Source organism: Malaclemys terrapin, chromosome 9 (genome assembly GCF_027887155.1).
Source record: "Malaclemys terrapin pileata isolate rMalTer1 chromosome 9, rMalTer1.hap1, whole genome shotgun sequence".
Lineage (NCBI taxonomy): Eukaryota > Metazoa > Chordata > Testudines > Emydidae > Malaclemys > Malaclemys terrapin.
This window is the reverse complement of record NC_071513.1, coordinates 95,814,658-95,886,746: the sequence shown is the minus strand read 5'-3', so window position 1 is coordinate 95,886,746 and position 72,089 is coordinate 95,814,658. Positions and strand designations below refer to the sequence as shown.

Sequence of the window (72,089 nt, the reverse complement as noted above, 5' to 3'; positions counted from 1 at the left end):
ACAGCACTGTAAATCTGGATTAGCTTCACTGAAGTCAACGGAGCTATTCTAAATTTACCCCATAATTGAAAGCAGGAATTTAGTTCCACATTTCTTAGGAGGATATATGTGGTGAGGAGAGGTCTGTAAGAATACTGAATGTGGACGGTAAGCACACTGAATGAACTCTGCTATTGCAGCAAACCAAGAGAAAGCTACTGAAATAAAAGTATGACACACATGAGAGACTGAAGAAAGAGCTGGAGAACAGCTGAACAGAACCATCTGACGTGGGTCAGGGTTATAATATAATAATATAACATCAATACCACTCCAGTGGCTACAATTACATCTGCTTTTTTTTTGGTATTAATTCAAATGCAGACAAAACATATCCCTAACTAGAAAGACAAGAACAAACTAATATAACCAGTTAAAGGGCCAGTAACCTCTATCTCCTATAACTATTGTTACTGCTCCTGGAATAAAGAAACACTGGACAGTTCACCTTGCCACAAACTACCTTGACCAGTCCCATGATTTCATTTAAAAAAAATTATTTGTATTATATTCTTTCATAGATTCATAGATTCATAGATTCTAGGACTGGAAGGGACCTCGAGAGGTCATCGAGTCCAGTCCCCTGCCCGCATGGCAGGACCAAATACTGCCTAGACCATCCCTAATAGACATTTATCTAACCTACTCTTAAATATCTCCAGAGACGGAGATTCCACAACCTCCCTAGGCAATTTGTTCCAGTGTTTAACCACCCTGACAGTTAGGAACTTTTTCCTAATGTCCAATCTAGACCTCCCTTGCTGCAGTTTAAACCCATTGTTTCTGGTTCTATCCTTAGAGGCTAAGGTGAACAAGTTCTCTCCCTCCTCCTTATGACACCCTTTTATATACCTGAAAACTGCTATCATGTCCCCTCTCAGTCTTCTCTTTTCCAAACTAAACAAACCCAATTCTTTCAGCCTTCCTTCATAGGTCATGTTCTCAAGACCTTTAATCATTCTTGTTGCTCTTCTTTGGACTGCCTTTGGACTTTCTCTTCCTTTGCTTGCCTCAGGAATAAATGTTGTGTGACATGTTATTTTTGTTAAACAAGATGTAACTGCAAAAGAAAGGCCTCAGGTATACTGTTGTTTTTTTTAAAAAAAACTTACAAATATAATAGCATAGGGAAAAGGAGATATCAATTTGGCTAATTTTAAAATTTGCAACATTCTTGTTGCCGTGTTTAAAAATATCTTTGATGACTATGTGAATTGACCAGAAATATGTCTGTGTGTCAGTGGATAATGAAAAGAAAGCAGCTGGAGTTTTGCTACTCGTCCCTGATTTACATTAGAATAACATCTGTAATACAGCTGTTTAGAGTTCCGATTTAGCACTGTATAAGCTGTTTTCTTAATGCAGATCTATTCTCTGTCTAGATGATAGAGGTGAAATAAGGCAGAGGTAAAAGGTTTAGTAACAGCAGGTGAAATAAAGTGAGGAATAATTTGTATACAAGCTGTTTTAAATATTCGGGAGGGCCAAGGGGAAACAAAAATAAAACATTCTTGTCAGGAAAAAAAAATCATACAAAAACTTGTCATAAATGAAAACAATTTGCTCATGCCGGTATCCTTAAGTGGCACAAACTCTTCTTCGCTGCTGCTACATTCTCTAATGATATTACTGCATATGGCACATCTCATCTAATCTGTTAGTAAAATCCTAAAGTCACTTATGTCAGTCTCTAATGCAAGCCAAATGAGTCTTCCCAGTAATAAGAAGCTTCGCAGAATTAGTTTTCGTTTTGCAGAAAATTGCCATTGGGGATGGCACTTTTATCTAAAAATTTCACTCGTGCATAAGCAAAAACCTCATATTATTTGGTTACATTCCATCAGTATGAGAAATAACATTGTGAAAATTCTATGCATGCTAATGATATATAGAAATCCACCTGCTTTCAGATAAAATGAGTTTAATTTTCTGTTGCCCACTGCCTGGTTGGCCTTTCATAAATTACTTATGCACAGCTATTATTAAAATAGAGGGAAAGCAAATTAGAAAGTCCTCATATCTCTCCACTGGATTTAACCAAGGCAGGGCTATGACAGCTAGAGTCAGCGTTTTTGAAAAAATTCTGCTCTCTTGAAAAATTTTGCATCTCTATACAATTCTATGCCACTGTTGTAAACGTTCTGACCTGCCTTCTTACCAAATTAACCTAAATCCTTTCTATTTTTCAACATTAATGGAATCCTCTAGAGTCCTGCTGATATATATTAAAATATATTTATTGGTTAATTTGAATTCCAGCATTTTGTACCTCATTTCCCAGCACTTCTGTTATATCTGAACAGCTTGGAGCTTTAGCATTAGAAACTTACAAATTAAGATAAATACATCTGACAATTATCAGATCAAAACAACTTAACTTTCATTGGAATGTATGATTGCAAATTTCCCTTCCTGATGAAAGAAAAAAATGAGGACTGTCTGCTTGAAACAGTTAATTGGATTTGAAAGTACTGTACATTTCAAGCAATTGGTGCAGCTTTTGGTTGGTCAATGACTACTTGACCTCCTGGTTTTACAACAGACAATTCGTTTTCGTTTCTTGAGGGTCTTTCAAGTCCATAGTTCATGGTGACTTTAAGTTTAATTTCTGTTAATGACATTATTTTGCTCTTTTAGGATAAAACTTTCTTGTGATGTGTTGAGCAGCAGTGACAATCCCATTACTGTGAGAGGAGAAATACCTTCTCAAATTGCACTCTTTAAATATTATATGTAGCATTATTTTATTTTAAAACAACTTCTTTGGCATTTTAGGTTTATACGCACAAGAGTAATAATACCGACAACTATTGTGATAAATGCTTGTTAAATAAATAAACAAACAAACAAATAAATAAATCCCATTAATCTTGTAGTCTCTGCCCAGGCAAATATTCCTTCTAAGCCCAGGGGCCTAATTCTGATTCCACTTACATCAGGTACTAGTATAACTCCTTTCACTTCAGCAGAATTACTTCTGATTTACACTGGTGTAAGCGATATCAGAATATGGGCCAGAGGCAGCATGGCTGGGACCCTCCTTTGTAAAAGAAGTATGATTGTGTAACCCTCACCCATATTTGTGAGTACTTCCTCACACAGCTAGTCATGTGAGTAAGTGCTAACCTGAGTGAGTAAGGGCCACACAATTGGGCTCTTAGGATCTTGACTAGAAACTTTCTCATGTATAGAAACCCTTATCATTGTCACCGAAGAACAACAGAAATGTTTAATTTCCAAGAATGCTTCTGAATGCTCAGTGGAAATTGCCAAGTAGTCAGTTATTCATAGCATAATAAAGTAGAGCTTGATTCTATTGAATATTTCACTTTACTACGTAAGTAGCTCCTTTGAATTTAATAGGAGTACTTGTGTCATAAGGTACCTCTCTACGGGTCAAATCCTCAGCTCAGATCTGTGCAACACTACTGCAGTCAGTGGAACTACACTGATTCATACCTAATGTGGATCTGGCCTAATGTGAACATGGATGGCACAAACAGGCTCTAAAGTATTAAAATTAATGAACCATAACATTTGCTGTTTAACGAGAATGGTGAAGCATAAAGTACTGTACATGTTTCCTTTAGACCGCTGTACAGAGCATTTGGGTCCAAATTCTCAGCTGGTATAAACTGCTGTAGCTCCATTGACTTAAAGGGAATGGCACCAATTTACGCCAACAGAGAAAACCTGGCCCTCTGTACTTTGTAAAAGGGAGGAATGTGGTATAATAAATCAGAGCAAGGAGTTAAAAGTTACAACTCCTAGTTTCATTCCTGGTTTTGTCATTTTCTTGTCATGGGACATTGGGCAAGCATCTCTGTATGCGTCTCCTTGTGCCTCAGCTTCTCCGTCTCTAGAAAATGTGAATAAATAATATCCTACCTCACAGGGGTGTTGTAAATCTTAATGAATTATTGTTTGTAAAGTGCTTTCAGATTCATGGATAGAAAATGCAATGGAAATGTAAGATACAGTATTTTACAGCACTCTTATTTTTTCCATTGCCATTTCCTACTGGAAAAAGCATTTGTAGAATAGTTTCTCTAATAGTTTTACTGTAAAACAATGTGCATATACAGTTCTAATAAGGTGGCGTGTTATTAAAGTTTCATGAGTTTTGGGAAACCCTTATAACACAGGGATGACTTTAGCTCTGTGAGTAATACGGACCTCTCAAACTCATGCCAATAAAAGCTTTACAACACACTGCATTATAATGTATTTACTATCTCACACTCTCAAGTTTCAGTTACCCAATCAGAGTGCAGAAACAGTACCATGTGCCTTAGCTGACCAGTGACAGAAAAGCTATATTGCCATCCTCAAGCATTCAAAAATCTTGTCAGGCAAAATTATGAGATTGGTTTAAAATCATGAGTTTAAAAAAAGTAAACACTACATTTTGGGTTCTTTTTATTTGCCTTCCAACATTTGAGCCTTTAGTCAGCACTCAAGTTACGTTCTCCAGCTTTTCTCCATATCCACCCGGTCTAAAATGTATTTATTTTTTAAATGAAAGATGAGATTCTCCCATATTCATATGAATCCAAGAGCTGGGAGGGGCTTTTAATAAAAACACCACATCTCACAAGACTTGAAATAAAATCAGAAGAGTTGCTAACAACGGTCGAGGTTGAAATTCATCCCATGCAGAGGATCAGCACAATGTCTTTTTCTCAGTAAAGTATATCAAGTTTATAGAAATAAAAAATAATTTGGTAAAAATCATAGAGCACAGAAACAGGAGCCTGTTGTCCACAGTTCTCTGCTCACTCCCTGCAGCCCACAGACCCTTCTGTCATGTTAGGTCTCTGCAGGCACATCCCACAGGCTTACACAACAACAGTTACTACACACACACATAAGCTGTATTTTGAGGCCATTCGTGGGACATAAATGGCATGTCGGCTTTGTGCTGGTCCTCTATACAGCAATGAATTTCCTCAGTAAAATGTAAATGTCAAATTTCATCTGTTTGTATTATAATAGCACATAGGAGTCCCAATCATGGACCAGAACCCCACTGTACTAGGCACTGGCTGAAATACATTCCACAATCCACAGGCTGAAATACATGCTCGTAAAACACTGGTTAAACAATTCTGAACAATGAATCAATTAATAAAAATCTAATTCTGATTGCTGATTATTTGTGAACAGAAAAAAGGGTTAAATAAATAATTCTCTTTATATAGCTCACCCAGCTGTAGCAATCAGCCATGAGATCCTAAAGTCTGGAAAGCATGACACAAATGTAAAAAGTACCTTAAATTCAAAGTGAAAACCCATGACTTCTTCCTACACTCTCTGAAGTACAGCATGTCCTATGCACCCAGTAGAGGACATTTTATAATATTAGACTGTTGAAATGCTATAATTAAAGGACTGTCAAAGTTTCCATTAAATCCCTGATTTTCAGGGTTTAATTAATAACAACAGTTAAAATTACTGTGAATAGAATTAGAGCCACTGTCATATTCTTATTGCACATTTATTCCTGATTTCAAGTCTGTACAAAATATGGGATTGATCCTGCTCTCTTTACTTACACAAAATTTCCTACTGAAGGGGAAACTCTTTGAAGATAAAACTCCACATTGAAGTCAGTGGGATATCTGCCTGAATAAAGACTATGGTCTCCACCCCTAAAACAGTCTCAGGTTTGCAAAAAAGTAATCATTAATTGGATGGACGTTTATTCATAGATTTCAAGGCCAGAAGGGACCACTGTGACCATCTAGCTGGCCTCCTGTATAAAACAAGCCATAGAATTTCCTCAAAATAATTCCTAGAGCAGATCTTTTAGAAAAACATGCAATCTTGATTTAAAAATTGTCAATAATGGAGGACCTACCATGCCCCTTGGTAAATTGTTCCAGTGGTGAATTATTTTCACTGTTAAACAGTTTTCCTTTATTTCCAATCTGAACTTGTCTAGCTTCAACTTCCAGCCATTGAATCATGTTATACCTTTCTCTACTAGACTGAGGAGCCCAATATTAAATATTTCGTCCCCATGTAGATTCTAATATGTAATCAAGTCACCCTTCAACCTTCTCTTTGTTCAGCTAATTTGAGGAAGTGGATTATTGCAGAATAAATTAAATACAGTTGTAGAATGGAAATACAAGCCACAATAATTTGCTTTATGATAATTGTGAAATATATCAAATGTGTCACCTTTCAGTAGAATTCAAGACCCTTTTCCTACAAGCTTCCACACCCACAACTCCCCAGCTAGGGCCAATTCTGCTTCATTGAAGTCAATGGGAATCTATCCATTTATTTTAATAGGAGCAGTATCAGACTCACTGTTACTGGGAATTTTATGAGAGTCAGAACTACAGGATTGGGCCCCATATTTTAAAAAAAGACTCTGTAAATACTGAAGACTATATTTTCCTCTGGAAGCATAAGAGAGAATGAAATGCTGTTACTGTAACAATGGCTGCTGGAGTCACTGGAGACTGACTGAACTACCCTATCATGTGACAAGGGTATGACCTGTTTATAACATGGGACTATGTCATATGACTAATGCCAGGCGATAAAGACTGATCTCTTACCATATCTGACAAGTAAGCTAAATATATGGAGGGAAATGGAGCCTGAATCTCTCAGCCTAGAAGGGAACCTGGCAGAAAACTGGAGGAGATGGTGGCTGAACTGCTGTTTTCCTAGAAACAAGTAATATTGCAGAGAAATCCAAGAGAGTAAAATCCTTTAACATACTGCTACTGCAGCAGGCACAGAGATATGGGAGATATGCAATATATTCCAGTAGGAGCACGAAAAGAACTTCAAACTGCATTCAAAAGTCATTCAAAAATGTCCAAGAATACTTTGATATACACAAGAACGTCACTTAGGAAAAGCACATATTCTTGACAAGAAAGAAGCTAAGAGCTGAGAGCATTAACCATTATGTTAGAGACTTAAAATAATAAAACTAAATCATGAGAATCTGAATAGTTAACAGAAGAATTAACTGGACACCAAATTATTTGTTGCTAAAAATTGATAACTAGGTCAAAGCAAGGTTATTGCAAGAAACTGACTTCAAATTATAAAAAAACAGTGGATATTTCTAGAACTAGTGAAAGCTATGCTGCCCCAAATGAAAGTGTTAGCAAGAACTGAAGTCCATCTAATTAAAAATCCATACTAAGGCAAAGAAACACAATACAATGGCAAGCAAACAGCAGAGAACAGATTTATTTGCAATAAATATGGATGCAATTACAATGCAAGAGTATCCAGCATAAAGGATGTGATATAAAGCTGCATGCAATTAAACAACCATTTTGCAAAAGTATGCTGCTCTTATTACTGTGTATTACAGTACTATCGAGATTGGGTCCCCATTCTGCTAGACATTTTACAATTCATAGTAAGAGACAGTCCTTGACCTGAACAGTTTACAGTCTAACTACACAAAACAGAAAGGAAAGTATCTCAGTTTTACAGATGGGGAACTAAGGTGAACAGGAGTTAAGTGACTTGCCCAAGACCACACGTTAAGTCTATGGCAGAGTCTGGAACTGACCGCAGGTTGTTTGAGTCTCAGTCGGACTGCTTCAAATCCTTTCAGTACAAACTGCAAAGAAGTATAAAAGCAAAATGCATTCGTGCACATAGACCTGGAGGAATTCCATGTGTCCCATGAGGAGAAGACCAGTTTATAAAATCAGATGGTTAAGGTGTATATCTTGTCTACTGAAGAATATGAGGAGGTATTTAATAGACTGGATGCATTAAAGATATAAAACACCACACTGATATAGAATCTAGATTCCAACGTCCTGCCACAAATACACATATCATTTAAATTCCCATTAGCACTGAGAAATAAAGAAACAGTTTGACCAATTGCAGAACTATAGAAATTTGGGAAAAGACTTCTTAAAGCAACCAGCACGGGAAGGAGCTAAATTTAATTAACATCAATACTAAAAAACAAAACAAAACTAGGACTCCAAGCTTGCAAAAACTTAATGCAAAGCGTGATGCTCACTATCATTAATGCCAGTGACCGCTAACAGCCATAAGGCTCCTTATGGAGGCAATGTGCTAGGAGAAGGAGACATCAGTAGAGGCTAGAGCTCCATGTCTTTACTGAAGAACTAAATCCCATCTCCCCTCCCATAACCCAGCCTTGCTCCTAGGATCTTTCAGGGTTTAAGAAACAAACAAACAAACAAGATATAGGACCTTATTCTTCTCTAATTTATACCAGGATAAATCAGGAGCAACTCAACCAAAATCAATAGGGTTACACGGGGAAGCAGGTAAATAGTTATTTGTAGGCCTCTAGAGTTTACTTTGCGAACAATTCTGATTAATTTAATCTTACCATCACTCAGTTCACATCTGGCTTCAATAGCTCTGTCAGCTCCTGCAGCGGGAGCACTTACCTGGGGCTCATGATATGCTCTGTGCTGATTCCTGAGCAGCAGGGCCGGCGCAACCCATTAGGTGACCTAGGCGGTCGCCTAGGGCACTAACATTTGGGGGGGCGGCGCCCCAGTCATCGTCAGCATTTCGGGGGCGGGACCTTCCGCTGCCTAGGGCGGCAAAAAAGCTGGCGGCGCTTCTGCTGAGCAGCGTGGGCAAACTGACACAAATTCACAAACAACTTTGAAGGTTGCATTGCAGCATGGTGTCAAGTATCAGAGGGGTAGCCGTGTTAGTCTAAATCTGTAAAAAGTAACAGAGGGTCCTGTGGCGCCTTTAAGACTAACAGAAGTATTGGGAGCATAAGCTTTCGTGGGTAAGAACCTCACTTCTTCAGATGCAAGTAATGGAAATCTCCAGAGGCAGGTATAAATCAGTATGGAGATAATGAGGTTAGTTCAATCAGGGAGGGTGAGGTGCTCTGCTAGCAGTTGAGGTGTGAACACCAAGGGAGGAGAAACTGCTTCTGTAGTTGGATAGCCATTCACAGTCTTTGTTTAATCCTGATCTGATGGTGTCAAATTTGCAAATGAACTGGAGCTCAGCAGTTTCTCTTTGGAGTCTGGTCCTGAAGTTTTTTTGCTGTAAGATGGCTACCTTTACATCTGCTATTGTGTGGCCAGGGAGGTTGAAGTGTTCTCCTACAGGTTTTTGTATATTGCCATTCCTGATATCTGACTTGTGTCCATTTATCCTCTTGCGTAGTGACTGTCCGGTTTGGCCAATGTACATAGCAGAGGGGCATTGCTGGCATATGATGGCATATATAACATTGGTGGACGTGCAGGTGAATGAGCCGGTGATGTTGTAGCTGATCTGGTTAGGTCCTGTGATGGTGTTGCTGGTGTAGATATGTGGGCAGAGTTGGCATCGAGGTTTGTTGCATGGGTTGGTTCCTGAGTTAGAGTTGTTATGGTGCGGTGCGTGGTTGCTGGCTCATTCACTTGCACGTCCACCAATGTTATATTATCTCCCCTTGTAAGTATGCTCACGCTTCTTATCAAACTGTCTGTACTGGGCTATCTTGATTATCACTTCAAAAGTTTTTTTTCTCTTAATTAATTGGCCTCTCAGAGTTGGTAAGACAACTCCCACCTGTTTATGCTCTCTGTATGTGTGTATATATATCTCCTCAATATATGTTCCATTCTATATGCATCCGAAGAAGTGGGCTGTAGTCCACGAAAGCTTATGCTCTAATAAATTTGTTAGTCTCTAAGGTGCCACAAGTACTCCTGTTCTTCTTTTTGCGGATACAGACTAACACGGCTGCTACTCTGAAACCTAAAAATTAGTGGTATCTTAGCTTAGGTACAAATGATCATGACTTGATCACATTTATAATGTAAAAACAGAATAAAATCCAAACTCTCTCTCTCTCTCTCTCTCTATATATATATATACTTGGTGCTTTAAAAGGTCCAATTTCACAAAGATGAAAACAGTTATGAGCCAAATCAGCTGGGAGGAAACATTTAATCCAAAAAAATGAGTGATAATTGGGAATTGTTTAAAAACACTTTACTAGATGACCAAAAAGCCATAATTGAGGAAGAAGGCTATATATTGCTTAAAAAACTGACCTGCTTTAGAGGGAAAGTGAAGGCAGTGATAGATAGATAGATAGATAGATAGATAGATAGATAAAACAAATGGAAGAAAGGGGCTGTTGATAGTAATGAATATAATTCAGAAGCTATGAATTGTAAAAAACTGATAACGAAAGCAAAGAGACAAAAGGAGAAATCTATGACCAGCACAGTTAAGGACAATAAGAAGTTGTTCAATTACATTAAGAACAAATATAATCCTAACATGGTATAGAAATGGTAGAATTATCAATAATAATGCAGAATAGGCAGAAGTGTTCAACAAATATTTCTTTTCTGCATTTGGGGGGAAAAAACAGACAACACAGTCTCATCATATGATGATGGTAACACTCCTTCCCTTCCACTAGTATCTCAGGAGGATGCTAAACAGCAGCTACTTGCATGTAAAAGTTTTAAAAGAGCTAGCTGAGGAGTTTCCTGGTCCATAAATGTCGATTTTCAATATGTCTTGGAACAGTGGGGAAGTTCTAGAAGACTGGAAAAAGCCAATATGTAAAAAAGGTAAGCAAATGACCTGGATAATTATAGGCCTGTCAGTATGACATTGAACTCAGGCAAGATAATGGAGCAGCTGATGCAGGACTCGATTAATAAAGAATTAAAGGAGGGTAATATCATTAATGCCAATCAACATGGGTATATGAAAAATAGATCCTGTCAAACAAACTTGATTTTATGATGAGATTACAAATTTGGTTGATAAAGGTAATAGAGTTGATTTAATATACTTAGACTTCTATCAGGTATTTGACTTGATACCACATGACATATTGATTAAAAAACCAGAACTATATAAAATTAACATGGTAACTGTAAATAGAAAATCTTCATCGAACAGGTGTTTCCAGTGGGGTCCTGCAGAGATTGGTTCTTGGCCCTATACTGTTTAACTTCTTTTACTTTAAGAAAACATAAAATCATCACTGATAAAGTTCGCAGATAACATAAACATTGGGGGAGTGGTAAATAATGAAGAGGCCAGATTACGGATACAGAGAAATCTGGATTGCTTGGTGAACTGGGCACAAACAAACAATTTGCATTTTAATATACATCTAAGAACAAAGAATATAGGCCACACTTATATGATGTGGGACAATATCCTGGGAAGCAGTGACTCTGAAAAGGATGAGGATTGTGGTGGATAATCAGCTGAAAATGAGCTCCCAGTGTGATGCTGTGGCCAAAAGGCCTAATGCGATCCTTAGGGCTGGTCTTCACTACAGGGAGATTGACGCTGCTACAATCAATGCAGCAGGGGTCCGTTTAGATGGCAGAGTGCTCTCTGGTCGACCCTGGTATTCCAGCTCTCCGAGAAGAGTAAGGGTAGTCATCCAGAGAGCATCTCCCATTGACGCAGTGCAGTGAAGGCACCGGGGTAACTCGACCTAAGCTATGTCAACTCCAGCTACATTATTCACATAGCTGGAGTAGCGTAACTTAGGTCGACTTACCCCAGTAGTGAACACAAGCCCTTAGATGCATAAACTGGGGAATCTGGAGTAGGAGCAGAAAAGTTATTTTATCTCTATATTTGGCACTGGTGTGACCACTGCTGGAATAGTGCATCCAGTTCTGGTATCCACAACTGGTATTCACGGAGCTCCAAATTAAGCTGCTTCCTCCATAGTAGGAAACTTGATGGAGGTGGGTGGCAATGGTAACACTGCTACTTGCCATCTAGTTAAATCCCCCTGAGGTTCAAGAGGCATTCTATAATTGGAACAGTGAGAAATAATGTACATTTCTCTACCTCCCTTGTACCCGCTCTAGTGAATCTGTTCCCACGTTTGTAAAACACTTTGAAAGGATACCTTCTGAGTACTATTTACTAGAATACCTACATCTGCCAGCCAAATGGCTGCTTAGAAGGAAGTAGGTAGCTGTCTGCAGGCTTTCAAAGTACCATAGTCCTGCATGTTGACTAAAGTTATAACCAGTCACAAAGTCATACATTAAGGGCCATTTTTTCATGGCTTCATACAAGCACTTTACCAGAAATGCATAACTTCAGTGTATTTGTGGAGCCACCTACCAGCGTGGAATGTAAGTGGAAGAAATCATGGGCACGGTTCATGAACTGCAAAGTTGCCTAATCGGCCTGGTACTGCTCTCACCAACATCCATTTGACACTGGAATAACTGCACTGACTTCAGTGAAGTTACTCCTGATATGCCATGGGGTTCAGAGAAAAAACAGGCCTACACAAGCTGAAGAAAACTGACTTCCTCATCTTACCAAGCAAATTACACAAGTAGCCCATGGAAACAGTCCAGAGAACTTCCTCTGAATGAGCGTTTAACTCATTTAAGTCACTTAATGAGACAGGATAATAGCCATTATTTTTCACTTGGCCAGTTCATATTGTGACACTTAGAGGGAGTGAGTCTGTCAAGTTTTTGTCTGCTTTATTTGATTTTTCACCATACTGCCCCTGGCCTCTCTCCATTGTGCTGGGAGTGCATTAAGCATTGGAGGAGCAGTGAGGCTCAACCACTGTAGAGAGAGGCTGGAGATGGGGAATGGAATTACAGGCAGACAGCAGATTCTTTCTCCTAGCAGAACCAATTCTACTTGAAAGGTTTTGCTGTTTTCCTCTATGTCTTACATATATACCACACTACATGGAGGAGAATAGGATTTCTGATATTTCTGCTGAGATGTTGGGAAGAGATTGTTTTATGCATCTGTCCATGTTGAGACACATTTCCAAGATCTTAATTTTTAAGAGATTTTATATCTTTTAATCTGGACTCCTTCTAGACTCAAAACCTCCAACAAATGCCCAATATCTCCAATTAAATATATTTCAAAAGGCCTGCTTCACAATAACACTCCAGTTTATATGGTCCTTTGCACCAATACAAAAGGGGTGTAAATCATTACCACTGTAACTGGGTAGCATTTTATACCCACTTTGCATTGGCATCAATACCTCCACAAATGCAGAACAATATTAAGTTGGGCCCAAAGTCTCTGTAAGCACCCCAATCTTTGGCAGTTTGTGAGTTCTTTCGGGATTAAAGTTTTATTGATCTTTTAGGTTTTTACAGGTATGGAACTAAATAGAAGACTCCCAATAAAATTAAAGGAGAAAGAGGAGAGGGAAAAATTAGATTGTCTAACTTGAACTTAAAGCACTTTGGGTCAGAGTCATGTTTGTGAAGGACCATAAACATGATGCTGCTATATGAATAAATGTTAATAAACAAAGACATTATTAAAATAAAATAATAGCCCTGGGGTACTGGTGGAGGATAGGGAAGAAATAACAATCATGCAACATTGAACAATAGTATGCAATATGCTGTGTGGTACTTATATGTATAATAAAATATTAAGATGGCAAATATGGGAAGGCAGGCATTTAGAAATGGCAAAGACCTATTAGTTTATGTCAGCCAAGAAGAATGTAATGGAGGATCTTAGTAAGAGTGCAGAACTGCCAGCCAATACCTACAATCACAGTTCTCATGATCTTTTGACTTCATTGTGTATGACTGGATGTATTAATAAACTCTAGATACTGTCACTTAATTTCTAATGAGAGAATTATGGTTTATCACATCACTGTGAGAACATGCATTTATTACTCCAATTATAATAAAAAGGCACATTTTTTTCTGGGCTGAGCAGCCAGGAGAGATTCCAGAAATATTGCAAGTCTTTTTTGAAAATGTAGAACGACTTCCAGGATCTACTGCCTTTGAGTGCTGCTGCAGGCACTTTTGCAGGATTGTGTGCACGTGCCATTCCTATTAGATGGCTAAACAGAGAATTTGGATTTCTAGTGGTCTTGATCTAGCAAGAGCCAGAAAAGCGGTTTTTCTACACCAAACTCACCTGTTCTTCAGCTGGTATAAATTAGCATAGCACAACTGACTTCAATGGAGCTATGTTGATTTATACCAGCTGAGAATCTGGCCCATTTTTAAAAAAAAAAAGTTTGGCCAGCATGAGAAACAAATTGTGTAATTGAGGGGAAGTGAGCTGAACAACATAAAAACTGAGATTCAGATAACAAAGATCAACATGAATTCGTCTTCTGGAGCTGTGGATAACGATAAAACTGTCAAACTGAAAGAATATCTAGTGAACAGAACTATCTGAGAAAAATGATTTAAAAGCATTTGATTTATGGAGGCATTTCTTTACTGTTACCTTTGTTTACTGTTACCTTTACTCAGCATAGCAAGTGTATTGAAGCGAAGGCACAATTGTACCACATATCTGCATATTCTTTAGATGGCGTTTTGTAGCATTTATACTCCATCATACTAAACAAATCTTTGCGTGGTCTCTACCATTTCTAACTCATAAATAGGTGCTGGTCATATTCAGCAGACTAGGTCACATATGACATTGGACAAGACTTGGTCCTGTAGAGGATGTTCTTGCTTCTTTTTCTCCTGCTGCTGCCCAATGCTGTTGCCTTGACAACACAGGGCAATCGCAGGCTCCTCACGTGTCAATAGGAAGAAAGCCAAGTCCTTTCCACAAGAAACAGAACTGCTGAGAAACAAACAACTAATTACTGTCCAAGGACCTTGGATCATTTAATGGGGAACCTGCCAAAACAAGCATCGAGAATTCTATTAAAGTCATGTGATTTCAAAAAAGAGAAAAGGGCACCACCAATCAGTCAGATGTTGTGAAGGCCAAGACTATAACAGGATTCAAAAAAGAACTAGATAAATTCCTGGAGGATAGGTCCATCAGTGGCTATTAATGGATATTAGCCAAGATGGGCAGGGATGGTGTCCTTAGCCTCTGTTTGCCAGAAGCTGGAAATGGGCGACGGGATGGATCACTTGATTACCTCTTCTGTTCATTCCCTCTGGGGCACCTGGCGTTGGCCACTGCCGGAAGACAGGATATGGGCTATATGGACCATTGGTCTGATCCGTTATGGTTGTTCTTATGTCCTTATCTAGGAGACGCAAACATAGAAGATCTGAGAGGTTGCAGTCACTTGAGGACTCAGTTACACTTGGGATGGCTATGTCCTTACATTATGGGCACAATTCGCCTCTTACATCAATTTCACACCCACATAACTCCATTGGCCTTCAACTGAGGTACTCCTGTTTTACACCAGGGTATGGCCACACAAGTAACTCTTAACCTTGCCATTTTCTTACAAGGTTTGTTGTCTCTGCAGTAAGACACCTAAACCCAATAAGCTGGTAAAAGGCAGGAAAACCTTGAAACTATTGTGCAATTGCTCCAGGAATTTGGTGACAATCCCATTTCCCACAAGACAAGTCACCAGTGTACCATGTCCAGCTGATAACTGGGGAGGGCAACACCATCTCATTTCAAGCTAAGATTCAGGAGGACTGAAAGCAGAAAGAGTCTTTAAAACTGACTTTCCCAGCTACTCAGTGTATAAAGAGAGGAGATATGATACTGAATGGGAAAAGGTATCATTTTGTAATTAAATGCTTTGCCATTTATCCTGAGAGATAGGGTAAGAATGACCTTCTTTATATTGTATCTTGCATCTCATTTTTATTCTTCTCTAAATATCATGGATTACAACTCTTCTGCCAATGAAGACTGAATTAAAAAGGAGAGAGAGGGAAACACTTCCCTAGAGAGAATGGTGAACAGAGACATTGATCATACTATCAGGGACAGATTTAGGGGCAGGTGACCCAGGTGAGTGCCTGGTGTGCTGGGCTTGGGCAGCACCGGGCTTACAGTGCTGTTTTTGTTGTTAGCAACAAAAGGGAAAATAGAATGTTTGAAGTAAAATGTTTCAGGTATTCCATATGTAGTTTCATTTTTCACAACTTCCTAGAATGTTCTGGAGCAATGTAGAATCTCGTGGAACCTTCCAGGCTTTCTGAGAACTACATTTTCCTTGAACCTCCTAGAATGTAGTCAGCCATGCCCTCGCGGGTGTATAAGAGGCAGGGCATTGCCAGTCAATCAATGAGAACTGTTTATGAACATTTTGAATGAGAATAAAATAAAGCTTCAGGACTGCTGCGGCCAAGGCTATGACAATGGTGAGAACATGGAGGGAAGAAACAGTGGTGTCCAAGCAAGGATCCTTGCACTGACCCCAAGAGCTTTCTTCTGGCCTTGTGGCTGCCATTCCTACAATCTGGTTGTGTCAGATGCAGCATCATCTTCTTTAGATTCATTATCTCTCTTCAATGCAAAGGATATACATACTGTTTTTAGCCTCAACTATCAGGTGGAAGATCCTCATGGATGATATTAAAAATCTGACTGTGAAGCCGCTAAGTGACACCTGCTGGGAGAGCCTCATTGACAGCATAAGACCAGTGAGATACCAAGTGACTGAAGTTTCCGGCGCCCTGATGGAACTGGCACAGTCGAGTAAAGCCAAGGCCAGAATCCGACATAAGGTGCAAAGCCTGGCAAACCAGATCACTGACTTCAAATTTCTGGCCTCAATTGTGGTTTTGCATGATAGCCTGTTCCAAGTAAACATTGTAAGCAAGGCATTACAAACTCAGTCAATGAACATCGCGACCACTGCTACTTTGATGAGAAGCTGCCTTGATTTCATTGTGGCCTACAGAGACAACCAGTTTGAAGATGCCATCACTACTGCCAAAGAAATGGTGGAAAACTTAAGAGTTGAGCCTGTCTCCAAGGAAACTCCTATTCATCGGAAGAAGACACAGTTTGGTTATGAGGGCAGAAATGAGGTGATGGTAAGCTCGGAAGAAAAATTCAAGAGGGAGGTTTTTTGCTCGCTCATTAACGCTGCTCGAGTGCCCATTGAAGAAAGATTTGGACAAATGAAGCACCACAAAAAGACCTGGGGGGAGTTGTATGACCTTAATAAGCTACTGGCGGACAGAAAAACACTTTTGAATAATTGTATGAACCTTCACCGGATGTGACACATGCGGAATGTGTGGACATCCATGATAAAGATCTCTGTGTCGAATTGGACAACATCCGAGACGTTTTGCATCACAGGAAGCTCCAAGTTCTCCAATTCATTCATAATGCAGAGCTGAAGGACACTTTTCCTAATGTGTGGATAGCTTTGAGGCTTGTGCTCACGCTGCCGGTCACAGTCATGAGTGGTGAACGCAGCTTTTCTAAGCTCAGGCTCACTAAAACACATCTTCGATCGACGATGACCAACAAGAGACTGACGTCGCTTGCTATTTTATCGCTTGAAACTCTGTCTGACGCTGTGCTTCATTTGGCGAGGGCCAAGGCGAGAAAAGCGACTTTTTGACCTACAGGACTAGGGTTAACATTCTAAGGCTGTCACCTATTGTAACAATATTTACTACTGTCCAATGTTGGTGCACAGTTCAATTTCTTGATGTTAGTACATTTCAGTTATTCTTAAAATTAAAAAGTTTCTATAAGCTTAGAGGAAATGAATTTTTTTATTTGCTTATATATGGTATGAATAAATACAGATTTACAGATCCCAGCGTGAAAATTTATCATCTTATATGACAGGGATAAATCATGCATGCAAATCATGCATCAAAGTTGTGAAACGGGCTGCAAATTCAATAAAAATAAGATATTCAGAAGTTTAACAAATGCGGGGGGGGGGGAGGGGGAGAATGCTGAAGACGCTCCTTGTCTGGGGCACCATTTGGTTTAGAGCCAACCTTGCATACTATACAGAGGAAGCCATGAACACATTATAAATTTACTGCCTTATAGCTGCAGAGTTTTTGCTGCATCCTATTCTTGGTTTGGGAGGTTCTTGGCCATGGAGTGGTCAGCTGTGTGGTTTTTCTAGCCCACAAATCTCACCAGATACAATAAAAACCTATATTTGTTGAAAGCCAGTGTTTCTCTACGGAGATCCCAGAAACTCTGTGGTAATCTTCAGACTCCTCATGGCACCATGACTCTTTCAGCCTCCCTGCCCTGGGCTGGCCCATCCTGCACCTCCTTCAAAGGTGATTTAAAAGCCTGCAGAAGGAGTTTGTGTAAATTAATTAATATTGGTTAGAGGCCTGATTTTCAGAGTCGATGGGAGCTGTGGGTGCTTAGTACCTCTGAAAAAACTAGCCCTATTTGCAAGGTGCCAAGAGTGAACTTGATCCCTTGCAGAGGTAAGAAGGAATGACACACGCCCTGAAGAGTTTACAATCTAAATAGACAATAATACAGGCAAAGAAGGAGTATTTTGTGCAAATAAAGCAATATAAGTCAGATCAATGATCATACATATCATTTGTTTGATTTGGGGTTTAATTTCATTTTGTTTAGGAAAAGGATAGGCATAATCTAACATAAGTGTAACACACTGGCTTAGAACATATGATCAGGGCTCCTTCTGTGGGATTCTACTATGGGCCAGCCTGATATTTGCTAACAATCAATTGCTCCTTTAGCACAAGTGATATGGGTATGTGCTTTGGGTGATGAAAGTACCTACTGACAACCATAGTGTCTGCACGTGTGCAGCCACTGTTTGTTACATAAACATTAATTAACAAGGGAAAATCCCTATGGCTTTTACTGTAGAAAATGTCTTGGTGGTTCTCCCTCAGCCCTGCCACACCCCCAGCCTCAGCATCCAGCCGTACATCCAACTTCAGTTCACAGAGATATGTAGGAAGATAGTTGAGGGTAAGGGACTTGATAATACACTGCCTCTCTTTGTCATATTTTAGCCTAAAGGAATGAATTTTGCACCCCTTTCATCACTATTCCCTGGAAATATAGGAGGGGATATGATCCTTTATTTGGACTAAGGTTGTAGAGTATGATACAGCATTACCATGGTTATAGAAAGCACTAGCCTCCCAGCTCAATCACGTCCAAATGAGTAAAACCATTTGAATTGGTGTTGATGGTACTACAAGATTTGCCACACTAGATCAGGTTATTTGTCCATTCAGTCTGGCATCCTGCCTCTGACAGGAGACAATCCTTGATGTTGCACAGGAAGGCAACCCCCACTTGGTTGATTGTGCCATGCTATATAAGGGGGTATAATGCATTCATGACTTAAATGCATGTATGATTGTCATCGTCTCCTAGTGTGGTCTCTCAAGGGGTCTCAGCTTCTCCTGACTGACTCTCCTTAGTTTGTTCTCAGTTAGGTCGGTTCCTGGACCCTCACTCCAATTAAATCTATCAGCCCTTCACTCTGTCCCTTCAGCCCTTCACTCAGCCCTGTCAGCATTTCACTCTCCTGGCAGCATGGGGCACAGCTGTCACCCCTTTTCTGTCCCAGGACTTTCTGCCTCCCTTTTCTTCTCTTTACTCTCCCCGGCCTTGTTTCCTCTATTGGTTGAAGCTGTGGCTGCCTGCCTCCATGATTGGCAGCTCTGGCAACTGCGTGGGGTTGTGATTAAGCTGCTTGCTTGTAAACAGAAGAGATTCTCCTCCCTCCTGTATCTATGCTCAGTATGGGGTTTGTAGAACCCATTACAATGATCTGTATTCTATATGGGATGGACATACTATGTTATCGAATAACTGGGTACCAGCTACATCGTAAACACAACAGCAATTACTTTCACATATAGGGCACAATTTGTTTCCCAAAGTAAATAGCAAGTAATAATTCTTGTCTCCTAGTTTGCACATAAGGGGAGGAAGGCAAACTTGTGCTGGGAAGCAGGTGATTGGCAGTAGCTAAATAATACTGTCTGGAAATTTACCCTGGTATTACGTGGAGTGTTGCAGCTCAGAGGACAAAACCCACCCACCTCTCTGCAGCGTCGCCTTCAATTCCTTTAATGTTAACAGCAAGAGAGCCAAGAAGGGCAAACTATATCTTCCTGGGCCACATGCAAGGGATGCACATTCGCTACGTTAGCCTGGCAGAGTTCAGAATCCAGCTTCGTAATAGCACAGGCTTTATTCTCCACACAAAATTACAGTATGCACTGTTCAACTGTGACAAGCTATCATACAGCATGCTTCCTTACTGCCTTACCCTATATTTCCCCTTCATTAACTTTCAGTATATCCATTTGCAATAATTCAGTATTAAAGTTGTATATCTGGTAGGTGTAGGTTTGTTGTTCAAAGTGACTAAAATATCTAGGTCTTCCCCCTCTGGTAGCTGATTTGTGCATTTTACAAAAGCAATCTTCGCCCTCTTAAACCATTCATTTTCTTTTGTAGGATGTTTTTGTGGTTAAGGAACTGCACTGGGACTCAGGAGACTGGGGGTGAATTCCCTGCTCTGCCACAGACTTCCAGCATGATCTTGGGCAAGTCACTTAAGTTTTCTGTTCCCAATCTATAATATGAGGGTAATAATACTCCCTTTTCCCTTACCCATTGTATGTCTTGTCTATTTACATAGTAAGCTCATTGGAGCAGGGACTGTCTTGCTATTTATATGTACCCACAATGGGGCTTAGGACTTCTAGATATTATTGTAATACAAATAAATAGGAATAGTGTGCGGCTTCTTTAGCTATTTTGAAATGCAGGAAACTGTTCAGCCAAGCAGAAAGGCTGCCGTAGCTGCACTCATTTTGGTAAAGAGCAGAACGTATATAGCTAATTCCCAAAAGATCTTTGTAACACAGGTCCCAGAAGAACTCACCAGAGCAGCCCGGGTACAGAAATGAATTTCTGTCAGACACATCCCAAATCAGGAGAAGTATCTCATTCTGTTGAAAAAACAGAAAAAGTAATTGGTACGTTTATAATCACAACCTGAAATACTGGAACTAAAAAGAGCACAAGAAGCAACATAGTCGAGTGGTTAAAGCATATGACCGAGAATCAGGAAACCTGGTTCTACTTCTGCATCCAACAATTGCTGTGTAGCCTATGGTGAGTCATTAGATTCACTTTCAAGGTGGCCTTATCAGGTATTCTACCTACAAAAATATAGTACAGCTTAACCAATTAATGATTATGAACTGCTTTGAGATTCTTTATTGGAAGATGCCACATTAGTGCTAATGAACCTCAAAACACGCTACAAATCTGTCTAGACTATGAATAAAGGTGTTTGAATAAATGGAATTACTGAACAGGAACACCAATGCTACTCTGGATAAACATGATGTATCAGTCTTTATCTCAACCAGGGCCTATTTCTTCACTGACTGTACCTTGCATTGTCATTTATACCAGTGCAAAGCAGGTGTCAAATGCAACCCAATCAGAAATCACCATTGTATTACTCCAGTTTTATACCTGTTTACAGAGGAGTAACTAGATTAATGCTGTGGTGATTCAGGCCCACTTTGTACAGGTGTACACAACAACACATTGTGCAAAGCAGTGGAGAATCAAGCTCTCTGTCTCTTCCCCAAAATTGCTAAAAGTAATTCTGCGGTAAGATAGCCACCTCTGCATAAATAACTATTTTTCTATGGTTTACAATTCTTTAATACAGAAATCCCTCCCTGTCAAAAGTGATCTATCAGAAATATTGTTATGGCTAACCATTTTCATGATGCGGTTGTCAGCAAGGGTTAAGTGCTTGAGTGGGTAAATTCTAACACTTTTTTAGTGAAAGAAGTAAGTTTCCCCTCACTGCTTCAGAAATGTGCTTTAACCTTGACCTTGAGGAATAATTTCTAGTGGTGAGAGAGCAGTTCAATCTCCTATAGTCAGTCTTTGGCTTCCCTCCTAAAACTCCGGACAAGGATGCTAATCATTATCAGGTGTGAGAATGTTTTTTAATAAGTTTAGTGCTTAAGAGTCTATGGTATTTGTTAACCTAAACCAGATGAGTCCTAACTCCTCTGCATTTGCCTACTGCCACTCAACTTAACCAGGTCTGTAGCTACCATTCAATTGACTAGTGTCAATGGTAATAATGATGATACATTTTTATTTTTAGAGCACTCAAACGTGGCCTCTAAGCTCTGCACATGCACACACACATATAACTAATAACTGAACATTTCCAAAGGGCAACAAGTCCTTTTAGAAGAGTAATGAATACAAAAATCATTTTGTGCACTGCATGGGAGAGGTGCATTTCAAGATTTTCCTATATAGCTTCTATGAAAATTGGCCCCTAAGCAAGGGTGTGAGTCATTGATGAATACAGCTCTAAGGCTTCATGCTGTGCAGCAAGAGCTGTAAAAGACATTAGAGGAACACAGGGGCGGAGGAGGAGAGAGCGTGGGGGTTAGAAGGTTATTAAATAAAACCTAGCAATGGGTTTTACGTGAACACTTTCTGAATAATGTTTTGAAAATGTACCACCTTATCACTGGGCATAGATCTGACTGCGGTCTTGGTGCCCTCAACTGGCCGACGCTAACAGGGGCTATAAAGACAGTTCTCTACTTTCCTAGCCATAACTAAGGTCATGTCTGAACTACGAGCCCCTCACTGCTGAAAGTAAATCAATATACTATACTGGGAAAGTGCTGCTACTGTAGACACTCGTATACTGGCAAAGCTGGAGCCTACACCAGTATAATTATTCCACCATCCCTAAATGAAACAAGCCACACTGATAAAAGTGCAGTTATGCTGATTTAACTCTGTCTACATTAGGGCTTTTGGCCATATAGCCATGTCAGCAAAATATACATCAGACTCCTAACCATCACAGCTATGCCAGAAAAACTTAAGCGTAGACCAGTCCTCAGAGATTCTACTGGAGACCATCATAGAGTAGAGAGGGATTGGGTCACAAAGTTCAGATCCAGATCCAGACTTCCACAGTGTTCAAGAGTGTTTGATTTTGGTCCAGATTCTCTTTATTATGGAAGAAATAAAAGCTGGTACCAATTTGATTTCATTAATTGACTAGCAATTAATGCACGTTCTAGAATTGATACCACAACGATTCTGGATATTGAGTACATCACTTTATGGTACAATCGGTTTTACCTACTCAAGGAGGGAGTTACAGGGTGCAATAAAGAAATAATGTTTTTAGTTAATACAAGCAGAAATTACCACAATTTCTTCCTGATCCCTCATATTTACTTATATTCATCTCAAATCAGATAACAATGCCAGAACCTTTGCAGTGTCAGCCCTGCATTTATACTCTCATATCCTCCTATTCTTCTTCTCATTCCTGCTTTCCCCTTAATTTCATTTTCCCATTCTTGGCTTCTTTCATTTTCCTAGTGCCTCGGTTTACCCATCTGTAAAGCAGGTCTAAAAATACTTCCCTTCCTGAGTGCTGTGAAGCATTTTGAGGTCACCACATGAAAGGAGCCATATGTAAAATATATTATCTTTCGGTTTATTTTTATTAACTTGCAATCCTGTAGCTTTGGTTTAAAATACTCTCCAGCTTTAATTTTAAATGCCCTTAAAAGTAGGCAACAGCCTTTTAAGTAAGATATTGTTTTTCCTGCTGACCTATACAGACTGCAGACATTTTTCAAGAAATGTCTACACATTTGTTTTTTCTCTCTGTTTACAGGTAACAAATTTACCTCCATAGTCATTATCGGAAGCCAAACCATCATGAAAAGCTTTATTTTCATGCATATGTGCAGTTTAATGCACTGAGCATAATCAAAATCAGTAAGTCTAAAACTAGATTTTTATTAGATACAATAGAAACTTGAAATCTTTACAAAGCCGAATAACTGTGGTTTTGCAGTTATATATTTTGAACAAATGAACACAGTGGTCAGTGTAACCAAAGATTCAATCATTTCAGAGGGAGAATAAGCTGGGGAAATTGTTTGTCAAGTTATAGTCTTATTTTGTTCAAAATTACTTCTCTTTTCTTCCATAAAGCTCTAATACAGCACCCATAGTTTTTACCAGCAAGGAAGCATTTTCTGTTTGTTTTTTTCACTAGGAATCACACTCTCCATTTTAAACAGAGGAGCTTGACAACTGAGTTCTTGTTAAAAAACAAACAAACACTGAAATATATAGACATGCAGCACCATCTACTGGATTAATATATTGAGTATAAATGCATGACAGACATGTACAGAATATATTTCCATAAGGCAAAGGTAGAAAACAGTCATACACTCCAAAACTTATTATAGTGATGTATTTAGTCAGCATCAGGGCTCAGATAAATCCATAGATATGGAATTTCCATGGATATCATGGAATAATACTTAGCACTGATTTTGCATATTATATCTTTAAGGCACTATATAAATAATACACACACAAAAACTATGTTAAAAGAACATTACTAAGGTTGCAATATCAAGCAAATTAGGAAATTCCAGAATTACAATTTCCTGTGCAACCTTAATTCAGCTTCCTTGTGTCTATGCACTTGAATTACATGATCAGATACTATTTTTTTCCATGGGGGCCTGTCTCATTCAAGGCAGAGGATGAATGGTGCTCAGTTCATGAGCAGCTATTTAATAGCTTGTTTTCTTTTAATTATTCAGTGTGTGCCTCCCCCTATTCCCTGCACACTATTCAAACCCTGCTCTGAGGACAGAATTATAAACTTCCTCATAATATCTGAGTGTTTCACAAAAATTCATTAATTTTCACAACACCCTATTTTATAGACAGTGAATTGAGGTCCAGAGAGATAAAGGTTAAAAATGTCCACTAATTTTAGACGGACAATTTGAGAGGCCCTAGCATTACAGAACACGTTAAATGTTCAAAGCATAGCTCACATTGACTTCAGTTGCAGCTATGAGCACTCAGCACTTCTGCAAATCAGTCCCCAATGTATTAAGTTGGGCACCCAAAAATGAGGAACACACATTTAGTGACTATCTGTGAAAAGTTTGGGTTAGGTGATTTGCCTAGCATCACATAGGAACTCTGTGGCAGAGGCAGGGATAGAATGAAGTTTTCCAGGGGAGCATTCAATTGCCTTCACCTTGAGCCCATCCTTTCTCTTCCTGCAGTCCCCTGCTTCATTCACTTCACAGCTTTCAACTTCGGCAACAAATAGAGCAAACATCCTATAAACAACAGCCTCCTTCAATAAACAATCCTGACTGACTCCAAGAGCAAGTATAACCTGTGCACTGAATGAGGCAGGCCTCCTATGGAAAAAATAGAATATGATCATGTACTTAAAGACTGTATCACAATTAAAGCTGTATGAAAACTGGCACGTCAGTCCTTTAAATAATGTCACATTTCTGGAAAAAAAAATGTTCTAAATTGGAACAAAAAGTCAGAAGTGAAATTTCCTGTGGAAGAATCAAAACAGAGTTTTGCTTTGTTTTTAAAATCTCCAGTCCCGTCTCCCTGGGGTTCTAGACTCCCCAGTTCTACATCTGCCTGTCAGGTGGCAGGTGGGCAAAATCTGCAGAGCCCCAACTCTGTGACAGCTTCCTCCTCCATGCTGCCTAGGCCCCGCAGGGGGATCACTGAGAACACAGGAGAGAGAGCCTCCCTGTGCCCAGTTTGGGCGCCTGCAGCCAGACCTGGCACAGCCCACAGCAGCCTAGATCTCCAATTAATTTTTGGGGATTTAGCTGCCAAAATCTAAGGAGCTTCTCCTGAGCATATGCAAACTGCAATTTTTCAGAGGCTCATAGCTTGACCAAATATGGCTAGATTTTCATGGGAATGGCAAAAGGCAAATCCCTGACAATTTTCAAATCCCTGCTCCCACAAACGCCGACTTTCCAAAGTGCTGGGGGGCGGCTTGACCCCCGGCTCTGACCCAGGCCCCGCCCCCACTCCACCTCTTCCCCCAAAACCCCACCCCTGCCTCTTCCCACCCAGTTCCACCCCCTCCCCCGAGCACATCACATCTTCACTCCTCCCCCCTACTCCCAGCCTCCTGCCCACTTCGACACAGCTGTTAGTGGCAGGCAGGAGATGCAGGGAAGGAGGAGGAGGCGACGCTGATCCGTGGGGCCTGCTGGCAGGTGGGAGGCGCTGCGTGGGGAGTTGATAGAGGGGTTGCCGTTGGTTGCCAGCACCCACCATTTTTTCTCCGTAGGTACTCTAGCCCCAGAGCACCCGTGGAGTTGGCAACTATGTCTGCTCCAAAGCATAAGGGTGCTAAAGCTTTTCAAAGAAAGGGTCACTCAAATTTTTTTAATGGGCGTATCATATTTTACCCCCAGCCTCGTTCTTGGAAACAAATGAACCATTTGGGCTGAAATTTTCCAAAAAGTAATCAGCCTGAGGCAGACACACAGCATGGAAGGTTCAAGCCCAAACAGTTAAAGTTCGGCAAAGTTATAAGCAACTGAAAACAGGGTCTTATAATGAGAAGTGTCAAGAAACCTTAACAGTAAATGGTTACCAGCTCCCCCAATAATTATCTAACTAATTCTCATAACAACCCATGGAAAGGAAGTGTTATTTAATTAAATGATCTCTATAGCAATCAGCCATCTCTTCCACGTTTTCTGCCATGTTGCCAACTCTCGACTTCGTGAGTCAAGGGATTTTGGCTAAGGCTGCTGCAGCCAGTCTGGGGATGAGGACAGAAGCTCCAGTCCTGTAGTGAATTTCAGCTCTGTCTAAGAAAATCCCCTCTGTTTGGCTGCCTTCCCCACTTGCTTGCCTCCTTTGGAAGAGCAGTCAATTAGGGCTGCTGAAGGAAACTGGTTGAGCTCTCCTTACTTCCTCTCAGGAGGTGACACCAAAGGGAGCAGAAAGAGCCTAGCGCCGTAACAGCTCTGCTTTCCCAGGACAATGGGACGGCTCCTCTGCTTCTCCACCTCCCTGCAATACCAGGCCTGTGAAGCTGGAGAAGATGACTCTGCTGCAGCCCCCACCCTAGTGTGGGAGAGGGGTGAAGAACACCAGGAGCTGCAGCAGGAGGAGAAGTGAGGCTGAACTGATGTAGGATCCCAGGACAAAATTAACTGCTAGGTAGTTGTAGTATGAATTGACACCAAATTAATTATTTAGAATGTTAGGGTTTAGCTGGAAGCTCCTCACCATCAGGCAGCCAATGAGGCACCATCGGGGGACGGCAATGTCACATTTCTTGATAAATTTGGGAGATTTGGCAACACTAATGCCAGGTCTACACTCAGAGTACTTTACTGATAAATGCCTGAGGGAACATATTTCATCACACCCCTGACAGACATCACTGTACTGGCAAAAGCCCCAAGTGTAGACCTGGCCTAGGAGTGCTTAGCCTCTATAGTATACTGGTATACCTATATCAGCAAAGAGTTCCTAGTGAAGACGGCCTAATTGTCCCATACACACTATGGGTGAGCAGGAGGAGTTCAAAAATTAAAGGACAGACTAAGAGACTCACCCGAGACACACAGCACTTCCACTTCAGCTTCCCCACAAGGATCTTCAGCCTACTCCTGTCATACAGGTGACTTGCCCTCATAGGAAAGTTCTACACCTTCCAGGGCAAAAGAGTCCTTACAAGGACAACAAAAGCACAAAACAAAGGAATCTTCATCCGAGCCAGGCTCAGCATCTAGCCGTTCTTTACAGGCAAGCCCCACCTGTCTCCACTACTAACAAGTACCTGGGCATTAGTCCATTCAACGATTCAGTTTAAACCCACCCTCACAACAGGCTCTAGTTAGCCACAGTCCTCACACAGCTCCTGGCCCTCAGCCAGGCTTCCTTCCCTTAGATAGGAGCAGTCAATCTGTTTTCTTCCCAGTTAGCCTTTACCTGCTAATTCTGTTTTCTTCCCAGTCGGCCTTTACCTTCTAATTCTGTTGTCAAAACCAATATATCATTTAATAGATCACTGCTGCTCAGCTCTGAAATGCTGGGCTTTCCTCCTTTAAGTTTCATGTTCTGTACAGGTGTAGCATGGCAGGGATAACTGAACAGAGCAGACTGATCCAAGGCCTACTGGCCCTTAATGGGGCAGGCTGCCTGTTAAAGAGACCAAAAAACACAGTATCTTTTTAAAAAAAAAAAACCTCATGATTTTGGGACCCATCTCATGATTTGGGGGGGGAGGGTCTGAGTCACGATTTTTTAACTTTTGGGGTTGGCGATAATGAAATTGCTTGGCTAAATGCATGGTTTTGCTCATGTCTACTGCTCTGGGTGGCATCTTTTTGTTCTCTGTGTTTACTGCCACTTCGGGGACTTCATGGGTTCAATTATGACTTCCAGAGCCAGAATGGCATAAAGGGTAGGAGGTGCAGCTAGGTGTGGTGGAATTATTCATGTGGAGGCCAAAAGCATGCCTTGCTACACATTTGGAAAATGTAAACTTTCACGTCTGCTGGTTCACTGCTCCTGACAAAATGTGGAACACAAGTAAGGAAAACAGGACCCTGATATGCCCCTTTACACTGAATAATGGAAGCCTTGACATGTTTGTCTACTTCTCCCACAGTCTTTTCCATGCCTTCTTCCATGCCCAGATGCATGGCATACCATCCCAAGCTGGTCTGCAAAGCCTCTACCCTCTCATTTTAAATTCCTCCTGAAGATCCACTTCTTTCACGATTCCTACAAGTTGGCTATTAGTCTTCTTATTCATTGTGTCTATATATCTCATGAAAAGAACTCTGTGCTTTATTATGCTGTGCTGTGCACTAACCGCTCTGAGTAAGTACGTAATCTTACCGTTGCCCCATCCTCCCTCCCTCTCCTGCTCTACTATCACATTATTTCTCTCATTGCATCATTTCCCAAAATTAATCTGTAAAGTGCTTGGGGCCAGGCGCTTTTAATTTAATTCCATTTTCTTCTTTCTGCTACGGGAGGCACCTAACAAACTTTTGGGCACATTTATAATAATACAAGCGTTTGCCACTTGAGAACAAGAAGAATTGCTGTTAGCTGTTCCATTAGTAGGATTTATAGACACTTTGAAAGCCAGCCAGTTGCGTGGAAGATCCTCATATACGTGCAGATTCACATATAGCTGTGATAGTCCAGCTAGTAGAAGGCACTGGTACAACCTCCGACATTCTAATCTCCAAAACTGAAAACCACCTCTGTGCAGGACACCCAGCTCCTGATGGCCCTGGGAGGTCAAAGAGTTGTGGGGCTGAATCTGGATTGCTCATGTAGAGATTGAACCTGAGACCTCTAGAGCTTAGTGCATGAGCCTCTACTGAGGTAGTTCTCAAACTTTTGTACTGGTGACTCCTTTCACATAGGAAGCCTCTGAGTGCGACCCCCCCCTTATAAATTAAAAACACTTTTTTATATATTTAACACCATTATAAATGCTGGAGGCAAAGCAGGGTTTGGGGTGGAGACTGACAGCTCGCAACCCCCCTGTAATAACCTCCTGATCCCCAAGTTGAGAACCCCTGCCTATTGCATGAGCTAAAAGCCAACTGGCCCCTAGCTAAGGCTGTAGAGCAGACTCACTAATCTCTAAGTCAGGGATCGGCAACCTTTGACACGCGGCCTGCCAGAGTAAGCCCCTTGGCGGGCCGGTTTGTTTACCTGCCGCGTCCGTTTGGCCGATCACAGCTCCCACTGGCTGCGGTTCGACGCTCCAGGCCAATGGGGGCTGCGCGAAGCAGCAGCCAGCACATCCCTCAGCCTGCGAAGCTTCCCACCACCCCCATTGGCCTGGAGCGGCGAACCGCGGCCAGTGGGAGCTGCGATCAGCCAAACCTGCGGATGCGGCAGGTAAACAAACCGGCCCGCCAGGGGGCTTACTGTGGCGGGCCGCGTGTCAAAGGTTGCTGATCCCTGACTTAGAGGTTAATGGCTGCGGTTTGACACTCCAGGCCAACGGGGGCTGCGGGAAGCGGAGGCCAGCACATCCCTCGGCCTGCGAAGCTTCCCGCAGCCCCTGTTGGCCTGGAGCGGTGAACCACAGCCAGTGGGAGCTGCGATCGGCTGAACCTGCAGACGCTGCAGGTAAATAAACCGGCCCGGCCCGCCAGGGGGCTTACTCTGCCGGGCCATGGGCCAAAGGTTGCCGATTCCTGCTCTAAGTGGTCCTGGTGCCACTAGAGGGGACAGAACACCACACTCAGCAGGTGTGTGGGTTACATTCACACACCCCACACCCACAGGGCACTACCACCACAAGAGCCACCAAGCCAACCCTAAATGTGCCTATTTAATATGATTTGTTTCCCCTTTCCCTCTCTTACTGGGAGGCAATCCACCACCAAAGAACCAAGGCACTGGCTTGGGGGAGAGCAAAGACCCCAACGAGGGACTGACTCTGACCCTCACAATGGGGGGAGGCATGAACCCCTCAGATTTTTTATCAGGGAGTCTCATTGTGGGGGGCATCCCCGCAACTTTCCAGCATGAAACCCCCACTGTGTGTGATTGGGGGGGGAACACAACCCCTCCCCTGCCTTCGGGGGGGGGGGTCCACAGGAACCTTCCTGGCCCCACGCGGAGGTAACAAATCCCTACCTCCTCAGCACGGGGGTGACGGAACTCCCTGCAACAGGCGGACCAGGCAGTGCCCGGGGCAGGGGGTGGCGCGGGCTTGGGGGCGGGGGTGATCGGAAGGGGGGGCTGGAGGGAGCGAGGTGGCCGCGTGTGGAGGGGAGGGGGAAAGTGTGTGACCGGAAATCGCGTTCCCTCCCGCCGCTGGCTTCCTGTTTGGTCCGTAACCAAGGGCTTCCCGTTGCTAAGGGAGCTGGCGGCGGCGCCTGTGCCAGGGACCCGGAGCCGAGGGGGCTGCAGGGACCCCACCGCCCCAGCATGAGCCGTGGCGGCACCGACAGCGGCTCCTCCGCCTCGGTCCTGGCCGAGCTGGACTGGGACGATGGGTTCGCCGTCCCCGTGGCCAACGCGGAGAACAAGGCGCTGGAAGAGGAAGTGAGTGGGGAGGCTGCAGCCCGACCGGGGGACACGAACCGCCCCCCGGCACCGGGTCACCCGCAGCGGGGCATGAACCCGACCGACCCCCCGCCGGAGGACTGAAGCCTCCCCGACCGACTCGCCAGCGAGGGAGGGACACGGACCCCCCTCCCCTCCAGCGGGAGGGAGACATGAATGGCCCCTGCCCCTAACGGGGGACGGGGCGGAACACGAGCCCTTTCTCCATCCCCCCGGGGAAGTTGGGGGGGGACATGAATCATCCCCTTGCCTCCTCACTGGGGTACGAACCCCTCCCCGCGTCCTAGGCTAGGGCCCCCGTCAGCACTAGATGGGAACACCCCCCCCCCCAACACCCCACCTCGGGTTCCCTAGGGGAGAATCTATCCCAGGACAGAGACACCCCCCAACCCCACCGGCGGCTCATGTAGCTAATGCTACTCTTCCGTCTATGTACTGACCCAATGGGCCAGCATGGTGCTGTGCTACTGGAGGCACCCGGTGATAGCTGAGCTATAAATCCCAAGGGCTACCCACAGGTAAAGCTCCCATGGCGTTTTTCACAAGAGGAGTAGGGTTAATGTGATGTCCTGGACAAACTCTTTATCCTTCCCCACTTCTAGGCCGGTCCCGTGTTTGTCATCTTCACCTGTTCTTTACTGAGGTCCTGATCCATGCAGGGACAGTCTTATAACCTCACACTGTCCTATTAGTCTTCCTGCACAGATCTCGTGATCTCTCAGGACATGGGCTTGATTCACCATTACCCTAAACTTCGTGCAGTTCTTTACACCAGTGCACAGTGGGTGTAATGTGCTACAAAATTAGAAAAATAAAGGTTTCACACCCACTTTGCACTAGTTAAAATGACTTGTACCTTGCATAGAGAAGGAGGATGAGGCTCTTCTTTAATTTGTAAAATTAATACACACCTGTTATATACAATGACTATGAACAACAGCATGTGTAACATTCTGGCCCCTGGTCATTTCAGTTGGATGCCGTATTCTTCTTCGTTTCCTGCCTTAAACTGTTGCGTAATATTGCTAAGCACTTACTGTTAAACACTGGAAGATCCAATTGCAAGAGCAGAGCCATACTTTGTATAATCAGTTACTTGGGATGCCTTTGGATAAAAGATGCTATATAAATAAATGATAAACATAATTGCATGTCACATTGGGTTATCTTTTAAGGCATAAGTAGCATTACTTTTTAAACAGATTTTTATTATCTAGACCAACTATATTTCTTTTTCTTTCTTCATTTTCAAAGAAGTGAAGTATATTGTCTCTATATGTGTGGTTTATATTATATAGTTTATATAATTTAAACAGGCAAGTATTGCTTGTTAAATAGTATATATTGCTATTTGAAGATAGTTTATTGAATATAGTAGATTTTGTTTGTTTACAGCTGCAAAAGTTGCAGAAAGAAAAGGCAAACCTAAAAAATCAGTTGACTGACTTTGAAGAGCGTATTGAGGCAATGACATCACATTTGAAAAACGTCAGGCAGGAGTTCAACTTTACACAGGTAAATTGTTGTAACTAGTAGATCCTCCTTATCCAGTTTAGAATTCTGTCTGATATTTTTCTCTAGTTTGTACTCATATCTATTTGTCTGAATACATTTTACTACTGATGAGAGACCTCCCAGCCTTATCTTCCAGTACTTGCCTAGGAAACAAATGAAGGTATGTCTCAGAAATATTATTTTATGGTAATTAAAAATGAATAAATAATGATTGTGCATGTAATGAAGCCTGGAGGGACAGATTTTAGGATAGTTTGGCAATGGGTACTTACAGAAGCAATAGATAGATAAGTCTGGCCCAGGAAAAAAAGAAAACTGTTTCAATCTGGAAAAAAAAAATTGTAAAAGGAAAATGTTTGTATTGATTAGAAGATGGTTAATTGCCAAATGCTAATGGAGACTTAATTTTCGGACTTGAAAAGTGAAACAAGACTATAAGGGGAGAGAGAACTCTGCTTTACACTCTGAGAGACATATGTCTAGGACATATGGGCCCAAATTTTCAGATAAATGCATGTCCTCATACATCTAATCTAGGGATCTCAGCTGTTGTGACCGCATGTGTTAGGGAATGAGGCTGTCTCTGAGTAGCTAGAACCCAAATCCTATAGGATTTTCTAGATCAATATTAACAGCTTGAATTAGAATCGAATCAAATTGGGATCCAGCATAGACCTTGGTATGAGATACCATTAATGATATAAAAAAGTTGTTTTTCTGAAAAGGTGCATAAATAAATACCGTAACTTTCTATTGTTTAAAGCATGGGCCTGGGACTCAGGAGGCCGGAGGCCTGCCTCTGACTCACTTAAACCACTATAAATTAGGAACAACTCCAGTCAAATCAACGGAGTTACTGGTTTCACACCAGTATGAGGGCCACACTGGTTCTGTCAGCTGAGTTGGGCTCGGGCTGCAGAACTGTAAAATTGCAGTGTAGATGTTCCGGCCCGAGTTCTGGGACCCGCCCCACTCACAGAATCCCAAAGCTCTTGACTCCAGCCTGAGCGTCTATATTGCAATTTTCCAGAGCCGCAGCCCAAGCTCTGCAAGCCGAGCTCAGCTGACATGGGCCAGACAGAGATATGTAATTGTACTGTAAATTTACCTTGACAGATCAAAATCAGATTTCTAAACTTTGTTCCCTAATCTGGCACCAATTTGCTGTGTGATCTGGAGAAAGACATTACTCTTTAGTGCCTTCATTTCCCCATCTGTGAAAATGAGTACTATTTAACCACTTTCTTAAAGCATTTGAAGAGCATCTGTTGAAAGTCACCAAATGCAGACTATATTTTACTGGGACCTCCTGATAGGCTTTTAGCAGCTTCATAACTTTATTTTGACTATATCAGTTCTTTAGAGTTCCATATGATGAAAAATAGGAGTAACCTCATGGAGTCTCCACAGAGATTTCACTTTGTCATCCACGGTGAAGGTTATTTCTCATTCAGGAGGCAAAAATTAATTTTCTATTCCCTACTGCTGGAGAATCCCCCGGATTTGCAGGGAGCCTGATTTGTTGGGTTTAGTGTGCAGGTGCGAGGTGGTGTTGGTGGCTTGTGATATACTAGACTAGATGAGCTGGTGGTCCCTTCAGGCCTTAGCCACATAACTAGTCATAGAGTTTAAGAGTTAAGGCTCAAATTTTCAAATGATTAGTGGTTTAGGGTGCCTCTGTTTTTGGATACCCAACTTCACACACTTTAAAGGGGCCCAATTTTCACAGGCAGGTGCTCAGAACTTTCTGAAAATGAATCCCTTTAAGGAGTGTCAGGCTAGACCCCCCCCCAAATCACTAAATCACAGCCTATGATTTCAAATGGATGTCTGATTAGAAACTCAGATAATGAATCTACTGATACAACCTATGTGAAAGGGCACTGAGAGGCTGATAGATGGCTTCCCTGCAGCTGAACAACCTCTTAGTTTTAATGTGCTAGATGCAAGTTTTAATTAGCAATCGAGATGAAGAACACCATGTGCTCCTTCTTCTGTAAGAGAAGGACTTCCAGTAGGTAAAAGATTGGGTATTGTATAGGGGAAAATATATTAAAGCAATTTTGCCAGACAAAAAGAGGCACCCAGCTGGCATGTGGCAATATCTATGTCAGCTAATCCATTTCAGCTCAAAACAATAGAATACTCTTTGCTGCTTTGCCTCCTGATTCAGACAGAAAGCTACATGATGATGGAGAGACTAGTTTGAATATGATTATCTGTACTGTTGTTTGGCTCTGAACTACAGAACAGTGAAATAATGGATTCTGAATCTTGCATGAAATATTTTTGAATCACTTAGCTAGATAGGGAAGGCTAATCTGAGAACATTTGATACAGGTCATTGATTTTTTTTTTATATTAATTCCATATCTAAAAGTCCAAACACCAGTATGTGGAGTTGTTCTGAATTTACACCAGTGCAAATCAGACTCTGAATTTCAACAGCCTCCATACGCATTTTTATTTTAGTTCTGTAAAATCCCTAGATGTAAATTTCATGGTTTTATATCAGTGTTACCTTTAGTAGAGTTCTGATTTTGGTGAAATAATTAAAATAATATTGGGTGTTAAATGCCTGTTAATGATTCAATGCAAAATAATGAACTATATTATTCTATAGTCTCTTTACAGAGCCAGAGAGAATGAAATTGAAACCGAAGAGCACTTTAAAGCCCTTGCTGAGAGAGAGCTTGGACGACTCAAAAAAGAGATTCAACGGCTGGAAAATGAGATGGTTTCCTTAAGAGAAAAGAAAAATAGTCAAGAAGTAAGGTTCACGAATATTGTAATATCTAACCTATTCTGTTTATCACTATTCTTCTTGCAATGAGAAGTGGTTTTGCCCTTAGACAAATGAGGTCATAAGACAACAGTTTTAACAATAGTACTTGTTGATGGGGCACTAATGCCTGTGACATCCCACAAATATTTATGACCCAGTCCTTCAGCCCTTGCTCAGGAACATGTTAAGAGTTTTGTGTTAGTAAGAACTGGAGGACCAGTCGCTTACTATGTCTTTTCTTTTTTTCAAGCCATTAGGCTAACTTTTATTCCTTCAGGTTGGCTTTCTTCCTTTTTGTTGACTCTCTATGGTGCTCAAAATGGCCAGATCCTCCTCCTGGCTGTACAAGGCCAGATTCTGCCATTCCCTCTCACATTGGGAAGTCCCATCTCAGTCAATTGGCACCACTCGTGGAGTAAGAGTATCCAAATTTGGCTCTGGGTTGGGGGGAGAGAGGGTAAACTGCATTAAATGATGAGTTGGATCAATTTCTCACCAAGTGTGTATTAACTCCAGATACTAGAATGGGCATCTTGTGCCAAAGGTTCACTCACCTCAGTTTAAGACAATTTTGCTTTTTTAGGTTTGTGGAAATTTAATTGTCTTGGTTCTTTTTAATGCCAGGCCCATATACTGGCATTATTCAAATTGAAGACATTTGCCATAGAAAAAGACTCATCCACTCAACAGTCTGGTCTTTGGACACCACTAAATTCCTAAGACTAGAATAAATGTCTGTATCCACTTGCATTGTCTGTTTTGATTTTGTGCTTAGAAAGATAATACGTAACTTTTAAAATTTAATTTCTCTCAAACTTTTCTAGAATAATATATTCAAAGCCACTCAGAAGCTGGAAGCCTTAAGATGCCAGATGAACTGGGATCAGCAAGCTCTGGAGGCCTGGTTAGAGGAATCAGCTCATAAAGACAATGATGCAGTCACAATCCAGAAGTATGCTCAACAGGATGATGGGAAATTAAGAGTATGTAGATATACCATTTAAAAAAAAAATAATAATTGTAATATGTATATTTTCAACAGGAAAATAAGGCCATTTTTAGCATCTAAGGATCAGGGCCGGAAAAAAAAAAAAAAAAAAAAAGCCGCGATCGCGATCTGTGGCGGCAATTCGGCGGGAGGTCCTTCGCTCTGAGCGGGAGTGAGGGACTGTCCGCCGAATTGCCGCCGAATAGTTGGACGTGCCACCCCTCTCCAGAGCGGCCGCCCCAAGCACCTGCTTGGCAAGCTGGTGCCTGGAGCCGGCCCTGCTAAGGATTTTGTCATGTCATCAAATTAGGTAGACTGAGACAGAGAGTGAGGCAAGACATTTTGTTCAACAGCACTTTTAATCTGTGATTTTTTTCCATTTAGCACACCAATAAAATTTCATTTAAATTCTTTTTTAAAGGTTATGTAGGTGACTGTTTTTATAAAGGGCTAAAATGCATAATTTAATACCTATTAGAATTTGTTTGTTCTGCTGGATGAGGCTGAAGTTTAGCCTGAAAGTACATAAATATTTAATTATGGCCAATAGTCACTATGGATAAAATTTTAAACAGAACTTCATGTTGAATTCAATAGGGAGTTCATCCTAAAAATCTATGACATATGACCCTCTGAAAATACGAGTGCAAGTAATTTAGATGTTCCTGTTTAAACCAGAACTGAACTGCTTAATATCAGTGAGGATAAAGTAAGGCTATTTGAATAAAATTGATTAGAGAAATGAAAGACTGATATTAAATCTAAAGTAGACTCATCAAGCAACTAGTTCAAAATTCATAGATGGTTCTCAAGTAGCTTATCACTTAGGAAAAAAGTAAGTGTTCTTTGCACACTGTTCAAATTAAAGCTAATTTTACTACCATTTGTATTGAATGAACAGACAACTCAGATACCATAGCTTACCCAAATAGTCCCATTGATGTTAAAGGGACTATTTCTATGAGTAGGGGCTGCTTGCATGAGCAAAGGTTTACAAGATTGGGCCCTTAGTTTTTTATGCATTTCAAACACATGACATAGATGATGTCTCATTAACTCCCAACTTAACTGTAGCAGAGCTTTGTATTAATTTATAATTAATTAACTATGTTAGTCCTTAAATCATTTCATTTCAGGTGCTGACCCAACAGGTAGAAAAGATGACTATGGAAGCTAATCAGAAACGCAAAATTCTTGACAATGAGCTTACAGAAACCATAAGTGCTCAGGTTTGTGTATGAAGCAGATGAAGATTATTTTCCATATTTGAAGTACTTCTTAAAATTAGAAACCATTGCTAATTGGGCTTCACTTCTTTACAGATAGAGCTGGATAAGGCAGCTGAAGATTTTCGCAGGGTTCACCATGAAAGGCAAGAGCTCATCAGACAGTGGGAAAGTACAATAGAGCAGATGCAGAAAAGAGATCAAGAAATAGATCACTGTGCTTTGGTAAACCATGTATTCAGCGTTTGCTCTATATAAATAGTGGGGCTAACCTTGCACCAATAATGAGAACTGTGCTATTGTCTCAAATAGAAGAACATTAAAAACATAATGGGCCTTATCATATTCCTTTCTGCATTGCTCCTCTTTCCATTTCACTCAGCTGTTTCAAACTTAAGATATATTACAGAAGATTACCTACGCAGTTGCATTGCATCACATCATTTTGATAAATATTCTTAGTTTTAAAGGGGTATCTGTTAAGTTAAGTAAAGTCCCTCTCAACTTAAGTGATACTCTTCTGCACTACCATACAGGAGTCTCAGGTTTAATTTTCAGTTCCAGTCTCATGTTCCGTCTTCCATCAGGAGCTGGAGTGCCTTGCAACTTCTGATAATGATCCCTGTGTCTTGTCTTAACAACACTAAGAGCAGGTAGACTTCTACCCATTTCTCTTAGAAAAGGATAATGGGCTGCAAAGGGGTGGAGGGTGTTTGCAGGTCTGGGACATGATTCAAAGGGAAAATAAGGGAATTAATTTTTAGATTTCTGACAGATAAGATTTCTGCCCTCATGTGCATATGTGGCCCCTATAAAGGTCAGTTGGAGTTAGTGCTTATCTAAGGTCAGAGTTTAGCCCTAAGTACTTGCTACAAACATGAATCAACAGTAGCATTTTTTACAAAGCCTTTCCAAGTGTTGTTTTGATTACATTTTACAAGTTAATGCTTGCTTCTATTTGTCCTTTCTCGGTGTCTTAGAGCCTTAAGGTTTATATTTCTGTGCTAGGAAAAAAAAAGTTATAATGGAAGGGGTTAAATAATGCACATTCCGCTTTGTTTTATATGTATAGAATTTGAAGTGTGTGCAGAAATAAACATGGGTATCAAAGTGGAATTTTCATAACGTTTCAGAAGCCTCATATGATAGTTTCAGATTTTGGAAAAAGTGTCATATATCTCAAAGAAGACTCTGCACTAAATCTTAGCTTTCGCTAGTATGAAATTGCCCTGAAAAACGGGAATTTCAGCTTTGCATGTTGTTCATATTTGGGTTAGGGAGCTCTGTGGGGAAAAAGTATTTTGAATTTGTTCTTATTATATTAACAGTAAACAATATAATAAAGAGAGAAAAAAATCAGAAGGAATCATTTAGAATGTGAGTTAATGTAGAAACTTAACTGGAATAACTTGAGCTCTTTAGTACTGCAGGCCACATAATTGCTAGTGGCCAGATTCTGCTATCTTTTCTCACATACTCTGCAATTAGTCCTGTTGATTTATTTTTTGTGATTAAAATAAGCAGTTATGATTCTTAATATAGGGACTGAATCAGCTAAGAGAGATGGTGCCATTTTTTTGCCGTCACTTTTCAAAGAACAGGAAATTAATTGTGGTACACTATTGTGTCACCAATATCTAAGTTCTTGCTAAGCCTTTTTATTTATTCTTTAAGAATAACAAAATCCACCATTTCCTAAAATCTGCAGTGCTAAAACCCTCACACACACCTTGATCATCATTTGTCATGGCTATTAATTATTACTATTATTGTAACCTCCTCTATGCCCTCTCCCCTGTTCCGGTCAATTCAAATGCTGTTTATGCCTATGGCCTCTTCCTTTCCTGTCACTCTGAACGTGTCACTGTTCTATGTAAGTTTACAGTGCCATACTGGTGATTTTTAATACTGAGAGAGAGAACTAGAATAGAAGTTGCCTATCCAAAATATTTGCAGTATTTTGTTGCTATATATGAGTTCAGTGACTCACATATCAAAGGTAATTATTTCATGGTGGTGCAATACCTAGGTTGCCACATACTATTCCATTAAAGTATATTTTGATTAGTTTCTTTTTACTATTAATCATTTTTAAGGTAAAGCAATAGCCAAAAACAAAGAGTAACAGGCTTACAGCAATGCTTGTTGCATTATTTAAAACACTTCAAATGTTTTTTTATTCCGCTAGTTATTAGCCCAGGTAAGACAGGAGATCCGAAAGAAAGAAGATGTGATTAAAGAGAAGATTCGCTTTTTGGCAAACGAGACCGGGAACAACGAGGAGTATGAAAAGAGAATTTCTGTTGCTGACCGGCAAGCTGCCAAACTCAGATTAGATTACCAAAACCAAAATGCTTATAGAGTTCAACTCCAGGATGAGGTAATAGCAGCTAAATGCTTCAGACAAAAGTAAAAAATAAAAAAACCCTAACTTTTAATTAATGAAATGAATGTGACAACAAAAATGCAGAAATATATGGTGAACTCTCTTCCATTTTCTGGTACAACTGTTATGTTGTAACAAAATGTCTACAATTGCCAATGCAGTGCTGGGCATTGGCGTTTGAATCCTGAGCTTGGTCTTTGGCTGGTAATGCTGCAGAGGAGGAAGCATGTAGCCATTGAGAAAGGGAGTGTTGCTTTCGAATGGCTGGCTGAATTGTTTCCCTTAAACAGTATCCAGTCTCTGACAGGGACTACTAGATGCTTCAGAGGAAGGTATAATAAGAACATAAGAATGGCCATAATGGGTCAGACCAAAAGTCCATCCAGCACAGTATCCTGTCTGCTGACAGTGGCCAATGCCAGGTGCCCCAAAGGGAATGAGCCTAACAGGTAATGATCAAGTGATCTCTCCCCTGCCATCCATCTCCACCCTCTGACAAACAGACACCATTCCTTACCCATCCTGGCTAACAGCCATTAATTGACTTAACCTCCATGAATTTATCCAGTTCTCTTTTAAACCCTGTTCTAGTCCTAGCCTTCACAACCTCCTCAGGCAAGGAGTTCCACAGGTTGACTGTGCGCTGTGTGAAGAAGAACTTCCTTTTATTTGTTTTAAACCTGCTGCCCATTAATTTCATTTGGTGGCTCCTAGTTCTTATATTATGGGAACAAGTAAATAACTTTTCCTTATTCACTTTCTCCACACCACTCATGATTTTATATACCTCTATCATATCCCCCCTTAGTCTCCTCTTTTCCAAACTGAAAAGTCCTAGCCTCTTTAATCTCTCCTCATATGGGACCCATTCCAAACCCCTAATAATTTCAGTTGCCCTTCTCTGAACCTTTTCTAATGCCAGTATATCTTTTTTTGAGATGAGGAGACCACATCTGTACGCAGTATTCAGGATGTGGGCGTACCATGGATTTATATAAGGGCAATAAGATATTCTCCGTCTTATTCTCTATCCCTTTTTTAATGATTCCTAACATCCTGTTTGCTTTTTTGACTGCCGCTGCACACTGCATGGACGTCTTCAGAGAACTATCTGCGATGACTCCAAGATCTCTTTCCTGATTAGTTGTAGCTAAATTAGGCCCCATAATATTGTATGTATAGTTGGGGTTATTTTTTCCAATGTGCATTACTTTACATTTATCCACATTAAATTTCATTTGCCATTTTGTTGCCCAATCACTTAGTTTTTCCCCATCTTTACCACACATATCATGCACCTAATTTTGTAGTACTGTAGCATGGTGAAAAAAAAAATTCTTCACTTCTCCAGATGATCACCATTTTATGCCTGAAGAATGATCTGACAGCCCTAGTAATTTTGTCCTAATGAAAATAACTGTAGAGACTATTCATTTTCATAAAGCTACCCAATAAAGAGGCAATATGGGGTAGTGGGTTGGTTGGTACATCTGTAAAAATGGGAACAATACCTGCATCCCTCCTTCAAAGGTGTATTTTGAGGATTAAACTGCTAACGTTTATAAAGACGTTGGAATGTATAAAATGCTAAGTATTACTCTCTTGTTGAACTATTTACTTCAATTATATCTTGCTGCAAAAAGTTCCACAGATTAATTTTGTGTGGCATAAAAATATTTCCCTTTACACATCTTAAAACTTGTTTAATTTTTATGAAGTGTCTATGTGTCCTCGTACCTCATAATCCTCCCTTAACTTAACCAAAATAATGTTGTGCAATCAGCAAAGTTTGGGCCAGCACTTTTGTTGGATTCACACCATTGCCAGTGCCCATATGGAGCCTCATTGAAGTAACTGGGACTCCACATAAGCACCAGGGTTTGCTCACACAGATGCAGTTGCAGGATCTGGTCCTATTCTTTCTTCTTGATAATTAAATAATTAAAATGTATAGGGTCAGATTCTCACCTGGTGTACATCAATCTGATTTCATGGATTTTGCCAATTTACACAAATTGAGAATCTGGACCATTTTTTTTTCATTTAGAGAAAACACTTTAAAACTATCTAGAATAATCTTTGCATTGTAGAAATACAGGTTTGTTAGCAACACTAGCAAATCTTTTCACATTTTTGATGGGGCACCAGTGGCGGATTGTTAATATTTATGTACTTACAAGAGAAAGTATTATCCAGTTTCTGGTGTTGGTAATGCTTAACAGTAAGTGAAATTTCTGAAAATTAATTGTTTATAAATGTACTAAAATGTTTCACACTACAAAATAGAGTAAGTGATCCCTTTTACTTACTTACTTATTTATTTATTAGCTGGATACTTTAAAAGCCACTGTGGACAGAACTGCTTCTGATTTAGAATCTCTGAGAACAGAAATGGCCAATCTGAAGAAAGAAATCCAGGAAAAACATGTCAGGTAAGAAAGATAAACTTTTAGAAAAAGTTTATAACATTCTGTAACAATCAGATCTTTGATCAAGTTATTCATACCTTAAATATGGAACCTTAAATAATGTTGGATACTTAAGTAGTCAACTAGCAGGATATTTTGTGACACAGCTAGACTGTCCTAGTTACTCTTTGGACAAAATAGCCTTGAAATACTCCCTGTGAGCCTCATCTCAGAGGAGGGGGGAAAAAAATCTGTGTGGGCCCTGGTTGTCATCTTATTTTTTATTTAATTTTTGAAATTGTGATACCAGACAGTGTCCATAACAGTTGTCTGAGATGGACCTAAGTACTCTACACAGTTACATGCCTTTAGATGAATATAATGAATTGTTTTATTAGATTTACTTCTCAATCAACTGCTCTAAACATTTTTAGCAGTGTTTTTTGTGTACCCTTCATTTTAACCCATTGTGCCTTGTAACTTTGTTCAGGCTAAGCCATGTTAAAGACCAGAATGTGAATCTTTCAAATAAACTGAAGTTTGTGACTGAGAAGACATTAAGTTTAGAAGAAAAAGCTTTCAGGATGGAAGAAATACTAAAAGAAGAGGAGAAAATTGTTAAAGTAAAACCTTTTTGACAATATCTGCCACTGAGGATTAATGTAGACTTTACAGGTTGTGTTTGCGACAAGCATTTATGTATGGATTAAAATGGAATTTATTTATTAATTAATGTGGCCTGCATCCATTCCCCCTCAAACATTAAAATACGCAGAATTCAGTCAGATCAGTACTTGGATAGGAGATCCCTAGGGAAAGCCTTGGTGCTGTGCGTAGTGGTATGTGGATTTGATAGGTGGCATTCTTCCCTCTGAATTGGTACTGAATCAAGGCATGGTATTGAGGGGGCACTGTCAAGTGGAACTGCCATCTTTCAGATGAGATGTAACCTAGATCTTGACCACTTGTGGTTATTAAACATCCGATAGAATTTCTAGACAAAGGTCATTTAATCCCAGATTTGTGGCTAAATTTTAAGGAGCTATTAGTAGAAATGGGCAGAGAATATTAATTCCATTTCACGGAGGATTTTAAGATTTTGAAATCTGATTTTGTTCTGAGTCAGAATGAAAACCAAAAAGTTCACATTTCTACACAAAATGGAATAACCATTCTCTATCCACATCTACTGGGAGCCAGGGACTCTGGAAGCTCTGGGAGCTTGGGATGCTGAGGAACTGTGAGCCTGTATACTCTGGGAGTCTAGGATTTTCAGGTCCTTGGATCCCCATCAGCCTGGCAGATGAGCTTTCCTATATTTTATTTTAAAAAATAAATAAATAAAACACCAAACTCCCTGTTTCCCAATTTGTTAATAATTCTTTATAAATATGTTTAGCCTCTGACAGATCTGATATGAACCTTTGACATTTTACTTGATGATAGGGTATGGGAGGCTCTAAAGTTGTAAGATGACCTCATTACACAAGTGTCAGAACAGGTGTTCTCAAACAAGTGACAACAAAAACTAGAGTCATGAACACCATCACATACCGTATTTTGTTTCTGCCACTTATTTTTCCCAAACTGTGTCTTATTTTTCAAGCAGTAGCTGTGTGAAATGCTGCTCTCATGATAGGATTTGGGACTTATTTCATAAACTTTGCTGTTGGGTTATAAAGTTACTATGTACATTAAATTGCACGTTGAATATTAATACACAGTTTAGAGAAAATGAGCCGTAGCTATATACATAGATTTTAAAAAATAGGGTTTGCTATTAAAAAAGATTAAATAATGCAGAAAATCTGAAAACTAGCTGGAATTATATAACATTTCTGTAAATTGAAAACTGCATTTGCTTCCTCATAAATCTGTTACTAGGGTGGCTAAGCCATTAGCAGGGTTTCTTTACTTACATATGTGGCGGATAACCCAAGCTGACACTGAGCTTGGCAGCTCTACAGCCTCGGGGTAATATTTTAAATAAGATGAACTGTTCTTGAACAATGTCTGTAATGTATTAGTCAGAAGCATGCTTTCCATCAACATTAGGCATGCATGTCTATTCGCCACATCTATTAATTTACTGTGAAAAGATATTTACTGAGAACAATACAGACAAAATCCTATTCGTTGCTTGAGCTTCAGCTTCCTGATGTCTCCTGGACTCTGTAGCAAAGCAGTGTTGTGGGGACTGATTCTTATCTAATGCCCATATCTATTTTTGGGGACCTCTTTTTAAAAGAACGAAAATGTTTTTAAAATACATTTAAAAATACAAAAACTGCTTAAGACCTTAATGACTAAGGGCCAAATTCTGATCCTTTTTGAGTTGACAGTTTTGCCATTGTTTTCATTAGTTAAAAAAATTGGCCCTAACTGGACACATAGGTGGTCATAGAAATTAAAAATAAATATGTATTAAAAACAAATTTAAAAAAATAATTTCCTCTCTTAGGGCCTGATCCAAAAGCCATTTCCCATTGACTTAAGTGGGCTTTGGATCAAGTCCATACTTGCCCCCAAATTCCTGAGTTCAGGGTTCCATAATTCTCCTTCAACACTTATTCCAAAAATAAAACTTTCCCTTTCAACCTACCTGCCTTCAAGACATCTCTCAATGTTATTAACAACGGTGGGAGAAATGCAAAACTTTGAATTCAGGTCTTGGCATGTAGAAATCCTTTGTTGTTGTTTTTTAACAGTTAAGCATATTATTTTGTTAATGATTGAAAATCTTAGAGTTTTTGTATATATATATTTCTAATACATTTCAGGCCACATTAATGTTTTTTACCTGCCATAATTAGAGTTCAAGATTCTATCCCACTACAGTTGATGACATCTCTAACACCTAAAACAGAGCAAGGAGCTGAATTTCCTACATTGCTTCAGGTGTTAATGGTATCAACTAGTAGCATAGAAACCTCATCTTAGGTCCTGGCAGGTATGAAAAGAATGAAGTGATTTTAAAATGTATGAATATATTTTAAAACAAAACTATATTATATACACATATTCTGCTATACATTTTGATTGTTAAACAATCTTGAAAAAACATATTGTAAGTCATTTGTAAGAAATCAGTACAAAAAAGCAACCCTATTTTACAGGTGTATATTAGAAGGCAATGAGGGGTAAGACTGGAAAGAGGCAAGAATTTATAGTTTGCTGAAATGGGGAAGAGACTAAAAGAAACAAAAGTCTCTCGAAAGTGCACTCCAGTACTTTTGAAAGGACAAAACTTTAAGGACACATTTTTATCCTCCAAAATCAAAGACTTTTTAAACCAGCAAACAGTTTCTGAAACTTCTGATACTAAAATTTCATGCTTCCAATACCTCATATGTAGAATATTTTATATGTATCATTTTTTTCTATGAATGATAAAGACAAATGTGTGTTTCTGCAAGGCATTATCCAAAACTGACTTTTTGAGTGTTTAATGAGTAATTTATCATCAGGAAAAAGAAACACAAATGAACCAGTTGAAAGAACTCCATTTCAAGAAAACTCAGGAGTTACAGATACAGAGGGAGAAGGAGAAATCTATTATTGCAGAAATCGAGGGAACCCGAGCATCACTTAAAAACCTTAACAGTCGTTTACGCATACTTGATGCAGACACCTTAAAGCAACAGGAAATCATGTATAATCAGGTAAAAGTATTAACAAGCCCTCAATTTCATTTGTGATCGTTCTTTGGGACTAACATATGAATAGCTTGTTTGGGTTTTTTCTGTCTTTAACTGCTTAGAAAATGCAGTTTCTGAAATGATCAGTGCTTGTGATGAGTTTTGCAGTTCCATCTCCCCAGGTGCGTGAATGAAATTGAGTGTGTGTATGTGAATTATTTTTTGTATCTTCCGTTCTCCACTTTAATTTCCCAAATCAATTCTTCACTTTGACTCCTCTGAACTACTGATGCTTCGGGGTAAATTTTCGAAGTGATACAAGAGAGGTACATGCCCAAATCCTGTTATTTGCTAATGGGATTTATGTGCATATCTCCTATGCACTACTTTGAAAATTTGCCCCTTTATATCAATTTCCACTGGTGAGGCAAGATTGCAACACTGCTGTAAGCCTCCCTATAGCTGACTCCCTATCTGTGCAGTGTGTGCTTTGTTACACTTTTAGGAGATTACTTATGATCCATCATCACACACCAGTCATTTAAGAGTATTTTGTTAATGTTTCACATTAAAATGAGAAGGCTATAGGCCATATATTATTGTAAAATAACAATAGCTTAATTAGGCAACTGTCCTAAAGTCAAAATTTAGTTCCAATGTTTATATGCAATGATTTAGCATTATAGAAAGAGCTATAATTATTTATCTCAGTCTCTCAATTTATTTTTTAAATATAATTTTAACAGGATTTTTATATTCAGCAAGTGGAACGACGACTGTCACGGTTAAAAGGGGATGTTAATACAGATGAAAGGCAAGTTCTGGAAGCTAAAGTTGTCGAACTTACAAAGACCTTAGAAGAAAAGAAAGATGCATATAATCTTTTACATGCCCAGCACAAGAAACTTCAGGTAACTTACTTACAATATCATCTTTGCTGATATAAATTTTAGAAATCCTAACAAATTAGTTTAGGGAGATTTCTTCTTTATTCATTAATCTGGTACTAGGATGTGTGAACTTCATGTAAGTTACACAGATAACCTCACTTCACACTCCTCTGATGCTTTAAATCGACTTTATTTTCAAGCAATCGGAGCTAAAAATGAAGCTTTTCAAACTTTTCTTCAAAATAAAGCATCAGTAAGAGACTATTATTCTATGATAATATTGTGTTCCATTGACACTAGCTCTTATGTATTACAGTATAATTACATTGTTTTTGTCCAATTAGGATTAAAGTTTTTAATTGTTTAAAGGGAAAAATGTTCAAGTTCACAGGCCCAAAGGTTGACCCAGTTCTTGTACAAGCAACTTTTTTCTTGTTTTTAAAATGTTCCTCTAGGACAGTGGTTCCCAAACTTGTTCCGCCACTTGTGCAGGGAAAGCCCCTGGCGGGCCAGGTCGGTTTGTTTACCTGCCGCGTCCGCAGGTTCGGCTGATCGCGGCTTCCGGTGGCTGCGGTTCGCTGCTCCAGGCCAATGGGAGCCGCTGGAAGCGACGTGGGCCGAGGGACGTACTGGTCCTGGAGCAGTGAACCGCGGCCACTGGGAGCCGCAATCAGCTGAACCTGCGGATGCGGCAGGTAAACAAACCGGCCTGGCCCGCCAGGAGCTTTCCCTGAACAAGCGGCGGAACAAGTTTGGGAACCGTTGCTCTAGGAGATCTTATATATTACAAGTCACCCAATTTGCATATTCAAGTTACTTTACTTGCAAGCACAGTTACAGTGAAATGTATAAATGCACCTAAATTGTTTCGACATCAGCCCATCATGAGTTTGACACACCAATATTTGTGTTTTTTGTGTATACACGTATAACTTCTCCTCTCACCCCCAGGTTATCCCCCAAATTTTGGCCTTTATTTTGTTTCTTTTTAAACAATTTTCAAACTATGAAGACTTGCTCCTCTAAGTAAGTCTAATTTTAAATGCAGTATTGGAGCATATCATGAATAGTTGATTAACGAGAAGCTTAAGAGATAACTTGATCATGGTCTATAATTACCTATATACGGAGAAGATATTTGATGCTAGAGGGCTCTTTAGTCTAGTAGACAAAGATACAATAAGATCTAATGGCTGGAAGTTGAAGTCATCAAAGTTCAAACTGTAAATAAGATGCACATTTTGAACAACTAGTGTAATTAAACATTGAAATAGATGTCCAAGGGATGTGGGAAATTCTCCATCACTTGGGAGTCTTACCCAAAATTGGATGTCTTTATAAAAGATATGCTCTCTATCGTTCAACCATAAATTGCTGGGGGAGATACAGTGAAATTCTATGGCCTGGGTTATGTAGGAGGAAAGACTAGATGATCATAATGGTCCCTCCTGGCCTTAAAATCAATGACTGCATGAATATGAAAGTTGTGTATTGATGTTATAAAAGGGTTGCTTGCACCCCACTTAAAATATTTCAGTAGCACCATGGAAAAGAACCCATTGTGCTAGGCACTGTACAGACAATACAAAAATATAACAGAGAACATCCCTGTCCCAAAAAGTTTATAATCTGTAATTTTTAATTAATTGCTAGTATTTGGTGTAATCTGTTTCCAATGTAATGAACTAAAAGCTATTTATTTTCTAACAGAGCGATGTCCATTTTATCAAGAGAGCAATGGATAAGACAGGAGAAGAAATGACTGGTCTGATGATCAGAATAGATGAACTAAACCTTTTCAATGACAAATCAGATAAAGAGTTAAAAAAAGCCAAAGCTCTTAAGCAGGTATGATGATAGTTTGTGGCTTTTTACTAATGGAAAGTATGAGGTTTTTATTTTGTTTTGTTTTTTAAGAATAAACCATCTAAACACTCTTAATGAATAGTTCGGGGATTCTTTTCTACTTTCTTTTGTGCAGGGTCATCTCCTCCCAGAGGGAAACCCTCTGGAATTTCCTGGTCTTTCAGCCTCCCTGTAAGACCCAGATCTTCAAATGAAGGACAGTTTAATGGCTATTGTCCCATTAGTTGATAGTGTCTGGGGAGGGTGTAGAGGAACTGTAGCCTCTTATCACCTCAAGTCGTAGGGCTCCATTGGGAGTTCAGTTACCATTGATTAAGTCCCTTGCATTTATGAAGCAGTATCCATTTGGAGAATGCTTTGCTGCTAGAGACGTATTACTGATGTTTCTTTGAGAAATCATTAATCTGAAAGTAGCATTAATTACAGATAGAATATCCATGGAATTGGCAAGGGATAATGTTGTGAAGAGCAGATGAACCCCAATTGTTCCTTCTACCCAGTCTCCAAAGCCTTGTGGAGCCACAGCGCCAAGGTGACCCTACAGAGGGACTTACATGGAGAGGGAAAAGGAGGAGCTAATACTCTTTGGCTAGCATGCCCCAAACCCAGATGTTCACCCTCCAACTTTGAGACTGATGTTCTGGCTCACTAATTTAAATATCATGTAACAACAAGTAGGATGCACCAAGTACACATAATAATTGTTATCCCTTCCACTTTCATCCTTTTTGCAAAAATCTTTTGTTTTTCTTATGTTCTAAAGTCTGAAACTAAGACTTTTTTTGGGTTTGCTTTTTATTTCTCCCAAGCAAGGCTCATCAGCACAACCTTGGGAGTATGAGTTTGGTAATGTAGGCTCTGTATAAATCACAGCTATCCTTTTGTTTTATTTTGATTTCTTAATTAGAACCATTTTTGTAAAAGTCCTATTCTTCCTTTTGCTGTGAGACACAAGGGAGAGGTGCAAAACCACCTGAAGCACTTGAAAAGGTGCAGCGGGAGCTTTGCAACAAGCACTTCCCTATCCTTTTCCCTGTCCCCAAGAGAACTCTGGGTGGTCAAGGCTCTGCTGAGACTACAGCATAAAACAATAACCTAAGGCTCAGTTCTGGTTATTGTGATACAGAAATACTGTTTAAAGAGTGCTTTACAGGAAACTGGAATTTCTAAAAATGTGTCAGTTTAAAAATAAATCAAGTTGAAAAGCATACCTACCTTTTAATTTTGTATTATTTCTCTTTTTGGCATTTGATAGGATTTGATGATTGAAGATAATCTCTTAAAATTGGAATTGAAACGTCTTCGAGATACGCTGTACAACAAGGCAGAGCAAGTTCTCTCACTGGAAAAACGAAAGCTACAGTTAAATACAGCTATGGAAGAAAGAACTGAAGAAATTAAGGTTCACAAGGCAATGATTGAATCACAGATAAGATTTGTGGAGCAGGAACGGCAAAGTGTAAGGTAGTTATCATGCATTTTCAAAACATTACCTCCAATGTTCTTAACAGTAAATGGAAAATAGAAACACAATACATTAAGATGTTTTCCAAAATGTCTGGGTGAACTGTGGTCAGTTTACAATTTTCCTCTCTTAAACGTTTCAAAAATCAGCTAGTAGATTCTCTGTCTTTGAGTACAGCATTAATAAATTAATTTCTCAGACATCATTTTTTAAATCACTTTTATATAGTGTCTTTCATGTGGGATCTAAAAGTGTTTACAAAGGGAGGTAAATATTATCCTTATTTCCCAAACAGAAAGATTGAGGATTGTAAGTGACTTGCCCAAAGTCACACAGCTAGTCAGTAGAAGGGGTTGGGAATAGAGCCCAAGTCTCTTGATGCCAATCTCCTGCTTTAACCACTAGGCAAATATCTCTTTACTCTCTGCTATCCCCCATCCTATCCTGAACAAGAAATCATCATTTGTCCAATATGGAAATATGTCATCTGGTATTGTAAGGAATCTGTAATTGCATACCTACAGACATCCAGAATCTCTTTAAGCTCGAGTGGTAGAGGTCTGGGCTTTTGAAGGCAAAGATCCTATGTCTGACCCTCCACTGCTGCATTTGTTCATGATAGCTGGTGACTACATTGTCTGTATATTTAGAGCTAGTTATAATAGCTAGTTAGAACAGTCAAGTCATTTTTTATGAGAGGACCTACTCATCAGAAATAAAGTAGCAGAGAAAACTCTGGTCTTCACTGGTGACCCAGTAAGTGAACAACTCTTACAAGCATTCTGAGAATCTCCATTAACAGTCCCTTGTAGTAGAGCTTTTAATCTCCTGTAGACCAGAAATGGTACACATATACCAGTTAGTTGATTACACTGTGGTAAATGGATATTAGAAAGTTACAAGAAACCACAGACTTCTTTGTTGCCTTCATAATAAGAGAATTAATTCAAAATATTTGTTATCTTTATTTCTGACCTCCTAATATCGGTCTTGTAGCGAGTGGTTAAATCTAACTAGGAAGCTAACAAACACTCAACAGCTGAGTTGGCATGGTTTTATTCACCCTTCTGCAAACCACACCCCACGCAATAGGAAATTAGAGTGATTTAGTGTGACTAAAGCTTAACTCCTCACCCAGAGCGCAGACTGTATGTTTTTCCTTTGACAATTACGCAGCTAATTAGTACTTGCCTGTAATTTGATTTGGGGTTGTTGCCTGCTGTTGCTTATTCTCATTTAGCAGTAGCAATATTAAGAAATGATCAGCAGGGGGCATCTTGTGCAGCTGTAGGACTTAAATGCCAAAGCTTTAAAATTTGGGGCTTGGGGGAGGTATATTACAGAGTTCCCTGTGATGCGAAGGATCTGAAATTTGTCCACTTTAAGCAGTAGTGTGAGAGAAGTTGTGGGGGTGGGACGAGGACCAGATGTCTGGGGTTGGGGAGGACTGGGAACAAATAAGCCTACCTGACAGCAGTAGCAGTACTGCTTTCATAGCTGGCTCCTGTGTATGTTCAAACTACTGTGGTAGCAGCAAGTGTAGCTATAATAGAAGAAATAGCCTAAAAAATGGTACAAGACAGAAACCTATATTTTCTTAAACATCTCAATCAATGTGTGTTCACTTTCTTCCATCAATCAGTGCTGAATTTCAAGACCGTCTAAGTAAAATTGAAAAACTAAGGTGCAGATATGAAATTCTTACCATCGTCATGATGCCTCCTGAAGGAGAAGAGGAGAAAACTCAGACGTACTATGTCATTAAGGTAGTTGAGTTACTTTACTGCTGGAATGCTTTTAATCAACTAAAAACTTTTCCATTATCATCATAAGTATTGGTTTAAACTATAGCTTCCCCTATTCTACTCCAGTTTCAACTCCCTCATCTCCAAGACAAACACCTTGACCTCCCACCTGTTGCCCCTGTTGGAGAAAGGTCTTAGGCTGCATTCTTTCCTGATGTCTTGGGGCGATGACTCTTTGCTCTTTACCCCTATTCCCAGAGTGCAGGATCTTCTAACCAGTCTGCTCTTCTGAATGGCATGTGGAATATCAGGACCTTGGCCCAAAATGCCTTGCAGGACATCCTGCAGTTTACTCTCATGCTTTCCGTTATACTCAAATTGGAATAGGATTTAAACAAAATAATTATGGTACAGATTTCAGCTGACTACTACTTCAGAGCTAGATTTCAGTAAAACTCTAGTTTAGGCCCCAGTCCTGCAAGCTGCTCTACGTGGATGAAACCTGGTGCTCACACAGTGCACCACTGATTTAATTTTTATTTGTTTCAAAAATTTGAAATGAACTTACCTGTCTGGTCAATCTGTTTTATAGGTCACAGCAGATATTATAGCCACTCTATTGAAATCCCCATCCAAAAGGAAAGGAGTAATCATAGTGTTCTCTTTTAGTCTTAAATTTGTATAATCCAAGAACAACGTTATAGTTAGAGTGTTTTGGACAACTTATCTCACCATATGGTTTTCAAACCTAGAAGAAGCAGAACTTTCTGGCTACTTAGTAGCTAAGGCGTCTACTGTGAACACACATGTGAACCCCTGTGCCCACATAGAACCCCAGGGAAATCAGCTCTGCATAGGTGCTCATGACAAGATCAGGCTCGAAGATTAATTTCTTGTAAGAGTATAGAAAAAGATTTTGTTCTTAACTACTTAACATCAAGTATTCTTCTGTTATTGTCATGATATTATTAGTATGTTTCAGTAAGACCCATGCAGCCCAGAGACAGCCATCACAATATGTCTGTTTGATTATTTCTCTCTTAGATCTCTGTTTTTATTTTTAGGCTGCCCAGGAAAAGGAGGACCTTCAGCGTGAAGGTGATGACTTGGACGCAAAGATCCGCAAAGCTGAAAAAGAAGTCATAGCCCTGCAAAATACCATGCATGTGCTTAATAACTGCAACAGCAATTACCGGAACTCTTTTAAAACAGTGACAGAGACAAGTATGTAAAATGAACATTGTTATTACTTATGTGTTAGAGATTAAAGCATAAACCAGGGACACTGGAGCGAAGCAATGATACTAAAGGGCTGTATACTGAATAAATTAGCTACAGAACACACTGATAGTAGCAGAAGAAAAAATAATTTTGAATGTTGCTATCAGTTCACCAGGGCAGAGTAGGTACTGGAAAAAGATGCTATAAAGTTCAAGTTTTTTATTTTTATGCAAATTCTTAAACCTAAGTCAGGGTTGTGAAAACTCTCGAGTACAGCAGAACCACAATAGGGAGGCATAACGTGTTATAGAGAGACTGCACAAAGTGCCTCCACTGAAAGCCCATTCATCAGTGATAGAAGGAATGGCCAGTAGGTCTGCAAGTACTTGAATCCAGGGGCAGCACAGCAAAGCACAGTGGTTGTGAGGCACTGGTGAAGGCAGGTCCCTTATCGACAGTATTGTTTGTTTCCTGTTTTCATTATAGGGCAGTGCTGTTATCTGATAAAAAGGTGAGTTGAGGATTGTGCCACTGTTTGTGTACTGCATAGACAACTTTAAACAAGTTGAATCCCCACTGTACAGTCTGTGGAATCCTATGGGACTTTATGTTGTTTGCCTTTTGTTGACAGCTCATTGCAAATTTACAGCTTTCACAATCAGTCTTCTTTGTTTAGTCTTATTTATGCATCATTATTATCAATGATATCAAGAACGGTGTGAAGACAGGGCTTGTTATTTAACTTTTGCGCCCTCTGCTGGCTTTACAGCAGTGGATCTTAAATCCTTATCCTTGATAAACCAGTCACTTTTCCCCTTGTTTTTAGGTGACTAGTTTGTGGAGTATTTAATTAAAAAAAAAAATTTTTTTTTGAGGATATTCCCTGTAATTTTATAATCCATTAAAAGCAGGTACGGGGGTGGGCACTTTAGGACACAGACTTCCTGTAAAGACGTCCTTTTTGGTTGTTCTTTTAACATTTCATGTATACATTTTATAGTACATCAAATATAGTACAGTGTTTATTTTTTAGTTCTATAGTTGAGTAACAAAATTATAAGTCTCCTAAAATACCTGTGGTAATAATTCTGCTGGAAAGTCCTGGAGGCTTCTCAGAAGCACCGTAGATAACATTAGAATGTTTAAGGCTCCCCCTTGCCCTGGTAGATGCTTTAATCAATGACCTAAATAATCAAACAGAGATTAAAGTGTTTCATAGGGTGCTTCAACCTTGTATTACCAACTATACTTCTTTTCTTTTGATTTACAAATACATCTATTGTTCAGCAATTGATCATTGCAACATCAGGCAGGTGAGTTGCTAAATGTACTGCCCAGTTTAGTATAATGCACAGTTGCAGATCCTCAAGGTCGCCTGGCAGAAGACTTCCGTTACCCTAGATATGGCATAAATGATGTCTCTGTGTATTGTACTTGAATACATTTTGGTGCACTTATTTTAAAATACAGCAATAGTCTGTCTTTGGGATGAAAATCGAATGTCCTAAACATGTTAGTATGCACACCTTGTACAATGTTTAAACTCTAACTCAGAGTGTTTGATATTGTAGGTGAGGAGTACAAAGAAAAGCTGCAATTAGAAGAAGAGAAAAGAGCTGCTGATGAAAAATACAGATACAAACGAAGACAGATCAAGGAGCTTCAAGAAGACCTTCAGGTAATGGGCACATGAGATTGCCATTTGTATAGGTGAAGCCATAGTTTTCCTTAGCGTAGGAAATGTTTTCCCCCTCATGGATTAAGAAGCATTCTGGGAATATTTTTTCCTCACTCTCCTTTGTGAATTTTCTGCAACCCCTTTCCTATTGCTCATGGACAATAGATAAACTTTTCAAAAGTGTCAAACTCATAGAAGAGCCCAAGTCCCATTTTCAAAATGACATAGGCACTTACAAACTTAGGTGTCATTGATTTTTCAAAACAACTTAAGCTCTAAAATCACTTAGGTACCTCTGAAAATTTTACCCAGTATTGGTCATTCTGACTACATATGAAGTCTACATATATGTAAACTACACATAGTGATTTATGTAGTTATTCATCCGTTGTCTGGCCACCCTGGAAGAAAGTCAGGTAGCAATTGGTGTGGTTTAATTAGGCTGCAACTTTATTCACTTAAAATATCTGGGAGTACCTGGCAGTAGATGGTATAGTGAAGGTCAACCTTTCCTTATTCATTTCCATGTAATCCCCAACCTAGTCCCAGCCATCCAGTTGCTGGGACCCCACAACCCTTCCCTTATGTGAGATAAAAAGGAGCTGTAAAAGGAGGGGGCTGGCTCCCTGGTGTATGTGATGTAGGCACTCCAAACTCCACTTCCTCAGCTCCCTTAACAGATGCTTTCTTTCAAATCCTTTTCAGGTCCATTTTATCCGACAACCATATTCCTTCCATAATGAGTACCCGCACTGGACATCTCCCATGAGTTTTTTGTACTAAATTATGCTATTATAACCTATCTCCCCTGCCCTACCCCACCAGTTCCCAGACCTGTTGCAGGGAAAACGAATGCCTTCTGCACTGGACATCTGCCACAAAGAGGTGCCAGCAATTTAGTTTGGCTGCTTCCCATTTCCCAATGCATTCTCACATATTTACAGTCCTTCGTTAATGTTGAACAAAAATATGTCCTCACCCCACCCCCCCTTACCTCTTCCCGAATTGTTTACTAGCATGAACAATAATTGCACATGGTGCCTACTCCCAGGCCATCAGCTGGTCCCACAGCACACTCCACCTTCCATGCTGGCTCAGAATCTAGGCACAGCTGTGAACCTCCAGATGACTGGAAAGCCTGCTTATGTGCCCAGTATACAGTACTGTACCCACAGATACACAGCATTAGTCACTTGGCCCATTTGCTTGGTTCTGAAACTGGAAACAGGAAAATTAGCTCTGATTCCCTACGTGGGGTCTTATGTACATCTTGTATGCATTTGAGTGCCACTGCCTAATTACCTGAATTGCTGTGGCCTCCTACCCCTAGTTAAGCCGCAGATGTTGTGATTTCAATCCAGAATAAGTAGGAACACACTTCATGTTCCGGGAGTTCCCACTTTGTGAGCCCCCTTCTGAAAACTGTAACAAATTGGTATGTTGTGAGGGGCCTGCCATCTCCATGACTGAGTCCTTAATGCGCGTGCTGGGCAAATCCTAATCTTAACCACCCTCCTATAGCATTATGGACTCCCCTTGCCCCCAGTCTATTTTTGAGATTCTCAGGGTCAAGAGGACAGATCACTCCTCCACGCCAAAGCTCTTCACAAAGTATCCGTCACTGACCCAGTCACTAGTTTACTGACCCTAAAAGCTCAAAAAAAAAAAAATTTGAAATATGAAATTGCTCAAAATTGTTAAACCTGTGCTCTTACACCTTAAATGTTTGCAGCACTGCTGATATTTGTACCACCTCAAGAGTAGGGATGTAAAAGGTTAAATGGTTAACCAGTAAGCATGAGGCTTACCATAAACCAGACCTTAACCATTTACCCTGGCAGCTGGCCAGCTATGCCAGGCCAGAGCCATGTTGGGCTGGCAGGCCAAAAGGATCCTAGCCCAAGCCGCCTGGCTGAAGCAGCCCCGGCCGCAGTAGGCTTAGCCCCACCAGGCCCTCAGCCCTGGCCGCCCCGCCTGAGCGATCTCGGTTAACTGATATAATTTTAATTGTTTAACTGGTTAACTTTTTTAACTGATATTTACATCTCTACTCGAGAGCCCTCATATGCCAAAAGCAACAGAGGGTCCTGTGGCACCTTTGAGACTAACAGAAGTACTGGGAGCATAAGCTTTCGTGGGTAAGAACCTCACTTCTTCAGATGCAAGTGAGGTTCTTACCCACGAAAGCTTATGCTCCCAGTACTTCTGTTAGTCTCAAAGGTGCCACAGGACCCTCTGTTGCTTTTTACAGATTCAGACTAACACGGCTACCCCTCTGATACTCATATGCCAAGGTTCCAGACTAGCTGTGCTGTCCTGTTGTGCTGTCTCCCACCCTTAAATCACAAGTGTTCCCACGCTGTGGGGCATGAGAGTACAACCAACACCCACTGACTACTATGCAGTATGGAGAAGCCCAGGAAACCTCCCCTTCCATCCCCCCGTTCCTGCAAGGGCCCAACCAATCACTATGGCATGGTATAGGAAGCAGTCAACCCTGCCCTGCCCCTACAAAGAGCCATTTCTTTTTCCTCTTCTGGCTCAGGCTGTTGCTGCTGGTGGGAGTTACCCCTCCTCCCACACCCATTCCCACACATGAATGGGAGAGAGAGACTTCAGCTAGGTCTGCGACCCCTGGTCCCTTAAGGGGGTCACTAACCCACCCCCTGACAAGAGGGAAACACATGGCTTTGGGTTGCTGCTTTTGCCCCTTCTGACTCATCCTCATAGGGACCCATTGGTCACTGAGGCTCCTGGAGATCTCCAGTGCCATTTGGTGGAGCCCTGCAGTCCCATGTAAGTAGGAGGCAGAGAAGCTTGCTGCAGTTACAGCAGCTGCTGCTGGGTGATTGATGAAAGCCTGGTGTCCCCTCATTATTGCTCAAGGGTGTTTCTCCTTTCTCCCCTGCCTCCAAGACCCTGGCTTGCACCTCCTTCACCACACTGCCTGGGAGTATGCTATCTGCACTCTTCCCCTTTGTGGTTTGGGGCATCTTTGCTTCCAAGCCATGTCGACTAAAGGCTCCCATCTGAGGCTCCATGGGCTATAAATACCCCACCCCTTCCAGTCAGCAGGAAGGGCAATACCTCCCATACCCACACCTGGTCCAGCTGCTTCCTGCTCTTCCCTGTAAGCTTTCTCCCCACTTATCCCTCTGCCCCATTATAGGGGAGCCCTTAAAAAGAGACAATAACCTCCTTTCTTCCAACCAGCTGGACAAGGACTCCATCCTTTTGAGCTTGCGTTAAGCATGTTATGTACAGTTGATTAACACATCATACAAGTAAGACAACTGATGGTAGGGGTTGTCTGATCATAGTTCTAACACATTTTAAAGATGGAGGCTCGGCTAGTTAGAAGTTCAGATTTTTAAAATTGACAGTCAATGGGATTTTGACGCCTAAATCAGGTATCAAAACACAGAGGTGAAACCCTTAAACACCTTGAAAAATCTGGGCCACAAGCAACAAGAGTAAAAAATTCTGAGTTGTGATCAAAGCCTAATACAAAATGTTAAGTGCAATAAACTATTGAAAAGGTATTAATCACTGTATATACTGCTTAACATTCACATACTTTTAAAACTAATAATATTGTTCTTTGATGTTCAGGTTTGATCTGTACTTATTCTTTCAGAGTATGGAAAACACTTTAGACATCATGATAAAAGAGGAGGCTGTCTACCAAGAAAAAACAAATCAGAAGCAAGCTCAGGTTTTGCAGCTGAACAAAGAAATAGATCAACAGAAGCCGAAGTTAGAAAGAGTCATGACACAGGTTGGTTTAATAAATAAGTGACAACTCGTATTTTATTGGCTTTTATTGAGTTATAGTTGGAGTATAGTAAAAATGCAACATAAACTTAAAATTTAAGTCTGTTACTAACAGTGTTTGGCCTTTCATAAAAGGTATTTAAACTTTCACAATATTCAACTTTGTTAAATTGCATTTACCTGTTACTTTATGCCAAAAGTGTTCCAGACTATCCAAAGAAGTTCGATCATTAAAGAAAAGTAAAACGAAAACGCAGGAGGAAGAAGACATTGACCTCCGTGAGCTGAAAGACTACAGCAGAACCATTGACAAATTGTTGGTTGATGTATTAGAAGCAAACCCTGATTTAACTCTACCCTTTCAAACATACTTCCAACAGGTAGCATCTCTAATTGACTTTAACTGTTATTGAAAATGTTGACACTGTTATAGATAGTAAAGAACAATTAATGGATTACTTTAGTAATTCAAAGGCATTGTGCCACAATTTCATAAAATACAATATAGCCATTGTGAAACACGGGTCATGCTGTTAGCATTGAAAATAAGGGAATATACTGAAAGTAGCTGTTATCACATATGGTATCATAGAAATCGGTAGTGTATGTGTCATATATCCCACTTGCAAAGACCAATAGTAGATCTCTTTTCTCTTCTAGTCCTGTTTAGAACTTCCTACAGCTGCTTCCATAGGTAGTCATTACAGTTCTAGATCATCTTCTTCACAAAGCTCAGTGGCCTCTGTCAGGTGAGTGTTTAAAAAAAAGTGTTAATACTGTACACTATTATTGTACTCCCATGCCGATTTTTCCTTTTGTCCCTTCTTGTTCATCTCTGTTGGCTAGGAAAAGCTTCACTATAGATGTGTGGACAAGTCCTATGCCTCTGTCTAGTCTAGTCCATTTCACTTCAAATCAGGACAATAATTTCAGACTTCCTTGGTAGCAGTGCTCTGAAATTGCTTATCATTCATTTTTCCCCACTCTTCCCCTTCCTACTTTGCTCTTTCATTGGAGCACAGTTCACTTTTAGATGATTTTCAAATTGATTGAGGACCCAGCTCTCCTCCTTACAGCTGGGATTTTTTTGCACTTGCAGTCTTCTGGACTATTAGTCTTAAACTCAGTTCCCTTTCCCATTACATATAAAGATTTTTTTATTTTAAAAAAGCTTGTTCTGGTGGCTGATTAACAAACCAAAGTACCTTCTCTTCTGTTACAAAGGAAATATACTCTACCTGCGATGTTACAAATATTGTGGCTTGAGTGAAGTCTTCAGCTGTGACCAGACAAATTTCTTCTAGGTGTCTTTGGTCAGTAGTACAAGATCCTAGATGAGGATTTCTAGAGTATCAGAAAAAAGAACAGGAGTACTTGTGGCACCTTAGAGATTAACACATTTATTTGAGCATAAGCTTTCGTGGGCTAAAACCCACTTCATCGGATGTATGAAGTGGAAAATAAATTTGTTAGTCTCTAAGGTGCCACAAGTAGTCCTTGTTCTTTTTCCTGATACAGACTAACATTGCTACCGCTCTGAAGCCTGTCACCATGTAGAGTATCGGGGCAAACATTAAACATCTTGCCCACATAGTTTGTAGAAGCTAGTTCCTTCCTCGCTCAGTTTCTCCCTCCCCCCCGATCACTGTTACTGGGAATCAGACTCCAGCCTTTTAAGATCATAAATGCATATGCTACTAACACACTGTAAGATGAGATGCATTAGTCTTACAAAGTGCTCAGGTGATCACTTAACTTGTACTATCACCGACACTCTTTTCCCTTCTTAATCAAGAGGGTTTTGTCGACATTCTAACTTTACGATAACTTTGTTTTGCCTTTTTAGATCAACCAGGAGCACCATGGGTTCAGCTTCTGGCCAAGCATCCCCACTTAAAATTATAGATCTGAGTTTATCGTTCAGTTCGCCAGCAGCAACAGCGAGTGCTGGTTCACGGCCTGCCAGTGCAGCTAGCAGCTCCAGTAGCCTTCAGAGCAGAAAGAGCCTGAAATAATATTTTGAACTCCACTACAGCTGACTCACATCACACTAGTGCTGCTGAATTGGTAAAATTGCTTTAATGCACATTTCCTTATTTAGAAAGATCTTCTGTTTGTTAGAAACATTTACTAGACTGAAGTACATATTTTAATTTAGTGGCTAGGAAAATGTATGTAGTACACAAGCAATGCGTCAAATGATCAAATTGGCAGAAAGACTGTTTAACAAATAAAACTTTAAATGAAATTGTGTCTAACTTGTTTCTTAATTCCTGCTGTTATGCCTAAAGGACTTCTGGGAAATCCTCAAAATGTCAGTGATTCAAATTCTTAGTTGGCACAAGATCAGTATATATTTCTAGGGACACATAACTAGGGTCTTCCTATTTTCCCTCTAACACAGGGGTTGGCAACGTTCAGCACCCTGGCGGGCCGGGCCAGTTTTATTTACCTGCTGATGGGGCAGGTTTGGCCGATCGCGGCCCCCACTGGCCGCGGTTCGCCGTCCCGGGCCAATGGGGGCGGCGAGAAGCGGCACGGGCGAGGGATGTGCTGGCCGCGGCTTCTCACCGCCCCCAGTGGCCCGGGCTGGTGAACCGTGGCCAGTGGGGGCCGCAATCGGCCGAACCTGCCGCGTATGCAGGTAAATAAAACTGGCCCGGCCCGCCAGCGTGCTTACCCTGGCGAGCCACGTGCTGAACGTTGCCGACCCCTGCTCTAACGCATCACTGATTATATTGTGTGTAAACACCCTCTATAATGTTGATTTACAATCATGTCATTGTCAAAGAAAACAGTCTTCAAGTAAGCATTATAGCTTAATGTTAGATAATTACAAGTAGACTAGATTTCTTCTTTCAAAATTTGGGGGGGGGGGGGGAGGAGGGGGAGAAATAAGTTTGTAAATAAAGCCAAGTTTCAAACCTTCCACTATTTCATTAAATAGAATCTGTCACACAACGATTGGGTTATATTTGAAACTTTGTTAAACCTCTGGAATAAGTTATACCATTTTTCTTCCTCCTAATGCCACTATAATCATGACAAACAAGGTGGGTGAGGTACGGTAACTCCTCACTTGAAGTTGTTCCGGTTAACATTGTTTTGTTGCTGATCAGAGATCATGCTCATTTAAAGTTGCGGAATACTCCCTTATAACATTGTTTGGCAGCTGCCTGCTTTGTCCACTGCTTGCAGAAAGAGCAGCGGGTTGGAGCTTGGAACCAGGGTGGACCGGCAGACCCCCCCCCATCAGCTTCCCGCTCCCCGTGCGGCAGCCACCCAGCAGGCTAGCAGTTGCCGGCAGTTCATCTGTCCCTCCCCCCTCTGCCATGTGCTGCTCTTGCCCTCTGCCTTGGAGCTGCTCCCAGGAGCCTCCTGCTTGCTTGGGGGGAGGGGGCTTAATGTCAGGGTGTTCTCCTGCCCCCCACTTACTCCATCTCCATAGAGCGCGAGCAGGACACGATAGGACTCAGCACAGAGGGAGATTGCTGGCAGCAGCTGCTGTCTCAACTTGCTGATCTTCTTAAAAAGGCAATGTACTTAGATTGGGGTCAGCGTACTTAAAGGGGCAATGCGCATCTCTCTCACACAGGGTGTGTGTGTCTCTGTCTCCCATCCCTCCATTTGTGCTGTCTTGTAGAGTGAGGCTATGTTAACAATATGTTAACCCTTGAGGGCTCAGCTGAATACTAGTTCATCATTTAGCAGTAAGGTATTCACTGGGAAATATTCCCTCCCTCTGACTTCACCACCTCAACCAAGCTCCACAATCATCATTGCTGTGTACAGTATTAAATTGTTTAAAACTGATATGTTTGTGTTATATATAATAAAAAAAATCTTTTGTCTGGTGAAAAATTTCCCTGGAACCTAGGCGCCACCCCCTGCCCGCCCCCCCATTAATTCTTATAGGGAAATTGGATTCACTTGAAGTCACATTTTTCAGGAACATAACTAAGCGAGGAGTTACTATATCTTTTATTGGACCCATTTCTGTTGGTGAGACACAAGCTTTTGAGCTTACAGAGGTGACCTAAAGTAGAGTTCTGTAGAAGCTCAAAATCTTGTGTCTCTCACCAACAGAAGTTGGTCCAATAAAAGATATTACCTCACCCACCTTGTCTAATAGCCTGGAACTAACCTGGCTATGACACTGCATACTATAATCATAAGACTATTAGCATGTTATGGGCCACAGCTCAGAATATCCATTCTTTATAGCCAAGTGCCTAACTTTAGCTTCTCACATTTTCCCAAAATGATGACACATTCTGTTCACTACCATTTATCTGTAGAACCATTTCCAAGGTTTCAGGGCTTTTTAAATTATGTCTAGCTACAGCAAGATTTATACTAGATGTTAATATGCTGACACTTTAGAGCAGTGTTGGACGTGTGCTTTTAAAAACAGAATGGCCAGGAAAAAAGCTTGAAGTTAAGCACCTGCCTCAGCCTTTAACAATGAATTCTTTTGTGCTGATGTCCTTGAGCTTGATTACCCATATACCTGCACAAAATGTGGTAGCTATGAGTCTGTAAAGGTAGACTTTTCACTGCCAAAGCTGCAGCAGGCAGGTGTGGCAGGACTTCCAAAGCTGAGACAAGGCAGTTATTTACTTTAAGAGCACCATTTCTCCATCTGTCACTCCTTTTCCACTCTGCCATGCCTATTAAATGCTGCAGCATTGGAGTTACAGAGTTGCTGTAGGACGAAAGGTACCAAGCTTCTTTGTTATAACTGAAGCGAATATGACTAATGACATTTCTATAGCAGAGTATAGCCCGAGCTTACAGAGTGTTGATCAGGTTTGCCTGGCCTCTGACATTCCATTTACAGAAAGGCAACAGGAAAAATACATTTCTAGTATCAGCAAAACAAGTTTGACAGGATAATCATTTACACTTTCATGCACTGAACCAGACTATTTGCAAATTTTTGAATGCAAAGATTTACAAATGAGTTTCAATATTCATAGTAAGAGTAACTTATGTTCTTCTTCGAGTGCTTTCTCATATCGATTCCAATAGGTGTGCACGCGCCAAGTGCATGATCGTCGGAAGATTTTTTACCCTAGCACTTCACACAGGAGTCGGGGGGGGTTTCCAATACTGGCTTGAGACAGGCCGAGCAAGGTTTGAAACCTGGAGACTTGGGCATGAGCCCTGGTGCCAGGGCAGAGGAACGGGGATAAACCCTGTTTCCTCTACTTATATACACTATATATACAAAACTCAATAAGAACTACTCTAAAACTGGTAAACTACACTAACGAACTAACTATAATACAACGAGTAAGCTAGGGATGTGGAGGTCAGCTATGCCGCTCTCCACAGTTCCAACGACCATCATGGGCGGTAAGAAGGAAATGAGGGGGCGCTGGGTCAGCAGGGGCATATATCTGGTACCACTCCAGGGGGCGCCACAGCCGACCCACCGAGAGTTGCTAGGGTAAAAAATCTTCCGACAATCGTGCATGTGGCGTGCGCACACCTATTGGAATGGATATGAGCAACACATCTCGAACAACAACAGTTACCAAGATGAGTAACCGTCTTTTCCCATCAAAATGGCACCATAACTATCAAGTTATTTATAAATTCCATTAAACATCCCAGTCAAATGTTTTAAAGTTATATTCAGCAAGTATCCGTAGAGGGCAAGCCCAGCCTTCAAGGCAGAGATTCTCATTTTTAATATAAACCAGGATTGCTTACGTAACAAGACATCTCTGCTTTTCCCTATAACACCTTTGCTGCCCACTTCCATAACAAGTCATGTTTTCAAGTGCCACGTACACCTCTGGCTCCGTATAAACAAGGCTGGAGGAGGTAATAGTAATTGGTGTTGGTAGCAGCGTTCTGAGTGCTGCTGTGGCTAATTTTTAGCTGGAGGCAATACTGCACTGATTTAGATTAAGAAAGCTATACTGTAGATATCAATTCATCATTTTTAGGTGTAAGCCATTTTTTGAAGTTATATAAAGTAAATTTCCTATTGTTTGTATAAGAGCTACATCTACACTACAAGAATCCCCATCTCCTAAAGAGTATTTTTTAAATATAAGGTTTTAAAGACATTTCAGGGAAGTTTTAGTAGCCAGACACAACATTTTTAGGCTTGGTTTCCAAGAACAGTTTGAAACAGATTCAAGTTTTTATATTGCAGATCACATCTGAGTAGAAAGACTGTGCCACCTCTTTTTCTATTCATAATCATCTTCTTTCCCACTCAGGATCACACAATACCCAAGGGTAACTACAGCAAATATTTAAAAATATATGCAGTTGACTTGTTCCTGGAAACAAGGAGAGCTAGAATCATGTGATCAAGTGTTCTGCCAACCACAGATTGAGAATTTGTGATGTTAGATGGATGTTACACCTCATTCACCACAAGGCAGTAGTAGCCCAACACCACCATTTTCCTGAAACTATTCTCAAAAAACAGTTTTGAAGACAATTTTAAGACATAAGCACCAGTGTAAGGCACGCACCTCTGCCTCACTTTCCTCATCTGTAAAATGGATATAATACCTTGCTTCTCAGGGCGACTTCATTCATTCATTCATGGCTGTAAGGCACCATGAGATCTATGGATGGGATGGACTATAGTGGTGCACAAAATCAAAGAGACTAGAAATTCAACAAAGTCATACAAAAAGTGGCATTAAACAAAATGAGCAAATTTTAATAAAATGTAATGATTAAATCATTAAACAAAAGTTATATACATTGCTGGCACATGTGCATCATTCAGTCAAATAATCCCTTTCAACAGCTAAAAATTAGGTTTAATGATACTATTGTGTTTCCATTTTTGTACCTTAGAAAAGTGTGTTTAAAGTGCAAACTTGATGCCAGTTAGCTATATTTTAAGGGTAGCAACGAATAAAGTTTTCTTCCAATCACACAGTTATAAACAATGTTAATTATACATGAGTATCCTAAATTTAAAAAAAAAAAATCTGATTCTATGCTCTTAAAAGTTATGATATATAACATGATACTCTTGCATATACCTGTCTGTCAAAAGGATCTCCTGTAACTTGACTAATACCAACCTTTAAACAAACATTTTGCAAGACAGAAAAACAGACTCTGTTCTGTCCATTTTTCATACAGATTTTAAGGGCACAAGCTCAATAGCAATTAAAGATATTTTCTTAGGTACTTTATTGGTTTTTCTGTTTACTTCCTTTTTGTCTCTCAAATTCAGCAATCTGATTGAATATGGTGAGTAAGTTCTGGGGCAGGCTCTTTTTAACACCACTTTCTGATTGCCCTTTACCATTGAGTGTAGTTTCCTCATCTAGCTCCTTTGCTTTAGTACTTTCCCCATGACTACTTTCCCTATTTTTATAGTCTCTCCTTTCAATTGTACTCTGGGTTAACTCACGTCTGCTACCATCATCATTTCCACTGTACTCACACAACCAAGTGCTGCTGTACTGTTTATTCTTTTCTACTGACTTGCCTGAGTAATCGGACCCTGCTGGAGAAGTGGAATACATGCTCTGACTGGAACCACGCTTTCTAAACTGCTCTTTTCTCCCCTCCACTTCCTTTTCTAACTTTCTAAAATCATGTGTCTTGATTTTATCATCTGACTTCCAGTGATATGAACCAGAGGAACCCCTCCTATTAGAGAAGGATCTGTCTGTTTTACCCTGTTTTTCATTTTTGCTGCTGGTTGACTGAGTCTTGGAGCTACCATAAGAATCCCTTGAATCTTCAGACCTACCTCCAAAAGTGTCTTCATCATCAGCAGAAGTCCTTGATAGAGAACATTGTCTCTCTCTCACCTCTGTCTTTTGATATACTAATCTGTCCTGCCGCTCCAGCAGTTTTTCCATTTCATATTTTTGGTTAAGGAAGGAAGCAGAGGTATCAGCTGGGGGCGAGTACCATTCATCTTTCCTACTCTGATCTCGCTGATGTGAAGAAACCCTAGATGAATGTTTTTTGGAGCTGCGAGAGGACACTGACCGATTTCTACTCCTTTTCTTGTGCCTTTTGTGATCAGAAGAGGAGGAAGAGGAGGAGGAAGAGGATGAAACTGATACATCAGATGAGGAATCACTTGAGGAGGAGGAAGAGGAAGAAGTTGATCTTCTCCTTTTCTTCTTCAGCCTAAAAATGTAATTAACCTATGAAGCATCACCACCACCAGAATCATCTATAGACTCTACAAGTTTCTGGCAAAGCTCTGTCCTTTTCAAGGTCCCTGGAACACTGCTCCAAGACCAAATATTTTATAAAAGCCTCATTGGGACATGGAGAGAACCTTTTAGCCACACAGTATTTTAAAAAATATTAATTTTCTTATGTATATTTTAGCCACTTGAAGTGTAGTGGATCAGCTGGGAAGGACACAGGATTGTATAGGATCCTGTGTGGATCATATTCTTGAAGTAGCTTAGTTAGCAAGCTTCAAATATGCTATTGCAATAAAAAATACTTTGAACTTTGAAACAACCTAAAGTAATATTTAAACCACCAACGTGACTCAAAAGAGGGAGATCTTTAGATGAGTTTAGGTGAGATCCTGGATTGCGATCAGATCTGAGTAATATTCACAAACCACTAGTGACAAGAAGGTATACTGGGCCCAATCTGGCAAGCCTTGCACGTGTAGAATTGCCATGATTTCAAGTGACATTCCTGCATAGGGAGGACTTAAACAATCAGGCTCTTTGTGGCCTTGGTATTACAAGAAGGGTTCTTCTGGTTGGGTATCCCATCGTACTTCCTAAATACACATTTAGGCAGATAAGTATTATTTCCATATACTCCCCCTGCAAAAATCCAGGTATAGTAGTAAAGAACACCTCATAGGGATGTTTGGGGAAAACATTAACTTGTTAGTTTTACCCAACTAAAATTTTCTTTAACAAATGAATCTGTATGAAAATGGATTCTTCAAGGGCTGATCTGTTCATTCGCTCTTTTAGGCATAATCCTGCTTCAATAACCTATTTGTTGCTGTGGAAGCAACTCCAATGTCACAAACAGATGGGATTACAACTTTATATGGGGATTGAGCAGCGGGAGCTAGCCAACTATTGAAATCAGAGGTTATATTATGCCATTAACCCGGGTAACAGGGTGGGGGAAGAAAACAGCATATAGAAATTTATCCATGAGATATCAGTGGCTGTTTAGTAGCTTTCTTTAAAAAAAACAACAACATTACTTTATTCCTTTATTAACTGTTGCCTGATCTATCTGTTACCTGTTAAGAAAATGGAGTCTAAGTATGAATCACTAAAGTAAAGAGGAAGCTTAGCAATAACAGGAACACACAGAAGCGTCACCCATTTCAGCCACTGGATGCTAACTGCTGGTTACTTACTTATGTTTTATATAAGTGATGCTGATGCTCTGGCTCTAATCAGCAGTAGACTCTTTAATTAGGATGTAGTATAGTGAATATAACAGGGTTACCTCTTTTCTTCTTTTAAGAGCTTACGCAGTTTTTGTGCACTTGTTTCTATTTTCTTTTCCTTCTGTCTCTCTTCTTTTGCAGCTTGCTTCTCCCTCATTTCCAAAGATTTCTTTTTTGAACCCAGACATCAAAAACACATATTAAAAGTAACAGTATGTTAACCCAATATTTCCCCAAATCCCATCCCCCCCCACCACCACCACAAGAGGATATATATACACAAAGAATACAATACCAAGATTCCCAGATGAAGACGTTACATTAATCAAATAGAAGTTGATTGTGCAGGAGTTTGGCATTAATCGTTGTGATGATCAGTATGGTATTAAGGACCATATTGCAGTAAATATCACATTAAATAAAGAGACATGACCAGCCATTGCATTGGTACCCATGACCCAGGGCAAAAGATGCAGGAAAAATACAGCAAAATTAGTTATGTGAAAGAAGATTGAAACAGAGAGAAACGTTTTGGGGAAGATGTTATTATAGTTTGTATATAAAACGTGATGACAAATCCAATTTTAAAATGTTGTTGGAAGTGGCCATGTTCAGATACAAACCATTTTGTAATTGTACCACAGCCCAGTTTGATGCATGATTACGTAAGAAATCATGTTCCAGTGGGTGGTTGTTGATGAGCAGCACCAGATGTCAGACACAGCAGCAACGGTCCAGTTCAGAAGAAAATGCATTGAAGAAAAACATATCATCAGTATTACAGGAAAAGAGTATTTCACGTTTGAACTGCAATTCATAACATTCTAGCAGCTACAAACAGACAGACATGTAAACCAAGGTTTACTTAGAGGTAACGGAGCCTTCAGTTACTAAACAATTAATAATTAAAGGCATGTTAGCTAAGCCTATTAGCTGGATAGGCTCCTGTACCCCACAGCTTTCTAAGGGCTTGTCTACATTGTGCAACAATATGCACGGGGGGGAGGGGCGGGGGAGGTAATTTCTAAAAAACACTAAGGTGCTAACTGGTCCATGTAGACCTTGCTAGTGTGCACTAAAAGCTCCCTGATGCGCTTTAACATAGTACTGTTCGAAATGGTTTGAAACAGTTGGAATTCATATCCAGGGTGAGCAGTAAGTCTCTGGATACCAGTTCTCAAGGCTTGGCAATGGTCATATAAGAAATACTGCCTTAGGATATAAGGGAAACCCTTAATTTATTTGGGCAAACTTACAAAAACTGCTGAACAACCGAGAGCCTTATGTTCCTCAGCTGCATCAATGACCCTCATCACCATCAGTATAACTTGCAATGAGAGTAAAACCATTTCCTTCACTTGTTTAATCACTTGTATTTGTGACTTAGGTTGCAAGACTCCTTGTTACAGCAACAATATTTTTCTCTGGATAATGACAAATATGTTGGTAGTGCCCACATACTATAAGTAGACATTTCTGGAGGATAATTTAGCTTCAATAAAGGTTACCATAAATCTCCTCTTCCCCATCCTTCAACAAAACCTTTTCACATTATGGCTTTCCCCACCTGCAAAAGCAGTGTCAATCAAGCCCTGCATAAAGAAACCAGCCTGCACACTTCTACCGCAGTCTATTTACTTCCTCCAGCACAGAAGCATTGAGTACAGAAACCCAGTGCCCCAGTTCTCTAACTTTAATTCACTCTTTTAGATCCTATCTGGAAGACAATGTAAGTAAAGGAGACAAATGAAAAAGCCCCAGAAAGAGAAGGCAACAGACAAAGGAGCTTGGCATGGAGACCCATAGGGGCTCACTCAGGAAACATGTTGTGGGCAGGGGAGAAAAGAAAAAAAAAAAAAAAAAAAATGACCCTGGAACTTGCTTCCCCCATTATTTCCTGCAAAGCTTGGACCCTGGTTAATTTTTTTTTTTTTTCCATTTTAAATAACTGCCTTGGTAATTTGCACCTCGCAACAAGTTTGGCAGAATTCTGGTTTATCAACTGACCATAACTGCTTGGTTCAGTGACATGGTGTCCCCAGCTCTCTCCAGGCCTTTAATTAAGATCCTTCTTGTGCCACATGAAGATCCACAATGTCTTCCTTTTGAGCTAGCCCTGATCAGTCTCACCCTGCTCCTCTTTGAATATTCCCAATTACAACCCTCTGGCATATGTCTAAAACTGACCTATTTGGGGATTTTACCCTACACATAGCCCTGGTCTACACTAGGGAGGGGGATCGATCTAAGTGACAACTTCAGCTACACGAATAACGTAGCTGAAGTCGACCTACTTAGATCGACTTACTGTGGTGTCTTCACCGCGGTGAGTTGACTGCTGCCGCTCCCCCGTCAACTCTGCCTGCACCTCTTGTGGCGCTGGAGTACAGGAGTCGACGGGAGAGCGCTCAGGGATTGATTTATCACGTCTAAACTAGGCGCGATAAATCAATCCCCGCTGGATCGATCACTGCCTGCCGATCCGGCGGGTAGTATAGACATACTGCTGATACGGAATAAAGACATACTTACAAAGTCTTAATTCCGTATCAGCAGTCCCGCTCATGTGAACAGGTGGTTTCCTCCTCCCCTTCATCAGACACGGTTACTGAGTTCTGGTCTTTCCCTGCATCCGACTGCTGTGCTGTTGCTTCCCATGCCCATCTGAAATGATCAAGCCATCCACAGGCACCTTGCTTTTTGTAGATTTAGCCATAATACTTACTGTGACAGGTGTGTTGTAAAGAGGGGAAAGAGGAGAATAAGACGCAATAACCAGTAAATAATTTCCCCCTTCCCAATGTTTTTAATATGAGTTTTGATTGTAGTAGATAAAGTTAAGAGAAAGTAAAGAATCACCTGCATATGTTTACGGAGTTTCAGTAAGGCATCCTCCGCTTCTTTAAAAGTCTCATCCAAAATTAAAGCTCTCTTATAATAATTCTGAGCATTTAACAGGTTATCTTCCTCTTCCAACCTAACATTCATATGAAAAATGTTTACAACACAAACAGAATTTGTTTTTGATCATATGTATCAGTCTGAGATGATCAGTATTAAAAAAGGAATGCACTAAAATGCAGATGTTTACATCCCTGACATGTCATTACTTCCTGAACATCAGTAGTACTGTACTTTCAAACTTTGATTCCAGTTTTTTGATGAATAAAACGTTCTGTTACTTCTGAATGAGTCTCCTGTTTACTCATATGGATTTTTTCCTGAATATTAATTCTGGAATTCTTACAGTTTTTCTGAGTATTTATATGCCATTAATTCAGAAGTTTGTTTTTTTAAACACAAATCATGGCATAGTTGTAAAAATTTAAAAAGTTATAAAAATGCCTTATTAAATATTCATCCAAAAATTTCATAGAATGTTATGTAAGTTTAACATTCCATCAGCTAAACTGTATTGAGAAGGAAAAAAAAACAGTAAGGAGGCAAGATTTAAACTGATGTGCGGTAGGGTGGGGCGACATGAGAGAAGGTAAACAGATTATACACCTTGAACTGCTTTCCCTGCAGACTTCTCATTGTTGGCACACAGGCAGGAAGGAGATAAAACACTCCCTTTTTTATATACTTAGCCAGCCCAATATAAAAAAAATAGATAATGAAAAAAATGAATTGCTCATAGCTGCATAAAGAATAGAATTTAACACTTACTGGCCTCCTCTTTCCACAAGTGTCTGACAGAGGTATTTCCTTGCATTTCTATGGGTTGGACAGTGTTTTAATGCAACTTCAAAATCATCTATGGCTTTGTTTAAACTTCCTTTTGTTGCATAACTATAAAAATGGAAAAGCAATATAGGAATTAAATAAATGTTACAATTTATCTTTTAAATAGATTATTGGTATCCATCTTTAACAACGAAGGGGGGAAAAAAAAAAAAAAGACTTACAGTGCCCCACGAGCTACCAAGGCTTCAACATTTTGTACATCTATTTCCAAGGCCTTGTTGTATTCATTCATAGCCTCTACATGGCGGCCAACCTTAAAATAATCAACCCCAATCTTCACACTAGAACAAATGGTTTAAAAAAAAAAAAAAAAAGTATCACACAGAGTCATCAAGCTAAACAAATATACTTAAAATCACAGTTTGAGAAGCCTTGCAACTTGTAGTACATCATCCTGCCATAAGAGTAACAGAATGGAAGCATTTTAGCAAGATACAGTTTCAAGAGTTGCTCTTTAGATTAATGCCATATTTATATCACACCAAAATGTAAATTCTTTTATCTGAAAGTTTAGAGTTCCAAGTCACCTCTGAAGAAAGCACACATACATGATACACTGTATTCTCCATTTACAAATGGAATGCTTACAGTACTTGAGTGTTTTTCTAAGACTTGTCATATTACCCCCCTAATGCGGGGGAGAGTTTTAGGCCACGTC

The 72,089-nt window shown here is 40.2% G+C and overlaps 2 protein-coding genes across 8 annotated transcripts in view; one reads left to right on the top strand and one right to left on the bottom strand.

Moving 5' to 3' along the window:
• The first annotated feature begins 30,491 nt into the window (after positions 1-30,491).
• CCDC39 (coiled-coil domain containing 39) lies at positions 30,492-60,544 on the top strand. Its single transcript, XM_054039185.1, has 20 exons — positions 30,492-30,690; positions 32,107-32,226; positions 34,850-34,996; positions 35,836-35,994; positions 37,136-37,228; positions 37,322-37,450; positions 39,414-39,605; positions 41,940-42,043; positions 42,510-42,642; positions 45,487-45,681; positions 46,404-46,568; positions 48,258-48,395; positions 49,669-49,877; positions 51,521-51,644; positions 52,688-52,847; positions 54,416-54,522; positions 58,160-58,300; positions 58,497-58,676; positions 58,957-59,045; positions 60,143-60,544. Exons 1-20 carry the CDS (start codon positions 30,574-30,576, stop codon positions 60,309-60,311), a joined length of 2,871 nt encoding a protein of 956 aa, XP_053895160.1. The 5' UTR covers positions 30,492-30,573; the 3' UTR covers positions 60,312-60,544.
• A 4,417-nt stretch (positions 60,545-64,961) lies between these two features.
• TTC14 (tetratricopeptide repeat domain 14) overlaps positions 64,962-72,089 on the bottom strand; it is an 18,118-nt gene continuing 10,990 nt past the window's right edge. The window contains exons 8-12 of one of the 7 annotated variants that reach the window (XM_054039187.1): positions 71,593-71,712; positions 71,354-71,476; positions 70,544-70,661; positions 67,769-67,836; positions 64,962-66,429 (exon numbers count right to left, since the gene is read on the bottom strand). In XM_054039187.1, the coding sequence (XP_053895162.1) occupies positions 65,472-66,429; positions 67,769-67,836; positions 70,544-70,661; positions 71,354-71,476; positions 71,593-71,712 (1,387 nt within the window). In that variant the 3' untranslated portion in view covers positions 64,962-65,471. Of the gene's footprint in view, positions 66,430-67,743; positions 70,409-70,543; positions 70,662-71,353; positions 71,477-71,592; positions 71,713-72,089 lie in introns of those variants that run through there. The other 6 variants (XM_054039186.1, XM_054039188.1, XM_054039189.1 and 3 more) reach the window with 6 other exon arrangements.

Coding starts and splice junctions, on each gene's coding strand:
- CCDC39 (XM_054039185.1), top strand. CDS start 30,574: ATGAGCCGTGGCGGCACCGACAGCGGCTCCTCCGCCTCGGTCCTGGCC. Junction 39,606..41,939: donor GAGTTCAACTCCAGGATGAG/GTAATAGCAGCT, acceptor TTTATTTATTAG/CTGGATACTTTAAAAGCCAC. Junction 54,523..58,159: donor AGCTTCAAGAAGACCTTCAG/GTAATGGGCACA, acceptor TTATTCTTTCAG/AGTATGGAAAACACTTTAGA.